Source organism: Chlorocebus sabaeus, chromosome 9 (assembly GCF_047675955.1).
Source record: "Chlorocebus sabaeus isolate Y175 chromosome 9, mChlSab1.0.hap1, whole genome shotgun sequence".
Classification (NCBI taxonomy): Eukaryota; Metazoa; Chordata; class Mammalia; order Primates; family Cercopithecidae; genus Chlorocebus; species Chlorocebus sabaeus.
The window spans coordinates 111,874,682-111,946,770 of NC_132912.1; positions in this window are offsets into that span (position 1 = coordinate 111,874,682).

A 72,089-nucleotide genomic window follows, 5' to 3' on the forward strand; every position below is an offset into this window, starting at 1 on the left:
TCCTGGGTTTTCTTTTTAGAATTTTATAGTTTTAGCTATTACATTTAATAATCTTATTTATTTTGGATTAAGTTTTGTGTGTGGTATGAAGAAGAGGTCCAGCTTCATTGTTTTGCACATACATAGCAGTTTTCTCAGCACCATTTGTTGAAGGTTATCTTCACAAATGGCTTCATGATCTCCTTTCACAGAGGGAGAATTCTAAGCAAATTTCTCTACCTCTCCTACGTTTTAAGGTGGTACTTTGAAAAAAGACAAGTGTGTGGTGAATGAAAAGTTATTTTTATTTTTATTGTTACTTTCTAGTTTTTGAGACAGAGTCTCACTCTGTCACTCAGGCTGGGGTGCAGTGGTGCTATCTTGGTTCACTGCAACCTCTGCCTCCCGGGTTCAAGCAATTCTTGGTTCACTGCAACCTCTGCCTCCCGGGTTCAAGCAATTCTTCTGCCTCAGCCTCCTGAGTAGCTGGAATTACAGTCACGCACCACCACGCCCAGCTAATTTTTTACTTTTAGTAGAGATGGGTTTTCACCATATTGGCCAGGTTGGTCTCGAACTCCTGACCCTGTGATCCACCCGCCTCGGCCTCCCAAAGTGCTGGGATTACAGGCGTGAGTCACTGCGCCTGGCTGAAAGGTTATTTTTAAAGTATTTTCTTTCTTCACTAACTTACTTTTTTATTTTTCCTTTGGCAGTACTGTCCCTTTAAACTGCTGACCTTGATCAACTTGAGGGAAGGAAGAAGTGAAAATTCTCCTGTATCATTGGCAAGAGCACAGTGATTTATTCAGGCAATGTCACCTTTATTTCTAAAGGCTGCAAGTGCTAACAAACTCATTCCTGGCCTCTGAGGTGTTAACCTGATGCTGAAGTCCAAACAGCTGCTCAGATCCCTTCATCTTGTATGCTAACTTAGTGCCATTTCCCTATCAGATAGATTACATAAAGCATATGCATCAACTCCGAATCCACACTATAGCAAGAATGCCACGTCCACCGGGAAAATGTGCATCTTGTTCAATTCTCAGTAAAGTAGAAGCAGCCTGGATGATGAAACCTGAATACATTCAAGTTTTTGCCATTTAGCCACTAGCCTCCTCCCTCTTCAAATTGCATAATTTCCCTTGTAATAAGTATGGTGACATTTCACTTACTTGTAATTCTGTGTCTTAGCCTGAATTCCTCCAGAAAGTAGACAGTAGACCTTGAGGCAAAGATCTAAGTGAGGGTGGTGTATTTTTGAAGGTGGGGGGAGGTCATCTCAGGCAGCATGCAGAGAGAAATAGAAGAGACAGGCAGTGAAGGATAGGAACAAAGAGAGGTGAGTTATCAAGCAAGTTAGCATTATGGATGACTGGAGTATAATCACACCAGAAAAGTCTAGGAATTCTTAAGGCATATATACCTCAGAGTCATCCCATTCGAGGTGGGGAGGGAACTTGAGTACTTATGTAACAGTCCCATCAGTCGCTGGATGAGAGCCCTCCCTTCCTTAAGAGAGAGAATTCTTTAACGCACCTGATGTGTCCAGTCCACAGGCAGGCCAGGTCCTGGTGGTTAAAGAAAGACTCAGACAGAGACAGGCCGTCTTTTAGTTAGGGTTCTCCAAAGAAACAAAATCAATAGAACATATAAACGTATATAAAAGGAAATGTATTGTAGGAATTGGCTCACAGATTATGGAGGCCGAGAAGTTCCACAAGCTGCCATCTGCAAGCTGGAGAATGAAAAAAGCCACTGGTGTAATTTCGTGCAAGCCTGAAGGCCTTAGAATTGGGTTTGGGAAGAGGTGATGCTGTAAGTCCTCTCCTGTTCTGAGTTTGAAAGCCCGAGAACCAGGAGTATCTTTGTCCAAGGACAAAAGAACATGAATGTCTCTACTCCATTCACTCCATTTAGTGAGTTCTTCCTTTCTCCACCTTTTAGTTCTATCTTATTCCTCAACACATTGGATGATGCCCGTCCACAATGAGGAGGACCATCTCTTTTACTCAATTCACTAATTCAAATGCTGATCTCTTCCAAAAACACCCCCACAGACACACCCAGGAATCATGTTTACCTGCAATCTAGGCATCTCTTAGCCCGACCAAGTTGACACAAAATTAACCATCGCTGGTAGGAATGGTAGTTGGAAGTTGGGCCAGTATACAGAGAAAATATAAGGGCTAAGGGCATGTCGTCAGTGCACCAACAGTGTCTTCTCAGACCACTTATGTGTCAACTTCCCAGAACAGATCTAGACCAAAAAGTTAGCTAAAAATGGTATCCTCAAGCACTCAAAGCTCCATTCCTTGTGGAGAATGCCATGAACTCTCACTTGAATGTATTTGCTGACTCCTAGGAAAGGCTTCAAACCTTCACACAATTTGAAAAGCGTGGGACAGCTGCTTGCCCAATTTACTATAGCTTTCCTATTGGAAGCAGCAGATACCTCCTGTTGGTAGACACATGCCCAGCACTAATAAATAATGATAGAGTGGTAATAGCTGACAGTAAAGGAGACTGAAAGACATAAAAACAAAACAGACACAAGAAGGCTGAGGATACAGAGCTTTAGAATATGAAACAGATAGCTTTCTTTATACTTTTATCCTTAAAGGCATACTACATTAACTTTCAGTATAATAAATAATTACTATAATGGATATTCATTAAGTCAACAGTTACTGAGCACGTATGTCATTTGCATTGCTGTAGATGAAGGGGGAAGCATAATTAATCTTACCATCAAAGTCATAGTCATTATGAGATTATACTCTTGTAGTGAAGGCAGATTTTTTAATGCATATTTAAATGGTTCTACTCAAAAAGCTAGGAAGTAAAATTCATTCAAAAATCAAATAAAGCTATTTTTTAATATGAAGGGAATAATTATGGGCATGCTGAAAATCTTTGTTATTCAGAAAAATTAATTCCCCAGGATTGACCAAGAGCTGGACTTCCACTGTGACTGCCTTGAACTGCCTCCCCTTTCTCCTGCTTGCCTTCTGAGTGAAAGGCCTAAGTAATGTTTCGAATACAGGACTAAGCAGAGGAAAGGGAAACTTATAGAATTTATCCTCAGAAGAACTCACCCATGGAAACTTTTATATAAAGTTTATATATATATGGTACTAAAAAGAAAATCAGAGAGTTCATGTCAGAGCTTTGGAATCCAGAACTGGGTTTGAGCCTTTGCTCTGCTGACTGGTAACTGTGTAATTTTGGATAAGTAAACTTCTCCGAGCCTCAATTACTTTGGGTGTATAATGAACTTTTTAATAATACTAGCTTTTCAGAATTGGGCATTGAGTTATCTAATGAAAAATCCCTAGCTCAGAAAAATCCCTAGCTCAGCAGTTTCTGGCACACTGATAGGAGGAACTCAATAAATACTTCCCTCCTAGTCACATGAATATTCTGCCATTCTGACAGTAAGTGGAGACAGATTTGTTCTGATCCATCCACAGAGTTGAACCCATGTGTACCCAGTGATGGTTAGCCTTGACAAAGTTTGCATGTACACTGTATTAATCAAACAGATTTATGTGGGAGACACTAACAACATGGAGACCGCCCCTCCACAAGTCTAGACTTGTTGCACATACTAACTAGACTCAGCTCACTGAACCAGACCTCCCAAAGCTGAGTGATACACTGGCTTCAAAATTAGAAGTAGCATTTTGCTGACAGAGTCTACCACAATTCATGATGTCACATTCCAAGTGCTCTCCGTAAGGGTGCCAAGATCTGTAATGGCCCGCAACTTGGAAACATGTATTTTCACTTCTGCAAAGACTAACAACCAGGGCAAACATGAGGAAGGAGACACGACTAAACAGGTCTGCACTCATGCTGGAGCAACTCCAGATATTTAAGAAAGCCAGTTGCTTACAGCACAGATCACACCTGCTTCACCAGTTGTAATCAGAGCCTGTTGAGTTTCAGAGAAATGAACTAGTAATAGACAAGTAACCTAAGAAGGCTTAACAATTCCATACCAAACAGAACAGGATGTCATGCAATAAGATGGCAAGTGAAATTGCAGGTTAATAACCTTGTACTTTACAATATAGTGAGGCATATAATATATAGTACCAGGCTGGAATAAAATGTACTATAAATAACATAAATGCGTATATAACAACAGTCTATAGATAATTTCAGCACTGACTGTAATCAAGTTGCCTTGCTTTAACATGTATCATAATGATGTCATATGAGTAGCTTCCTGCCTGGTTCTTGCCTGATCTGGCACCAAATAAAAATATTTTTCTCAGCTACAGTAGTTATGAATGAAAACCCCAACTTTTTGTATGAGTTTTTTTTTATATAAATATGCATGAACAAAAACAGATGATCACAATATGAGTAAGCCCTCTTAGGTTGCACACACTGCCAGTTCTGATGCAGAATTCTCCTCCCAAAGATGTTTCCAATTATTTCAAAGAAAGGAAACTTTTAAGCTGACCAAATTCACCTGTCATTTATTTCATACTACCTGGTAGATGTGGCTCTGGTCAAAAATGCCACAGCAGCTGGGAGCTCAGCTCTCCCCGTGTAAGGTGCTTCAACTTAGCGAGAGATACAATAACATACAAACCACTTCAGTAAGGTACAAGACATTTGCTTTCAATAACATTAAAAACACAGCTCCTGGAAGGTGAATGGCAGGAGCAACTGATTGATTGGCAAATAATAGGGAATGTCAGGGAAGTGGCCTTTCTTTGCCCTGGTCCTTAAAGGAAGAGACTCTTCCTGCCAGAAAGTTCTCATGTGTGTCTCTTGGGATGTAAATTAAGGGACATCATTTCAAAGTACCATTCAATGAAGAAAGAAAACCTACTATGACTGATGAACGAACTTATTTCTGCTAAAAACAAACATAAACATAAATAAACCCTGTACTGAGGACAGAGGGTGTGTAAGTACAGTTGTCAGAGGGAAAAAGAATTGCAAGAGAAGATAATTTAACACTCACAGTGGACAGTGTCCAGAAGAATATCACTATCAAATGAAATAGTTGAGTCTCCAGCAGAGTGAATGGGCTAGTTGTGAATGGATCAAAGAAAGCACACAGGTGTCAGTGCATTTCTTGGTACAAATGAGTGAATGGGATGCAGGCTGAATTATGGAAAGAACCAGCAAAAGGGATTAGGTTCTTGGGAGACCCAATACAAAACAGTTGTCTGCTCTATCTTGGGTTCTAAACTAAAGAGTAAGGCCGATAGACTTCAAAATATAACCTTTACTACAATAAAGTCAAAACTAGTGGACACAGTTTAGTATAGAAACAAATACAATGAAACAAAAACATCTATACAAAACAAAACAATCAGGTCTGCCATATGAATCCCAGAATGAGAAAGACTCATAAGTGCTCTCAGAGGCACTGGGACAGGCCAGGCCACATTGGAGCATAACTTAGAGGAAAGGGCCACCCTTGAAATAACAGCAGAAAACATCATCTCCCGCAGGTCATTACCTCCTGAAAGAAGAATACAAGCAGACCAACATATTTTTTAACAAGTAGCCCCTAGTCCCATCCCATCCCTCATTCCCCCCTCCACCTGCCACCCCACCCCAAGTGATTTTCTTGCCATTTGACTGTAGACATTCTTTGAGGAGCAATGTACTACCTATTTCCTCATGCCGCCTATTTCCAAGGTTCTCTTGTGATGGCCTAACGAGGTAATGATGTTAACTATGTCAGGTTTCATATGCTTCTTTATGATGCTTAGTCCTATGTAATTATGTACCAAATTGTTACTCTGCTTCATTTTTATTTTCCCAAGTAAATATATATTTTTGGAAGAAGTTCTTTTGACTCAATTGGTACAAAGAATGTCTAAAGATCATTTTCACTGAAGCAAGTACTTAATAACTTCTTAAATGCACTGAAGAACACTTTCTTAAATAGTTCCTCAAACTGCAGTTGTGAGAAACAGCCCTCAAACTCTGCCTAGGACCTTTTTCCAAGAGCTCTCCACCCCAGCAGAAGCAGCATTAGAGGTCTTGGGACCCTGACATTCACACAAATCTCATCCCAGTTTTCTTAGCCAAGTGTCCATTGAAACAATCATATCCTTATTCCCTAGGTTTCAAGTACTCTTTCAAATAAAAGATCTACATCAAGTAATTAAACTCTAGCCCTCCGTTTCCAAGCTGAAATACAGACATTAAATCTACACAGGGTTGGTGGACATGGGTTAAGCAGCTTTGGAAGCTGCCCATTTTTCACTTGCAAGTTTTCACAGAGAGTTGTTGTTTGTTTGGTTTGTTGGTTTGCTTGTGCTCAAGAAGATCAATATCTGGCTTATGTGATTAATTGGGGCACCCTTGGTCCATGATGATAGCCTTTAGAATCAATAGATGTTTCAAGCATGACTGTTTTCATTAATAAGATATTTTATTAAATTAGAGTGGTAGATGATGGTGATGTCCTGGACCTTATCAACTATAAATGAACTATTGCTTGGAAAAAAATAGAATTTCCAATTTCCTATTCCCTGCCAGAGATCATCCAGGCTGTACTCACAGAGCAGGGCTTTGTGATTTAAGGTGCGTCAGTGACCCAGGCTCTTATCTAATGCAAACAAAATTTCCTGGACTCAGCCTGACTCATTGAGGACAGCTTCCCACAGGGACTGAACATTCAGGAACCCCTGGGGAAATTCCTTCTGGTTTGGTGGCTCCACTTACACGGAGAGTCCTGGGAAAAAGTAGAGCAGGGCAAAGGTCATGTGGAGCTGCCTCAAAGATGAGAGCTAGCTGGATGTCCTGAAGAAACACAGATTTTCATCATTTCAGATCAACTTTGAAATGCTGATTCAAAGTTGAATCAACATGATAAAATCCTCATCACAAGATGGTTGTCAGTATTGAATGAGACATAGTAGCTCAATATCTGGTGCGGAGTATATCCTCACTGGTTTTAGCTATTATTTCATTACTGCTATTATTAAATGAATTAGTAAATCACTTAGTAGTAGTAATGACATAATCGCTACACTTAATTATAGCAGTAATGACATAATAGCTACAACTTGTGAGGACATACCCTGCACCAGACATTGAGCTACTATGTCTCATTCAATACTCACAACCAACTTGTGATAAGGATTTTATAATGAACACCATTTTTAGAGGGATGAGGAAAATGACGTTCCACAGATGTTAAAATTATTTGCCCAAAGCTAAGAAGTTAATGATTAGTGGTACCAGAATTAAAGTCTAGGTTTATAATACTAAAACCCACGGTCTTACCCATCGTGCTATCTCCAACCAGTACTTCTATCAACCAAATCAGGTTAATGAGGGATAGGGAACCCTGATGATCTAAGTTTTTGTTAGGCACAAGCAAAATGAGCCTTAATTAGTTGGAATGATTTGGGACATCAAACTTCAGTTGTTCAAAACTTACCCACATGGTCACCACAGCCCAAAGATTATTTTCAGTCATCATTGAAGGCATCTTCTAAATTCAATTATTTTGTGTATTGAGGAATGGGAGTAGGAAGTGGAATCTTATCTATAGAGAAAGAAAACTGTTCTGTGGACTATTTTCAGGTATTCTGTCCAGCCTGGGAAGATGGACATAGGATGAAGAACAGGATAGCAGGGGAGAAAGTCCAAATTTCATCTTCTTAAAGTAGATGTCAAAACAATGATGGGAAAATTATTCTGTTTGTTTTTTTTTCTTTTGTTGTCTTGGTACAGGAGGGTAGGAGGCAAGAATTTTCTTTCAGAAAAAAGTTAAGATTTGTCATGGTTGACCAAAAGAATAAAGAAAGCATTACTGCATTAAGTAATTTAGTAGCCAGAAGAGTAGATGGAAATTATAAAAAGATAATAATTTCTGGGATTTTATAAGATTATAGAGGTCTTTAATGTTTATTATCCTATTTGTTCCTCACTACAGCCATGTGGGAAAATAGAATGGAGATTATTAGCCCCTTATGAAAATAAAAAATATATTTTTAAAATGAGGCCAAAAAACTGATTAATTAGCCAGGTCATGTGATTGGTAATTAGAAGAGCCAGCATCAATCCCTGGCCTTCGGTCTAATTGTCCCTTCAGTAGAAACTCTATACATGGTTAAGATAAGAGGAAAGATATCAGAAGGCAAGGTGGTGGAGAAAGCTATGAACACAGATAGTTATGTCTGGGTCTTTTCCTGATCTTCCTCAAACCTTGTGCTTTAACGTAAGAGAAATCCATATATATCTGTGCATCTCTTGGTCCTAAAAACTATTTCTCAGATACATCCCATGACTGATGCTAGGGACACACTAGCTTATGGACAAAGCCATTTTTGCGTTTTCATGTATATTATCTTGGCAGGCATGGTACAGAGAGATCAGCACATGTTCTACCCTACCTTGCTGGGAAAGCAGCAGAATTGGGTAAAATTAAGGTATCATTTTTCCTTGATATTCAACCAGAAGATAATCATGAAAAGATGTTTTAGGGTCTTCCTTTACAGATGTTAATAGGGCAGTGTTTCCAAGAGGCAGGTGCTAGTTTTCCTCACTATTTAGTGCAGTAGGGACAAATGGGTGTTTGTTTAGGTTTGGTTAATTTTAGAATTTTACCTCTTATTCAATTTCAATAAATAAATCAATTACTAGAACAGGCAGATGATAGTGCACTATCATCGAGAATCTTTGGCCATGTAGATCTCAGAAGAATGATCCTAAATCTTATCTCTAGAAATTCAATATTAGGGTTGTGCAAGAGAAAAAATAGAGTGAAAGTTTGGTTTTTGATGGGACTGAAAGCTGAAAAAAAAAATGTAGAGGTAGACAGACCATAAGTATACGTGAGCTTTATTTGTCCTTCCAACTGGGATGTGTTGTAGAAGACACCAAAAACACGTTCTGTGTTTCCTTCCCACTGCACAAAGTCTAGTTGAAGAGACAAGGCTTTGATGTATACTAAACATGCAGGAACAGAAAGGTGGTTCCTCATAAGCAGGGCACTCAGTCAACTTTAGATATAAACAGGTCAGTCATTGGTCGCTTACAACCATAACATGGGGCTTAGGAGTATAATAAACTCCAGAGCCAGATACACCTAAGAAACAGTCTGGACACTGTGCTGCCTTGGATAAGATAGGAATTCTTACCAAAACTTTACATTACTATATATAAAATGAGGACAATACTATTAGGAACCACATAAGATTTCCATGAAGATTAAATGGGATAATGCAGGAAAAGAACAGAACGGTGCCTGACATTTTATGAATTCTCATAAATTTTAGCTATCTGTATGAGCAGCAACAGTAGTAGCACTGGTAGTAGTAGTGATAAGCAAAATCTGTTAGCAAAAAAGGTAAAAAATTGTTATCGATATGATTTGGCTCTGTGTTCTCACCCAAATCTCGTGGGGGATTTTAATCCCCACATGTCAGGGGAGGGACCTGGTGGGAGGAGATTGGATCACAGGGGTGAATTTCCTTCATGCTGTTCTCACGATATCACTATCTGATGGTTTAAAAGTGGGGCTTCTCCCCTCACTTTCTCCTGCCATCATGTAAGACATGCCTTGCTTCCCTTTGCCTTCTGCCATAATTGTAGGTTTCCTGAGGCCTCCCCAACCATGCAGAACTGAGTCAATTAAACCTCTTTTCTTTATAATTTACCCAGTCTCAGGTAGTTATTTATAGCAGTGTGAAAATGGACTAATGCACGTTTAGTTAGAGAAGGCTCAAGAATGTGTGTGGGAGAGAACATCTCAAGGGGTCCCAGGTTAGATCTAAGAGGCTTACTTGAAATTGTATTGGCAATCCAATAGGCACATCAGAAGGAAGAGTGATGCCCAAGGGGGCTAATACTAAGGGTAGCAGATAGAGGAAGTGGCTTGAAGCAGACAGAGGAAGAGGCACTGGAGTGTGGAATAAATTCAGAGCTGATGTGCAGGGAGTGAGACCCCCCTAGTATCTAGGTGTGTAGCCACTATATCCTACAGAGGGTGCAGTATATATCACATGACCACATTGTTACCACTCTCTCCCAACCCAGACCCAGCTTACTGGACCAGGGATAGCAACTGAGTAGGGGTTGCTCATCTATGGACTGGCCAGTTTATGTCTCAAGTCCAGGACCCTTCTATCAGGAGTGAAATTTTAATTCCAAATGGAAGACTTGAGAGATTCACGAAAGTAGAGATTATCAGCCCATATATACAGTACTGTTATAAAAAATTAAGTTTCAGTGGCCTCAGATTAGGACAAAATTAACAGAGCAAATGTACAGAGAAACCCAGAGAGATCATGAGAAAGAGAGTTGAGACTGAGAGAACAGTGACATCTGGGAGCTGTCATTCTGGAGGTTCAGGTCCTGATGCGCAGAGGTGTGTCACTCAGCTCTTCCTAGATTCTCATGATGCCTCTCTGTAGTTTTTCCATGGCTCTCCTCTCTGCTCCTTTTATTTGCACTTGCTTTCCTTAGTTGTCAAGTAGAACAGAAACCCTATGCCAATTCTCAAAGCAAAGATTTGAAGGAGCCAAAAGAGCAAGATTTCTTCTCTCGTCTTTTTTTAGAATAAAAAGAACAAGGTTTCTTTTTTTAAAGTTTCACTTCACACTAGCTGATGCTTTGGGATTATCCGAGAAAACCATAAGCAAAAGCATCCACAACAACCTGGGAACACTACGTGTATGCCACCTTGTATCTAATCTGACTAGCAGACGACAGAGTTTCTCTCCATAAAATGCATCTCTTTCAGTTTGGCTGGTGGGATGGCTAAAAAAGAAAAAAAAAAAAATGCATCTCTCTGATGCAGTGCAGACCCTGCTAAGGGAAAATAAACCACCATTCTGCAATTTCAGTGACCAGGATTTGAAATAAGTATTTCATTTACTGGTTGTCTGACCTTGGATAAGCTTTATCGTCTCTGTAAGGCTCATATTCTGCATCTGTAAATTAGAGGTAATAATATTTACCTGGAATGAGTTCTGCACAGATTAAATGTGATAGTGCATTAAACTTTCAGCATGTGAACACACAGTAGCAGACCTGCCAAAAGCCCATACTGCCTTTATGGGATAAGAAAAATGTACTCGTTCTTCTGGGAGAACAACTGGCAAGTAGGGTGTGGAATCTGAAGAGCGGTACATAGTAGGAGTTCTTAATCGTCATTAAGTGTTCATTATTAAATTGTTGTTGCAGATAATTTGTATCTAAATTCATTTATTTTCAGAAATGCAGCATAGCTCCATATAATAAATTGTAGTTTATATAATTTTTCCTTGGAGATGGTTTATAACTAGTTCGGTAGTTGGTGTCAAATATAGTGTCATCAGCTTTCAGCAGGCTGAAAATCAATGCAGCCGTGAGTGCTGTCAATAGTACCGATAACATCTCATTGGTCATGATGGAAAGTAGTTTGAATTTACTTAACATGGATTATTTTTTAACTTGATGCCTGCTTGTATGTCACTCTAAACACTGAATCAGAGCAGGTTGACATGAAAATAAAACTTATCTCTGTCTTCCAATGGCTCCAGTAGCTCCAGATCAACTATGAACAGTTGATCTATCTATATCACAGAGTGCGTAATTCAAAGCGACAATAAATGGCCGGGCACCCTGGCTCACACCTGTAATCCCAGCACTTTGGGAGGCCAAGGCAGGCGGATTAACTGAGGTCAGGAGTTCGAGACCACCCAGCCAATGTGGTAAAACCCTGTCTCTACTGAAAATACAAAAATTAGCTCCGCGTGGTGGCGCATGCCTATAATCACAGCTACTTGGGAGGTTGAGGCAGGAGAATTGCTTGAACCCCGGAGGCAGAGGTTGGAGTGAGCCAAGATTATGCCATTGCACTCCAGCCTGGGCAAGAAAAGTGAAACTCTGTCTCAAAACAACAACAACAAAGTGACAATAAAGAAAAAAGAAGCTACCATAATTTCACACACATGGAAGGTAAGGATTGCTGACAGATTTATGGGTTAAAACCTGCTGAAGACTGTGTGGAAATGTTTCACTCACTCCACTTTGCAGACAGGCAAATTCTTTCATCCTGAGGCCCTTTGGATAAATTTTCTCTGGGAGCTGATGGACTCTAAATCTGTCAAAAAGGGACCTATTAAATGTGACTCAATGCCATAAATGGTAGCAGGCTGAAGTCCTGAGTTTTAGCAGCTCTAAAGATGACACACACCTCTCCACATGGCATTTTATGATAGAGAAGAGCAAAGCTATTAGAATTGCCATCTTCCAAATTAGAAACCAAAGGAAGCATTTGCAATTCTTGTCCCTCTTGGACACCAACCCCAAGTATGGTGGCCACTGCCCAGTCAGACTGTGCTGTATCTTCACTTTTGAATGATCAGGGTCAAATGGATGAAAGAATTCAGAATCATGTGATTCTCTCATCTCCAGAGTAAAGGGATGGTGAGTGTCTGGAGGCAACACTAAGAACCACTTGAAGAATACCACCCAAAGACCGGGAAGAGGTCATATGTTTGTTACCACATGTGGCAGCTCCAAGGTATGAGTGTTGAAGCCTTCTAAATGCATCATATTTGGGAACTCTTTGACCTAGTATAATCCCTGTGTGATTAACTCATTCAAATTCTAAGAATGACAAAGCTTGAGCAAACTGAGTTCTCTACAGTTGATACTCCATCTGTCTGCTTCCAGAAAGCAATGTTCAGGCACCAGAACATAATCAAGAAAAAGAGGAACAGGGCTTCTAGGTGGGGAAGTGGGACTGTGCCTCACAATGGGCCTGCCACAGGCTTCAGTAAATGGACCTTCCTCTCTTGCTTATACAGGGCACTCCATGCTTCAGACTGAAGGGTTTTTCCTTGCCATGCGGGAAGGAAGAATATTAACTCTATCCAAAGGATAGGTGGACCTGAAGTTTCTCAGGGTCTGTTGGAGGCTGGTTTTCCAGAAGCAAATAAGATGCAGTTTGACATGCTGGATATCTATTAAGAACCAGCGTCTGTGGGAGAGTGTTGGAGGAAGCAGAATTGGTCAGGAGCAAAAGTCTAACTGTGAGACAGGTTTACAAAGTCTTGGCCAACTCCACTGGAAGTGCAAGAGCATATATGGCCTGTCTGAGTTGTCCCACACTGGGCCGAAAGGGCCAGGCTTTTATAGCCCTGCTTTAATCGGTCACTGAATATGGGCCACCCCAGGAAGGCATGAATACCCTTGGGGAATGTAGGTCTCTGTATGAAGCAATCCCTGAAGTGAAAGAGTGGAAAGCTGTTTGCTGACTGCTGGGGCAACAAAACCTCCCTTGAAAGGGTCCTGTTCTTTTCCCAGTAGGCTTTAGCAAGGTAGACCTTCCTTGATGGAGCTTTTAATCTTTAGAGTTTAGCCACTGTGACTCAGTATCTAGTCCTGAACTTTCTGTGCTCTTCTTTCTACTCCTAGAGGTGAGTGTCTCTTTGAAAGCTCCCAACTGTGCCTTCTCTTTTAGCATTTACTCTTTTCTTTCTGTTGCATATTAGTCTCCTGGCACATTTTTATTTTCTTCTTTTTTTAAATTTTTTATTTTTATTATTTTTTATTTTTTTGGGGGGGGTGGAGGAGGGAGACAGGGTCTCTCTCTGTCACCCAGGCTGGAATGCAGTGGCATAATCATTGTTCTCTGCAATCTTAAACTCCTTGGCTCAAGTGATCCTTCTGCCTTAGCCTCCTGAGTAGTTGAGACTACAGTCATGAGCCACCATGCCTGGCTAATTTTTTTTATTTTTGTGGAGATGGGGTCACACTATATTGACCAGATTGGTCTCAAACTGTTGGCCTCCAATGATCCTTCCACCTCGGGCTCCTAAATGCTGAAATTACAGGTGTGAGCCACCATACCTGGCCTCCTAGCACTTTTCTGTAGCATCTTCTCCTTCAAATTTTGGCATACATGCTACCGGGGGTTCAGTGCTATTATAATTTTTGTGTTCTCTGATCACATTGCTCTCAGTAAGCCTTGTTCTCTCCTACTACCAGTCATAGAGTCCAGAGTAGAGCTAGCCCTGACCACTATTAGTGATACTGTTAACAAAATGCCAGGGGCTCCCTCTTGGTCCTGCTGCTTGCTGCACAGAAAGCCAATCACTGAGACAACGAGTATTTCCACAGAAGAAGGCTCTATTTGAATGTTGCATTCAAGGAGATGGGAGATCTGTCTCAAATTCCTCTCCCTGAATGGGCAAAATTAGAGTGTTTAGACAGCAGGCAAGGTGAGAAAACAGGAATTAGGGAGGAGTAAGGAAGCAATCATGATGAATGAGGAGTCTGGCATCTCATTATCTGGATGCAGTGATCTAGTGAGTTTCAGTTCCTTGCCTGAGGGTGAGTTTCCTGAGTAAGGAACTCAGATCTAAGACAAATGCAAGTTTCACATTTTAAGACCAGGGAAAGTCAATTTCTGTATTTCTTTTTTAAAATTGTAAATATAAGTTCTATAAGACAATTGGGCCAGTTTCAGCATGGGTGCCTTCCCCAGCTTTAATGACTTTGGTAATCAGTGTATCCTCTAGGTATCCGCGTGAAGCATGACCATCTGTCGGATACTCTGGCCTTACATAGTGCGGTAGTCTAGCATGTCCATTTCCCTGAGCCCTTCAGTCCCTTCCTCCACTGTCTACCATGGCAACTGTAGCATTTCAACTTTACTTACTGGGTCATGGCTGCTTCCATGCTTCTAAGAGTCATCCTAACTGGGCTTTTGCACCATTTCCCAGGGTGCTCACCAGGTCGTTGCATCTATATCTTGGTAGAACACTCCCTAACCAATTATCTCTCCTATATCCAACTGGACTCCCTTGCACATCTATACCCACACACCCTTAGCTTGGTAATTTCCAGGTAAATCTACAATCAGAAACTGGTAAGAGAGCTCTGCTTCTTACAGAAAAAAAGAAAATCAGCCTATTTAAAGGGACTGAAAAGTCATGCATCAAAATTAAATTTGCAGTCAGAAAAGGAGAATTCCCCTAATGGAGAAGCTCTTCCAAGTAGAAGGGCTTCTCAATAAACCAAACAATACCAAGGCATCATTAGATTGCGCACTAACTAAAGGCAGATGATTCTAATATGGGAGAGTGGCAGGGAAGTGTTGGGTAGAAAAGGGCAGGGTCCCTGGCAAGCACTCTACCGTCAGACCTGTGCCCATGGACCTATGTGAGAATAGGCATTCCTGTTTTTGTGCCCAAATGTTGCATTTTTCCAAGACCACTCTGGCCTGCCACACCCCCTATCCTATACCCATGTAAACCCAAGACCTTAGTGGGCACACACACAAGTGGCTGAACATCAAGAGCAGCAGAGCACCAGACACCAACAGACACCGGCAGAACAGCAATGGTGCAGAGAATGAGAGGAAAGAAAGGACATCTGGATGCCAATGGAAATTTAGCTGGGGGTGGTTGGAGAAGAGTCCAGCTGCTGGGCAGCCTAACTCTCGGGTAAGATCACCTTCCCACTCCATCCCCCTCTTCTGTTCCCCATCTGTCTTACAGAGAGCCACCTCCACCACTCAATAAAACTTTGCATTCGTCCTTCCAGCCCACATGTGATACAATTTTTCTGGCACACTGGGCAAGAACTCAGTCTGTCATACTGCTCCTCTGTCCTTGCAATAAAGCAGAGGATCTATTGAGCTGATTAATACAAGCCATCTGTAGACATCAAAGCTGAAAGAGCACACTGTAACACATGCCCACTTGGGCTTTGGGAGTCATAGACACCCACCCCTCAATGCTGCCATGGGGCTGGAGCCCAAAAGCACTCCCACAACCTCGGCACCTGCCCATTTGCATGCTCCCCATAGGGTTTTGAGAAGTCGGAGTAACAGAAGGAGTGAGCCACAGTCCTGTCACATGTCCTTTGAGGGGGATAAGGGAATGCTCCTGTTTCAATTCTAGGGTTGATGGTTGCAAACAGCTCACTCAGGCTTTTAATGATGGAGGAGGCTTGGGTTTCAGAGCCTCAGCAAAAAAAGGCAAAAGTTTTATGAATAAATGAATCACCAAATCACACAGTAAGCCACAGGTTTTCATCAACATTAATTTTGCTGAATATTAAAAATATTTAAATGCTGCAAACACAAGCATGGTAAATAAAACAGCAAAAATACAACTATTGGGATTATAATGTATGTATAAGAATGAGTAATCAAATGTACACTCCAAATAGAACACTATATAAATACTAACTACTCCACCATTTACTACCAATAATAATGTTTCATCAGGACAAGGCTATTCCTTAGGTACTTCATATTCTCTGCCATTATTAAGTTATTAATCTCACTTACATGGTTAATGGGGAAATCCTAGGTCCAAGTTAGGGACCAGAGGAAATGCATCAGAATTAAAGGCAAAGAAGCATTTTATAATCTTGAATGTTGCTTTGCTAAATGAACTGTCCCCAACTCCTAGCCTTAACCTTGAATCCAGAAGAATCTACCCTAGAGACCTTTATCAGAGCTTTCCAGTTAGACTACACACACATTGCCAGGAGAGGAAATAACTCTGGTCCAACTCGGTCTCTGCTAAAGCATTCATATTTCAATCAGTCCAATTAAACTAAGTTTTATTCTGTATGTCAAGGAAAGAGGACAGAGAGGAAGGATGTCTAGTGATCTCCCATGTGAGTTGTCCATGTTAAAATTGTTACACTCTTTGGGAGACAAGGAGTAAAGTACAATGGTCAACAGCATGGACTCCAGAGTCACACAGACCAGGCTAAATTCTAGCTCAGCCTGTAGCTTAGTAAATTTTGGGTACACTATTTAACGTCTTTGAACCTGGGATCTCTTATCTACAAAGAGGGTATAATAGTAGTACCTATTGTTAGGCTTATGAAGAAGACCATTTCGGGGGGAGGGGAAGGGAGCAGAAGGAAGGAGAAGGGAGAGGAACAGAAGGGAGAGGATGGGACGGGAGGGGAGTGGAGAGAAGGGGAGGGGAGGGATAAACCAAATACAACTTTCTGAAGTCAACTCTTTACACAAATTATCTGCAACAGGACAGACTGAAGAAATCTTTCCCAGCACATTCCCCCCGCAGTCTGTTCTTGTTCTCCAAGTTTCACTGAATAATTCATAAGCAAAAGGATATGAGCATGAAAGAGCAGCAGCCCTCTAGGAGCACTGGCCCAGAGGCCATCCCAACATCAAGCATACTTACTGATGGTGTTCGTGTGGAATGAAGAAGATGCTGAGTCTTCTTGTGGCCATGTGGTCGAGCAAAGAACACCAGCAGATGAATGGCCTTGTTCTTATTGCTCTGCAATTGCAGACACCATTACAAAGTCAGGTTAAAGCAAAAGAACCTACAGCATCTTAAATGTCTGTTGTCAGTCACTCTGCCCACACACATCCTCAGACCCATTAGGGGAGTCACTTGGGTTCCAGCCCTGGTCTGCTGAGATACCTTCTCATTGTCAATTGGCATCTGCCTTGAGAGGCAGCTTCTCTCCCCATTTTGCATCCAGTCCATAGTGGAATGTGGTGACCACACATTGTCCCCAGTGAGATTCTCTGCCTCTAAAACCATTATTTCCATAAGCCTGAAAGAGTCTGGTAATATGGTTTGGCTGTGTCCCCACCCAAATCTCATCTTGAATTGCTTTTTCTATAATCCCCACGTGTCATGGGAGAGACCTGGTGGGAAGTAATTGAATCACGGGAGTGGGTTTTTCCCATGCTGTTCTTATGATAGTGAAGAAGTCTCATGAGATCTGATGGTTTTATAAAGGGTAGTTACGCCACACATGCTTTCTTGCCTGCTGCATGTAAGACACGACTTTGTTTCTCCTTTACTTTTTGCCATGATTGTGAGGCCTCCCCAGCCATGTGGAACTGTGAGTCCATTAAACTTCTTTTTCTTTATAAATTACTCAGTCTTGAGTATATCTTTATTAGCAGCATGAGAATGGACTAATATACCTGGCTTTGTGGATATATGCTACAACATATGGAGAGTGACCATATACTTTATCACAGAAACCTAGGCATGGTTAAGAGTACAGAGAGTATATTAATTCCATAAACAATGGATGCAAACTAGGACTAGCCAGAGGCAGTTTATTTAAACATAGATTAATGTAGTGGATACAGGGTATGAAATTAAGGTTTCATGCTGCAGAAATTCATTTAAAAAGCAAGTATGGAATTCTTGTTTCTTATTCTCCCTTTGAAACTATTTGTAGTAGGCTGAATAATGGCCCCCAAAAATATCAGCTTCTAATCCTTGGAACCTGTAAATATTACCTTACTTGACAAAGGTGATTTTGCAGATAGGATTAAATTAAGGATTTTGAGATAGATGGATTATTCTGGATTATTTAGGTGGGTCCTAAATTCAATAACATGTATCCTTATACAAGTAAAACTTGACTACATACAGAGAAGACAATGTGCAGATGGAGTAGAGATAATTTGAAGACACTGGCCATGAATATTGGAGTTATGTAGTCACAAACCAAGGAATTCTGGCAGCCATCAGTGCTAAAGGAGGCAAGGAACAGATTCTCCAGAAGGAGCGCAACCCTGCCAATTTTGTCCAGTGATAGTGACTTGACAATTCTAATCTCCAGAGCTATAAAAAATAAATTTTAATTGTTTTAAGCCACCAAACTTCTGGTACTTTGTTACAGCAGGTACCAGAAACTACTATACTAGTTTTTTTCTTTAGTAATGATTTCTGAAAATAAAATATTTTTTAAAACTTTTAACGAATAAGCAATGCAAAAGCATACCAAAAAAAATGATTTAAAAGAAATCACTGTAAAGTTCATATCCCAAGGAGGGCATAAAATGGCACTGCCATTTGCTGAACATCATTTCTTCTGTCTTTCTACTTATTAAGAATACATAAATAGAAAAATAGTTATACTAAACTTAATTCAATGAAATCATAATATGTACAATATTTTTTAAAGAATTTAAATTTGCTTTTGCATAACAAAATAAATGAATATTTTAAAAAAACAGTTGAAATTCAAATAAACCATTCTTCATAACAAGGAAGTTAAGTCTTCCTTCCTCCCTCCCTCCCTTTCTGCCTCCTTCTCTCTTTCTTTCCTTCTCTCTCTCTCTCTCTCTCTCTCTTTCTTTCTTTCTTTCTTTTTTTTTTTTCGAGATGGAATCTCACTCTGTCACCCAGGCTGGAGTACAGTGGCACCATCTCGGCTCACTGCAAGCTCCGCCTCCCAGGTTCATGCCATTCTCCTGCCTCAGCCTCCTGAGTAGCTGGGACTACAGGCACTCGCCACCTCTCTCTCTCTCTCTTTCTTTCTTTCTTAGATGGGATCTCACTATGTTGCCCAGGCTGGTTTCAAACTCCAGGGTTCAAGTGGTCCTCCCACCTCAGCTTGCCAAACTGCTAAGATTATAGGCATGAGCTACCGCATCCAGTCAGAAGTTGAGTTTCCATTCCCAAACTCTCCTGTCTCTAAAAGATTATATATCCTAATGCTCTTCAGACATAACCTAAGTTCAATGTCAGTTTAAAGAAAAGGTTGGCCTTCCAGTGAAATAGGACAGTCAATGTGGTCGTGAGGCTGAAGGAACACAAAAGATACTCCTTCTGACAAATACGTCCCCATGGTCCAAGTATAGGATCAGTAATTTCTACCTTCAGACACTCGTATGGGGAAAGGCCCCTGATTAAACACAGAAATAGTACTTGGAAGGTTGATGGTGCAGTGAGAAGTGATTAATGAAGACAGGAGACCAAGGCTTTTCATCTAGACTGGCTACTATCTGGTACTTATGATTTTTTAATCCAGGTTGCTCTACATTCACTTAGGGATTGTGTGAAGATCGAATGGGAGAGATTATTTAAAATCTTCAAAAACGATAACTCTAAGGTATGGTTATGTCACTAGCCCATGCAGCCATTCTGCATTTAGAACCTTGAGCCAGGAGCAAAGAACAAATAGAAAGTTACAGTGGAGTAAGTTATATGTCTATGACCTTGACTCAGTTTCTTAAAATTCCTGAGTCTCAATTTCCACTTCCTTAAAATTGGAAAAATAACAACACTCATCTCATAGGTTAGTGTGAGAACTAAATAATGCATTCTATATAATGATGAGAACAAAGATTCTAGGTCATCATGAGCATTTTATAAATGACAGCGAAAAAACCAAACAAAAGAGTTTGTCAGAAAAACGGCAGGAAAGCACTTGCTAGGATAGGCCTAAATAGCATATGGTGATGGAGACCCAAGGCCATGGCAGCCCTAGAATAGCAGAATGGCTGCCCGGAATGGAAGCAGGCAGAGAAAGCCCCACTCTTCATGTCAGATTTTTACCTTACCCAGCTCTGCTCATCATGGTTTATATTTAACACCAGCAAATGCAGACTCTGCAAAACACTGTATGAGACAGAGCAGAAACATGGTGGCAAAGAATACAAGGCTTGAATTCAACAGGATGTGTGATCATGGGCAAGTTACTTAACTTCTGTTTCTTCATCTGTCAAATGGGAATAATAATCCACTTCATAAAAAATGTGAGAGGATTGAGTTTGTGATATGTGCCCCACAGGACCTGTTATAAAAAATAGACACTTTAGAAATTGAAGCTACTTGCGTGACTAATTTTATCAGAAACCATCTTTTAGGAGGTTAAAGCACAGCTAGAGGAAAAGGAGTAATCAAAATGAAATAAATGAGCAACAACAAAACATGGGGAACTAGTAAGAGCTAAAGTCAGAGATTCCCTTCATTAATATGCATTAACTATGTCTTGTAGTAATCACCATGTATCACTATATGTCAGCTATTGTGCTCTCTGCTGCAGAAATAGTAGTGAATAGAATAGTGACAGTCCCAGCCCCAAAGCATTTACAGCACGGGGTGCTATTGACTCAACAGGAGTTCATCATATGGGCATTCCTTTTCTACTGCTCCCCAAAAAAAGTTTCCCCTACATGTTCACTGCCTGTTTACCTTTCTGCTTCTAGCTAATATAGTACACAGACACCTGCAGAAACTTTTGTTAATATCCAGATCTAAATTTGCAGTGTCAAAGGCCCTGGAGCCTGAATTGCATTCATGAATATGTAGTAGTAGGATATTGCTTTACAAATGTGACAGCATCTAAGAGTCAGTATATATTGTAGTAGTTATTTAGTGTTAGACGAGGCCTGAGAGATGAGCTTTGAAATAAAGGGAGACTGGGTGAGAAGAAAACCATTATTCACCAGAGACCTACCCTGAGTCAGAGGCCAGGTGCTGTGAAATGCTATAGGTAATTTAATAAACCAGAATGGGGCTCTTGGTTATTTTCCTCCTACCACAAATGAAGAGCCTGAGGCTGAGAAATGTTAAGTGATTTACCCAAAGCCACAAAGCCAGTGAGGGGCAAAGGAAAATTTCAAAGCCTAGTCTGCTTGCCTCTAGTTTATTCCACCTTATCAAGGAGCCTCAGCAGATGGACATTCTGGCACAGATTCTGTCACTAACTTGTTTTAGCCACTATGGATGAATCATTCATTCCCACTTGGTCCTTGGGAATAAATGAGTGGTCTGGACTAGATGATTTCTGAGTTATTTTCATGTTATCTTTCTTACCTTCTGGCTTGGACTTAAGCATGGATATCAAAGGCAGAGCTGAGAACAACTAAAGAAGGATGTGCTACTTCTGAAAGGACATCCTTCTCAGAGTGACCCTCATACCCAAGGTGCCTGCAGATGACACCCTCCTTTATCCATCACATTTTGGTTGTCCTCTAGCCTGGGAGTTAATGCCTGCCCTTGCAGTGGTCTCTATATACTAGTGGCCATTCTGATTGCAATGTAAGGCAGTGCCCTGTCACATAAAGAGACCCAAAATCAGCAGTTACAAACTGAGACTTAACTTAGTAACTTAAAAAGGCCAGCTAACCTTGTTTAGCCTCGGTCTCCTTGGCTGTAAAATGGGAATGACACCTGTTCTCCTCATTTGGATCTCTTGAATTTTAAATCATAAAATTGAGACATGAAAACACTTTGAAAAAGATAAGATGGTCACAGCAGGCAAGTTAGATGTTTGTAACTAGAAAAGAGCATGTATCCAATATCAGAAAAGGAATGAATATATTTAAATTTACATGTATTATATTAAATTTGATCATTTATGTTTGATCATGTTAACATTCTGTCTATATTTTTAACACAACCCTAATTTTAAGGACAAAGGTCACATTTTCTGGCAAATTTATTTATATATACACTAGTATTCCTCATTATGATACAGAAACATAAGTCAGAAACACTGGGGGCACTTTCTTACAGAAGCAGATACCTGTACCATGAACAAGGCCAATTGACTCCTAATTTCTAGGAGTGAGGCCTATAGATTTACTTTTTTTTTTTTTGAGATGGGTTTTCACTCTTGTTGCCCAGGTTGGAGTGCAATGGTGCCATCTCTGCTTACTGCAACTTCTGCCTCCCAGGTTCAAGTGATTCTACTGCCTCAGCCTCCCGAGTAGCTGGGATCACAGGTGCCTGCCACCACACCCAGATAATTTTTATATTTTTAGTAGAGATGGGGTTTCACCATGTTGTCCAGGCTGGTCTTGAACCCCTGACCTTAGGTGATCCACCCACCTCCGCCTCCCAAAGTGCTGAGATTACAGGTGTAAGCCATCGCGCTGGGCCCTAGATCTACATTTTAACTAATTATTTCATTCCCCAACTGATTCACATCTAGGTGGTCTTCAGGACTCTGGATGTAGAGAGTTGGCTAAATGCTTTTGATGGAGTAGATTAACAATGAAATATCTAACCTTGCCTGGGCTTAGCCCAGCAGATTATAATGGGTGGGTATCAAGGGCTGTGGTAGGGGTGGATGAACATTGGGTGTGTTTCAAGACATGGGAGTCACAGTTGATCAGGGTGCCACAGAATCTTGCCTGGGAAAAGCATTTACATTACTCCATGTCTACAGAACCAAAAGTCTCTCAAGAAGTAAGACTGAACATTTGGACTAGAATCAATAATCCTAATGCTCTGAAAACCTCAGACCATCCATCAAGCTATCTCAAAATCATAATGGCTAAAAATGTGACCTCTGGAATAAGAACAGCTGGGACTAAATCCCAATTCTAGTAACAATCAGCTGCATTACTGAGAAAGTTAGCCACACTCATCTTATCTATAAAATAGGATTGATATTAGCACCCAGGTTGCGTAGTTTATGTAAACACTACATGAGATGAAATATTCTTAATGCAGTGCCTGGCACAGATTGAGGACTCAATAAATGCCTGTCACCCAGGAAAATGGATCACCTGAGTCAATATTTGTTCCCCAGATACGTTTTGAAAACTTGCCAAGTAAGCAATTATAATATCTTGCATTAATGTGAAACACACACACACATGCCTATGCCTGAATTGTGACAATATCTGGAAATGGGAGAGGAAACCATGACCCCTAGGTTCCAGTTGGGATAATGCAAAAATTAAAGACACTCTCAATGAACTCATGATGGGGGCTGTTTCCCTGTCCCCTTTACTGCAACCGAATCAAACATCCTGATCAGGGTTGTCCAATTCTTGACCTATCAAAAGCCAAAAGATTATTCTATATCTCCTGATTTCCAATGAAGAGATAAGAGTCATCATGATCAACCACATACTTGAGACTTTTATCATGGTCCGGGATGAAGTATTTCATATTGTAAAAAACTTCAGCATTTAATTTACACTGGAATCCTTGTGAGATAGTTATTGCTATCCCCATTGCATAGGTGAAGCACTTAAGATGGCTCAGTCTTTTTCCAGATTGCAAAATCACCTAGAGTGGGAGCTGTGCCTTACCTTCTCCGACCACCCTCTGGGAGCTAGTGAAACCCTTGCAGATGGATAGTACCTAATTAGTACGGATGGTGCTGTGATAACTCTCAGCAGCTGCTCCAAGATTACAGCTGTGGCTTTCTATTCCTTACACCAGCAGCTGAAGCAGGCAGCTTCCTTCAGTGGTTAATTCCAGCAACTGTTCTGTGAAGTCCTGAATGTTTTTCTCCTAACATAATGCTTTTCAAAAGTTATTAGGCATCTCTGAAGCCAGACTGTCCCATATACTTGGTTCCAGAAAGTAAGTAAAGCATTGTCCTGTGCAAACCCACTAGTAATGAATGTTGTGTGCAAATGGGCTTTGAATTCACAGGTGCTCTCCTCCCATCCATCAGATGCCTTCTGTTCCCCAAAGCAGACAGATGTCCATGAGTCCATTTTGTAGGTGAGCACTCATGCCATGAAATGTCTTTTCCCACACTCATGAAGTAGGAGAAAAGAAATCCACAAATATTTTCAGTTTCGAAACTCAGATTACAGACTTAGCCACAAATCCAAATATTCCTCAAAATTCCCCAACATTATTCACAGAGGACTGTATGCAAATCAAATTCAGAAGATACTTTATTGCAACTATAATATCATTTGATATCCAAACTAAATTCTAACAGTGACTCTGAGGTTATGCTGGGACTAGGGGTGGTGGCAAGGGAGAACATTGAGGAAAATTGACCTATGTATTCCTATGTGGTCCAAGGACCATCATATTATAAATAAATGGGTGATTCGGGTAAAGTCTAAATTAAATACCACTCACTATTGGATATGATTGGTGATCATCTCACCTGCTAGGAAAAAGAGGATACAGGCTTGTGATGTATAAATCCCACCTTCACCAAACAAGCAGGTAGGATGATTCTCAAAGAAAATATGCAGTCTAAGCACATTCATTATGCAGTGTTCAAACTCCAGAAGACAACTCCCAGCTTACCAATGATATATCCCAGGGATACTTAAGATGAAATCTGTGGCTGTGCCAAATAATATCTATAAAAACACCTGTGTTCAGGTTGGAAAACAACAAGGGGTTTTGTTTTGTTTGTTTGTTGTTTGTTTTTCTGTTGTAAATGTCAGAAAATCTATCTAGGATCAGCTTAATCAGAAATATTTTATTTATTGATTGATTTTTGTAACTGATAAATTTGTTTTTGACAGGACTGGGTCCAGAGGCTGAAGTGATATCTAGGGTGTATTATTCTCCATGTCTCAGGCAAGCTGTTTCCAAGTAATGAAAATCTTAGACTCTTTGTGCTTTGAGTTCAGCAAAAGAGAAGCTCTTTCTTCCTAAAACCTCCAAATTTGGCCAATTGAAGTAAAGCCTTCATTCCTAAACCAATCACTGAGACTAGAACAGGTGAGTATTCCTTTCCTTCTCTTCCAAATTACAAGGACTGTGAGTAGGAGAAGGATGATTCCTCAAAAAAGGTTTGCTTGGTGTTACTGGAAGTGTGGATGAAACTTACACAGACAAAACAACAGATTTCATCATAGTTCATACGTGTGTTTTTTTCCCCCCTTAAGAATATCAATAACTTTTATCATATTCTCAATGTGGTCAAAGCCTCTGAAGTCGTTAACAGTTCAAAGAAGCCGGTAGTTCTTTGCATACCATGGAGGTAGTTGTGAGACGGAAGAGAAGAGTTCTAAACGAAGAGTAAAAAGGCAGAGGTTCTTGCTCCTGTATCTTCCTAACAAATTCTTAAGAATTTCACTTTGCTCATCTATGTTTACAAAGGCAAAATAATAACACCAACGATTCTACTAACCTTCTACTTTCATAACATTCTTTACACGTGTAATCACTTTATCAAAGTTGTCTTCCAATTAGACCAAAGATGTAAAACAAAAATTAAATGTTAGACACATAAGTTTAGAATTTCTAATAGTCAAATTAATACAATAAAAAACAGTAAAATTAATTGTAATTATGAATGCATTTGGCCAAATGCATTCAAAAAATCATTTCAAATCAATAAAACAATTAGTAAGTTATTTTAAAAGCTTTATCGATATATAATTTAAATAACAAAGTTCACCCATATAAAGTATAAAATTCAATTTTTTTACTAAGATTGCAAAGTTGTGAGAGTATCATCATAATCTAATTTTAGAATATTTTCTTCAACTTGAAAAGAAACCATGTATCCATTAAATTAACAATCAGTCCTCACCCCACCCATCCAGAACTAGGCAATCCTAATCCACTTCCCGACTGCAAGATTTTGCCTACTCTGAACATTTCATATAATGAATTTAGAGACTGCAGACACAGAAGATCAATAGATAGTGTATATATCTAAAAATAGAACCCTGGCCTAAAGCCTGCAGCAGCTGGCCCAGGATGTCAGCCTACTACCTTCAATAATCCGTCTAGAAAATTAGACGACCCAATGATCCCATTACTGGGTATATACCCAAAGGATTATAAATCATGCTACTATAAAGACACATGCACACGTATGTTAATTGCAGCACTATTCACAATTGTGGAATCAACCCAAATGTCTATCAATGATAGACTGGATTAAGAAAATGTGGCACATATACACCATGGAATACTATGTAGCCATAAAAAAGGATGAGTTCATGTCCTTTGCAGGGACATGGATGAAGCAGGAAACCATCATTCTCAGCAAACTATCACAAGACAGAAAACTAAACACTGCATGTTCTCACTCATGGGTGGGAATTGAATAATGAAAACACATGGACACAGGGTGGAGAACATCACACACCAGGGCCTGTCAGGGGGTGGGGGGCTGGGGGAGGGATAGCATTAGGAGAAATACCTAATGTAAATGACAAGTCGATGGGTGAAGCAAACCAACATGGCACATGTATACCTATGTAACAAACCTGCACGTTGTGCACATGTACCCTAGAACTTAAAGTATAATAAAATAAAAAAAAAAGAAAATAAAAGAAAATCAGACAACAAACCCTTAGTAATAGGCCTAAAGTTGCTAGGACTTGATTAGTAACTGACAGCTTTCCTAGTTCTTGTCCCTGTTTCCAAGTTAGGACCAATCAGAGAAAGCAAAACATGCACTGTAATCAATTACTTAGGAAGCACTACTTCTAGTTAGCCGACCTACAGCTTCCCACATCAACAGCCTCCAGTCAGTACATACCTGCCTTTTTTTTTTTCCATGATAAAGCTTTCCACTCTTCTGCCTTAGAGTCTCTGCTAAATGCAAGTGATGGTGGCTGCTTTCCTTGCTACAACAAGCTCTGAATAAATAGCCTTTGCTTGTTTTCATTTGTATGATCTTCATTAATTTCCCACAGAATCAAATAGTAAGTTCCCTTTTGTGTCTGTATTCTTTCGCATAGCAAGTTTTCAAGGATCATTCATGTTGTAGCATGTATCAGTAATTCATTCCTTGTCATGGCAGAACAAAATCCCATTGTAGTAATATACCACATTTCATTTATCTACTCATCAGTTCATGGATATGTGGGTTATTTCCATTTTGGGGGTTATTATGTATAACAAGTCTATGAATATTTGTGTGCAATTTTTTTGTGTGGGCATATGTTTTCATTCCTCTTCAAAATATACCAAAGAGTGGAATTTCCGGGTCATATAACAAATACTACATTTGACACCAGCAATGTATGACAGTTCCAATATCTCTACACCTTTGCCAAAAGTTGTCATTATCTGCCATTTTAAAATTTTAGCCATCATTGTAGGTGTGAAGTGATATATCACTGTGACTTTTATTTGTATTTCCCTAATAACAAATAATATTTAGCATCATTTCATGTGCTCCATGTTCATTTGTATATCTTCTATGGAAGTATGTATTTTCAAATCCAATGTCCATTTTTAAATTGAATATTAAATATCTTTTCATTATTGAGTGATAAATGTTATTTATCTATTCTAGATACAAGTCCTTTATAAGGTATATGATTTGCAAATATTTTCTCACATTCAGTGGATTGTCTTTTTATGTCATCAATAAAGTTGGAAGAAAAATAATTGGAAGTAAATTCTTTTTTTGTATTCTATTAGTTTCTACCAATGGGATCAAATTATTGGGGAAAAAAATCTATGTACTGAAGGCAACATAAGAAAATCTGTATTTGAGTTCCATTCCAAGATGGCCAAACAGGAACAGATCTGGTCTGCAGCTCCCAGTGTGATCGATGCAGAAGACGGGTGATTTCTGCATTTCCAACTGAGGTACCTGGTTCATCTCACTGGGACTAGCTGGACAGTGGGTGTAGCCCATGGAGGGTGAGCCAAAGCAGGGCGGGCTGTCGCCTCACCCAGGAAGTGCAAGAGGTCAGGGGAATTTCCCTTTCCTAGCCAAGGGAAGCCATGACAGACTGTACCTGGAAAAATGGTATACTGTCACCCAAATGATGCACTTTCCCCATGGTCTTAGCAACTGGTAGACAAAGAGATTCTCTCCCATGCCTGGATCAGCAGGTCCCACACCAATGGAGCCTTGCTCACCACTAGCACAGCAGTCTGAGATCAATCTGTGAGGCTGCAGCCAGGCTGGGAGATGGGCATCCACCATTACTGAGGCTTGAGTAGGTAAACAAAGCACCTGGAAGCTCGAACTGGGTGGAGCCCACTGCAGCTCTGCAAGGGCTACTGCCTCTACAGACTCCACCTCTGTGGGCAGGGCATAGCTGAATAAAAGGCAGCAGACAACTGCAGACTTAAACTTCCCTATCTGACAGCTCTGAAGAGAGCAGTGGTTTTCCCAGCATGGTGTTTGAGCTCTGAGAACGGACAGACAGTTTCCTCAAGTGGGTCCCTGAACCCCGTGTAGATACCTCCCAGTAGGGGCTGACAGACACCTAATAAAGGTGGAGGGACACTCTGGTATGAAGCTTCTAGAGAAAGGATCAGGCAGCAATATTTGCTGCTCTGCAATATTTGCTGTTCTGCTGCCTTTGCTGGTGATACCCAGGCAAACAGGGTCTGAAGCAGACCTCCAGCAAACTCCAACAGACCTGCAGCTGAGGGACCTGACTGTTAGAAGGAAAACTAACAAACAGAAATGAATTGCATCAACATCAACAGAAAGGACATCTACACCAAAACCACATCTTTAGGTCACAGACATGAAAGACCAAAGGTAGATAAAACCACAAAGATGGGGAGAAACCAGAGGAGAAAAGCTGAACATTCTAAACACCAGAGCACCTCTTCTCCTCCAAAGGATCACAGCTCCTTGCCAGCAACTGAACAAGCTGGACAGAGAATGACTGACAAGTTGACAGAAGTAGGCTTCAGAAGGTTGGTAATAACAAACTTCTCTGAGCTAAAGGAGCATGTTCTAACCCATCACAAGGAAGCTCAAAACCTTGAAAAAAGGTTAGATGAATGGCTAACTAGAATAAAAAGTGTACAGAAGACCCTAAATGACTTTATGGAGCTGAAAACCATGGCACAAGAACTTCATGATGCATGCACAAGCTTCAATAGCCAATTCGTTCAAATGGAAGAAAGGATATCAGTGATTGAAGAGAAAATGAATGAAATAAAGCGAGAAGACAAGTTTAGAGAAAAAAGAGTAAAAAGAAATAAACAAAGCCTCCAAAAAATATGGGACTATGAGAAAAGACCAAATCTATATTTGATTGGTGTACCTAAAAGTGATGGGGAGAATGGAACTAAGTTGGAAAACACTCTTCAGGATATTATCCAGGAGAACTTCCCCAACCTAGCAAGGCAGGCCAACATTCAAATTCAGGAAATACAGAGAACAACGCAAAGATATTCCTTAAGAAGAGCAACCCCAAGACACATAATTGTCAAGATTCACCAGGGCTGAAAAAAAGGAAAAAATGTTAAGGGCAGACAGAGAGAAAGGTCAGATTACCCACAAAGGGAAGCCCATCAGACTAACAGTGGATCTCTCAGCAGAAACCCTACAAGCCACAAGAGAGTGAGGGACCAATATTCAACATTCCTAAAGAAAAGAATATTCAACCTAGAATTTCATATCCAGCCAAACTAAGCTTCATAAGTGAAGGAGAAATAAAATCCTTTACAGACAAGCAAATGCTGAGAGATTTTGTCATCACCAGGCCTGCCTTACAAGAGCTCCTGAAGGAAGCACTAAATATGGAAAGGAGCAACCTGTACTAGCCACTGCAAAAACATACCAAACTATCCACCGATGCTATGAAGAAATTGCATCAATTAACAGGCAAAATAACCAGCTAACATCATAATGACAGGATCAAGTTCATACATAACAGTATTAACATTAAATGTAAATGGGCTAAATGCCCAAATTAAAAGACATAGACTGGCAAATTGAATAAAGAGTCAAGACCCATCAGTGTGCTGTACTCAGGAGACCCATCTCACATAAGCAGACAAACATAGCCTCAAAATAAAGGGACTGACGAAGATCTACCAAGAAAATGGAAAGCAAAAAAAAAGCAAGGGTTGCAATCCTAATCTCTGATAAAACAAACTTTAAACCAACAAAGATCAAAAGAGACAAAGAAGGCCATTACAGAATGGTAAAGGGATCAATTCAACAAGAAGAGCTAACTATCCTAAATATATATGCACCCAATACAGGAGAACCCAGATTCATAAAGCAAGTCCTACGAAGAGACTTAGACTCCCACACAATAATAATGGGACACTGTAACACCCCACTGTCAATATTAGACAGATCAATGAGACAGAAGTTTAACAAGGATATACAGGAATTGAACTCAGCCCTACAACAAGCAGACCTGATAGACATCTACAGAACTCTCCACCCCAAATCAACAGAATATACATTCTTCTCAGCACCACATCACACTTATTCTAAAATTGACCACATAATGCGAAGTAAAGCACTCCTCAGCAAATGTAAAAGCACAAAAATCACAAAAAACCATCTCTCAAATCACAGTGCAATCAAATTAGAACTCAGGATTAACAAACTCACTCAAAACAGCACAACTACATGGAAACTGAACAACTACTCCTAAATGATGACTGGTTGAATAACAAAATGAAGGCAGAAATAAAGATGTTCTTTGAAACCAATGAGAACAAAGACACAACATACCAGAATCTCTGGGACACATATAAAGCAGGGTGTAGAGGGAAATTTGTAGCACTAAATGCCCATAGAGAAAGCAGGAAAGATCTAAAATTGACACCCTAGCATCACAATTAAAAGAACTAGAGAAGCAAGAAGAAACAAATTCAAAAGCTAGCAGAAAGCAAGAAATAAGTAAGATCAGAGCAGAACTGAAGGAGATAGAGACATAAAAACCCTTCAAAAAATCAATGAAACCAGGAGCTGTTTTTTTTTTTAAAACATCAACAAAATTGATGGACCACTAGCAAGAATACTAAAGAAGAAAATAGAGAAGAATCAAATAGATGCAATAAAAAATGATAATGGGGATTTCACCACTGATCCCACAGAAATACAAACTACCATCAGAGAATACCATAAACACCTCTATGCAAATAAACTAGAAAATCTGGAAGAAATGGATACATTCCTGGACACATTGACTCTCCCAAGACTAAACCAGAAAGAAGTTGAATCTCTGAATAGACCAATAACAGGCTCTGAAATTGAGGCAATAATTAATAGCCTACCAACCAAAAAAAGTCCAGCACTAGAAGGATTCGCATATGAATTCTACCAGTAGTACAAAAAGGAGCTGGTACCATTCCTTCTGAAACTATTCCAATCAATAGAAAAAGAGGGAATCCTGCCTAACTCATTTTATGAGGCCAGCATCATCCTGATACCAAAGCCTGGCAGAGACACAACAACAAAGAGAATTTTCGACCAATATCCCTGATGAACATCAATGCGAAAATTATCAATTAAATACTGGCAAACCGAATCCAGCAGCACATCAAAAAGCTTATCCACCACAATCAAGTCAGCTTTATCCCTGGTATGCAAGGCTGGTTCAACATATGCAAATCAATAAATGTAATCCATCACATAAACAAAACCAGCGACAAAAAAGCACATGATTATCTCAATAGATGCAGAAAAGGCCTTCAATAAAATTCAACACCCCTTCATGCTAAAAACCCTCAATGAACTAGGTATCGATGGAACATATCTCAAAATAATAAGAGCTATTTATGGCAAACCCACAGCCAATATTATACTGAATGGACAAAAAATGGAAGCATTCCCTATGAAAACTGGCACAAGACAAGGATGTCCTCTCTCACCACTCCTATTCAACATAGTGTTGGAAGTTCTGACCAGGGCAATCAGGCAAGAGAAAGAAATAAAAGGTATTCAATTAAGAAATGAGGAAGCCAAATTGTCCCTGTTTGCAGATGACATGATTGTATATTTAGAAAACCCCATCATCTCAGCCCAAAATCTCCTTAAGCTGATAAGCAACCTCAGCAAAGTCTCAGGATGCAAAATCAATGTGCAAAAACCACAGGCATTCCTATACACCATTAGCAGACAAACAGAGAGCCAAATCATGACTGAACTCCCATTAACAATAGATAAAAAGAGAATAAAACACCTAGGAATCCAACTTACAAGGGATGTGAAGGACCTCTTCAAGGAGAACTACAAACCACTGCTCAACAAAATAAAAGAGGACACAAACAAATGGAAGAATATTCCATGCTCATGGATAGGAAGAATCATATCGAAAATGGCCATACTGCCCAAGGTAATTTATAGATTCAATGCCATCCCCATAAGCTACCAATGACTTTCTTCACAGAATTGGAAAAAAATTACTTTAAAGTTCATATGGAACCAAAAAAAGAGCCTACATTGCCAAGACAATCCTAAGTCAAAAGAAGAAAGCTGGAGGCATCACACTACCTGACTTCAAACTATACTACAAGGCTACAGTAACCAAAACAGCATGGTACTGGTACCAAAACAGAGATATAGACCAATGGAACAGAACAGAGGCCTCAGAAATAACACCACACATCTAAACAACCTGATCTTTGACAATCCTGACAAAAACAAGAAATGGGAAAAGGATTCCCTATTTCATAAATGGTGCAGGGAAAACTGGCTAGCCGTGTGCATAAAGCTGAAACCAGATCCCTTTCTTACACCTTATACAAAAAATAATTCAAGATAGATCAAAGACTTTAATGTTATACCTAAAACCATAAAAACCCTAGAAGAAAACCTAGGCAATACCATTCAGGACATAAGCACGGGCGAGGTCTAAAACACCAAAAGCAATGGCAACAAAAGCCAAAATTGACAAATGGGATCTAATTAAACTAAAGAGCTTCTGCACAGCAAAAGAAACTACCATCAGGGTGAACAGGCAACATACAGAATGAGAGAAAAATTTTGCAATCAACTAATCTGATAAAGGACTAATATCCAGAGTCTATAAAGAACTTAAATAAATTTACAAGAAAAAAATAATCCCATCAAAAAGTGGGTAAAGGATATGAACAGACGTTTCTCAAAAGAAGACATTTATGCAGCCAACAGACACATGAAAAAATGCTCATGATCACTGGTCATCAGAGAAATGCAAAGCAAAACCACAATGAGACACCATCTCACATCAGTTAGAATGGCACTCATTAAAAAGTCAGGAAACAACAGATGCTGGAGAGGATGTGGAGAAATAGGAATGCTTTTACACTGTTGCTGGGAGTGTAAATTAGTTCAACCATTGTGGAAGACAGTGTGGTGATTCCTCAAGGATCTAGAACTAGAAATACTATTTGACCCAGTGATCCCATCACTGGGTATATACCCAAATGATTATACATCATGCTAATATAAAGACACATACACATGTGTGTTTATTGTGGCACTATTCACAATAGCAAAGAGTTGGAACCCACCCAAATACCCATCAATGATGGACTGGATTAAGAAAATGTGACACATATACACCATGGAATACTATGAAACCATAAAAAATTTATGAGTTCATGTCCTTTGCAGGGACATGGTTGAAGCTGGAAACCATTTTCAGCAAACTATCATAAGGACAGAAAACCAAACACCGCATGTTCTCACTCATGGGTAGGAATTAACAGTGAGAATACATGGACACAGGGCGGGGAACATCACACACGAGGGCCTGTCAGGGGTTAGGGGGCTAAGGGAGGGATAGCATTAGGAGTAATACCTAATGTAAATGACAAGTTGATGGATGCAGCAAACCAACATGGCACATGTATACCTATGTAACAAACCTGCACGTTGTGTTCATGTACCCTAGAACTTAAAGTATAATAAAATAAATTAAAAAAAGAAAAACTGTATTCTAATTTCATTATCTTAGGGATGGCCCTATAACTTATCTTCTCTGAGCCTCTAGGCATTTTTTTAATCTGTAAAATACAGAGTCAGATGTGGGTAACCCTCCAAATTTCATCCAGATACAAATTATGTAGGTTTGATATACAGTAGAAGAATGTGTACTTCCTAAAATACAGCCATTTTATATATCAATTTTTAATGTAAAAAAATAATTAATCTAGAGCCATAGATTGTGAAGGCAAGCTCTGTTTCCCAGCATACCATGCTTCCCACCTCTTCACTTCCTGTTTATCTTCTTATTCATTCACAAGTTATGAAACATTTGCTCTGTGTGTTGGCTCTATAGGTGAAAAAATAAATCAGATTTCTCTATATCACTGCCTTCTTAATATCTCCAATACGGGACCCCACTCTGGTACCCTAGTATCTCCCTTTGTAGAAGTTCAAAACCTAATTATTATAAGGTTAATAAGATAAATTATTTCCTGATCTTGTATGCCCTATAACATACTATGTGAACAACAGAGACTCCCTGCAGTAAAAACCTTTGAAAATAGAATTTCAAGCATAATAATTTAACCAAATGCACATTGGAGAAAGGCTGTTCTATCTTGTGAATTTTTTTTCCTATATGGATTAATTTGGCTTTGTTTGCTTTTCTGAAAAATTCAGCAGCCCTCACTCATATATTAATGCCACTCATGCTAAATTGACTTCCATGATTTATTACACTTGGATATGGGGGGAAAGTCATTCTTCAGACAATATACTTTATACCACAGGTACTACCACTTTCACCAGCTTGTACATTGGTTCAAGTCCATTAATAAAACCATGATCAAATAAAAAGGCCTCAAGCATAAACAGAGCAGGAGCAAAGATCTAGGTGGTGGTTTACACTCATTTGTAATATATTTTTTCATCACATTGTAGGATTTTTACCTTACTCAAGAACTTGATGGTTCTATAATAGAGTTTTCTTTCTGAATCTTTTCCTTTCTGCATAAAAACTGCTAATTTTCATTACAGGCTCTCATCCAATTGCTTGACAATACTAATTTCTAAATTTTAAAGCTTACTTCAATAATGCTTGGTTAATTATACAGGCATTTGGTAGCAAGCAGAAGACACAAATTATGAATTGCACAAAATGAAACATTTAAATGCCTATCACTCTTTTTTAAAAAATCTCATTTTAAAATGTACATAATATTTATTTTATTCCTGTTGTCTAAGAAATTGGCTTCATACTATTGTCCTAGCTATTCAAAACGATAATTAAGTTTTCTGGTCTTATATATCTAGATTCAAACCCCATCATCACCATTTGCAATTTTGAACTTTGGTTCAAGTTAGTTGAATTATTTCAGCCTCAATGTCCTCATCTCTAAAATGGAACATTAGTAGTACATACTTCATAGAGCTGTGGTGAAGCATTTTTGAGATATAACTTGAGGTGCTGTATAAAACAGATCTAATACAAACGTCACAAAAGCTTGTAGAACACTTAAGAACAGATTGGTATGTGGCATGTTCTTATAAAATTCGACATGAATATTCATGTTCTTGCTCTCCCCGTTACACCTGTGAAAGCAGAGGAGATACCTTTGGTTCTAAAAGCGATCTAAATGAAAGATATGGGGAATCATTTAAGATATAATATAACCTTCTGTCTGCGACCTTCTGTCTAATCAGTCTCACACATAAGTAGCTTTCCTGCATTCCTGGAATCTCTTCTCACACCTCTAGCCAACAGTTGTGTTGCTTTCTAACCCACCCTCCTTCTTTCCTCTTACTTGACCAACTTATTCTGTCTCCTTTCCACTCTGTGGTCCAATCAAATACAGCTTCTAACCATCAACTTTATACATCTCCCTAAATCCTAGAAGATATAGTTTTAAAAATCTTTTATCTCACCGAAACTATAAATACTGGACTGAAGAATGAAACTTGGGAGCCACTGCAACATAAATATTACTCTATTTTCCACCTGAGATTAGAGACACATACCCTGCCTCTGAAGCAATGTATCATTTTTGGAATCGAAGTGGAGAACTGGCTTACACAGCCCAGAGAGTAAAAGCAGTGTTGATATACCAGAACTAGACCCTTTTTGGCACAATACTAGTTGTAGTAGAAGTGTTCTGGAGAAAAAAACAAAAAAAGCAAATCCTTTTCACAAGCAAAACGGATCAAAACACATAATGTTAACATAAACATGCAAATAGTTTAATTTTGCAATGGAGAAATGAAAAAATGATTAAAAATTAGAAACTCATTACAATCATAGTGTTTATTGTTTCCATAGAAATACATTTCCCCAACTCTAGTGTAGAACTCCACTCTAATTTAAAATCCTTTGTTTCTGAAGAGAATCTCTGATTTTCTTTGGGGTGGGTTACATTTGTTCTTCATAATATCGAGTATGAATAAAAATCAATAAATACCGCACATAATAATTTAATCTCAAAATCATGAGAAAAAACATTGAGAGGCCAATTAATCCTACCTTTTACTTCTGCAAATAACCCCAAAATTATTCCACTATTATCCTCCCGTTTGAATATACTACAGTATGTTGGAAAGCATGATCAGGAGCTTTGAAAGGCTATACTAATTCTGGACTTCAGTCATCTACTTCAACAGATTTATCAGTTACCAGTTTCTGTGCTTCTGTGAGCTGATTCTGACCTAAATCCTCCACTTTCTGCCTTTACGAATATAGCCAATGTATAGATAAAGTCAATTTCTTTTTCATAAAGATGGCATCCCTAGTGCTGATACCCTTTTTCTCCATACAGACCCTTCTCCCTACCTGAAGCCATTTGTCATCATTTTTTAATCCTTCCCACAGGAGAGTGCTGTAATTGCAATATTCCTAAAAGTTTCTGGAAATTTTATTCCCTACTTTTTTGAAATTCTCAATTCTAATGAATGATTTAAAGCCAGATCTATTTTGAATTAAGTGCTTCCTTTGTCATTTTCCTTATCAAGAAGGGTGTCTATTTTGTCTGTACAGATGCTTCTCTCTTTCTCACCAGCTGGATAGAAGTGGTAACCCCGCAGCCACACTATTCTACAGGAAGTAACAATACCACCTGTTATTTAATGGCTTCACTAACACATGCCCCATTCTTGCAGGAATGCTATTCCAGTGAAATAGTATAACAAGAAATGAAATGACTAGAGCGCTCAGGTGCTGTATTAAAATGTCAACTCTGACCTTTGAAGATTAGAACAAGCAAAAGACAGTCATGATTAATGTTTCCCCAGGCTTCATGGGTAAAGAGACACATTTATAAATCACAACTTCCAGGATGAAGAGAGGAAGGTGGGTAGTTACTAGACAGGATGTGGGAAAGGTTCAAGCCAAATGTTTCAATCTCTTGTCTATTACTAAACTATGCCAGTTTTAAAAGCTGATTAGAATGTGGTTTGGCCAATCATTCATAACTTTTTGCCACATTATTTGTTAATTTAATATTTTGGGGGACATTAGTAGTTATACATCATTCAAGAGGTTTCAGGAAGAGAAAAGTTAGGCAAGGGTCCAGGTAATTCAGCATACACTTTTTGTCTCCACTAAAAACCTGTTAACATATCTTCCCATCTATGTCCCAGAGTAGGTTCAAGGGACAATGATATGGTTTGGATCTGTGTCATCTGTGTCCCCACACAAATCTTACGTTGAAATGTAATGTCCAATGCTGGAAGTGGGGCCTGGTGGGAAGAGATTGAATCTTGGGGGTGGAGTTTTCATGAATGGTTTAGCACCATCCCCATTGGTACTGTATAGTGAGTGAGTTCTTGTAAGATCTGGATGCTTAAAACTGTGCAGTACCTCCCCCATCTCTCTCTTCATCCTGCTCCTTGCCATGTGAACTGTCAGCTCCCCTTTCACCTTTTGCCATGATTGAAAGTTTCCTGACGCCTCCCCAGAATATGAACAGATGCCAGCATCGTGTTTTCTGTACAGCCTTTGGAACCCTGTGCCAATTAAACCTATTTTCTTTATAAATTACCCAGTCTAGATTTTTTAATAGCAGTGCAAGAATGAACTAATACAGAGAATTGGTACTGAAAAGTGGGACATTGCTATAAAGATACATAAAAATGTAGAAGCAACTTTGGAACTGGGTAACGAGCAAAGGACACAAACATTTGGAGGGCTCAGAAGAAGACAGAAAGATTAAGGAAAATCTGGAACATCCTAGAGACCTGTTAAACTGTTGTGACCAAAATGCTGATAGTGATATGGATAGTGAAGGCCAGGCTGGGATGTCTCAGATGGAAATGTGGAACTTACTGGGAACCAGAGTAAAGGTCACCTTTGCTATGCTTTAGCAAAGAGCCTTCCTGCATTGTGTCCCTACTCTAGGGATTTGTGGAACTATGAACTCGAGAGTGATAATTTATGGACTCTGGCAGAAGAAATTTCTAAGCAACAAAGCTTTCAAGGTGTAACCTGACTGCTTCTAACACCTATACTCATATGCATGAGAAAAGAAATGACATAAAACTGAAATTTATAATTAACAGGGAAGCACAATGGAAAAGTTTGAAAAATTTGCAGCCTGGTCATGTGGTAGAAAAGAAAAGACCATTTTCAGGGGAGCAATTCAAGTCAGCAGCAGAAATTTGCATAAATAGAGAGGAGCCAAGTACTGATAGGCAAGACAATAGGGAAAAAGATTCTAAGGCATTTCAGAGAACTTGGCAGCAGCCCCTCCCATCACAAGCCTGAAGACCTAGGAAGGAAGAATGGCTTTGTAGGCCAGGCCCAGGGCCCAGCAGCCCTGCACAATGTCCAGACACTGTTCCCTGCATCTCAGCTGCTCCAGCCATGGCCCAAAGTGCCTCAGACACAGCTCTGGCCATTGCTTCAGAGGATGCAAACCATAACCTTTGGTGGCTTCCACATGGTTTTATCCCTGTGGGTGCACAGAGTGCAAGAGTTGAAACTTGGGAGCCTCCACCTAAATTTCAGAGGATGTATGGAAAAGCCTGGATATACAGGCAAAGCCTGCTGCAGGGGCAGAGCTCTCATGGAGAACATCTACTAGGGCAGCATGGAGGGAAAATGTGGGCTTGAGGCCCCCACAAAGTCCCCACTGGGGCACTGCCTAGTGGAGCTATGAGAAGAGGGTCACCATACTGCAGACCCACATACTCCAGAATTATAGATCTACATACATACTCCATAATTATAGATATACCAACAGCTTGCCCTGTGCCCCTGGAAAAGCCACAGGCACTCAACATCAACCTATGAGAGCATCCTTGGGGGATGAACCCTGCAGAGCCACAGGGCCAGAGCTTTCCAAGGCTTTGGGAGCCCAGCCCTTGCTCCAGTATGCCCTGGACGTGAGATGTAGGGTCAAGGGAGATTATTTTGGAGCTTTAGGATTTAATTAATGCCCTGCTGAGTTTTGGACTTGCATGTGGCCTGTAGCTCGTGTTTTTTGTTTGTTTTGTTTTTCTGTTTTTCTGTGTTTTTTTGGCCAATTTCTCCCTTTTGGAATGGGAATATTTCCCCTGCAAATGTTCCTATAGTCTAAGTTGAGGAGGTCTCAGATAGAAATGAGAAATTTATTGGGAGCTGGAGTAAAGGTCACTTTTGCTATGCTTTAGCAAAGAACCTGGCTGCATTGTGCCCCTGTACTCTTATTGTATCTTGGAAGTAACCAACTTCTTTTGGATTTAACATGCTCATAGGCAGAAGGGACTAGTCTTGTCTCAGACAATACTTTGGACTTCAAACTTCTGAGTTAATGCTGAAATGAGTTAAGACTGGGGAACTGTGAAAGAACATAAGATTTGGGAGGGGTCAGCAGCAGAATGATAAGATTTGGATCTGGGTCCCCACCCAAATCTCATATAGTAATGTAATCCCTAATGCTGGAGGTGGGGCCAGGTGTGAGGTGTTGTGTCATGGAGGTGGAGTTCTCATGAGTGGTTTAGCACCATCCTCCCTTGGTACTATATAGTGAGTGAGTTCATGCAAGATATAGTTATTTTAAATTATGTAGCACCTGCCTCTTCTTTTTCTTCCTCCTGCTCCTGACCATGTGAAGTGCCAGCTCTCCCTTCACCTTTTCCATGATAGACATCTCCTAAGGCCTCCCCAAAGGACAAGCAGATGTCAGCGACATGCCTCCTGTACAGCCTGCAGAACTGTGAGCCAATTACATATCCTTTATTTATAAATTACCCACTGTCGGGTATTTCTTTATAGCAGTGTGAAAACGGACTAGTACTGACAATGCAGATATTTGTGGCTATGTCAAACACCTCTCCTCCAACACAGTGCTATGGACAGGGTCAAGATCATGGTCCTTGGTATGATGTTTTTGAGGTACAAAAATGAGGTTAAAATAATCTAAGTGATCAATTAATACTTAGAAAATATTGCAACACTAACAGATTCCAGTGCCTGGTGAGAGGTATCCAGATTCAATTTCATTATCCATTTACTCCCCACACATAATAACACATACACACACACACACACACACACACACACACACAGGAGAGAGGGAAAAGAGGAAAGAGGGAGAGGGAGGGAGAAAGAGAGAGAGAGAGAGAGAGAGAGAGCGCAAGAGAGCTGGAAGCTCCTGGAGGGTAGAGATGATATCTTCTTTCTTAACTCTTAGTAAAAAAATAATAAAAACTTTTCATGCATTTGATGAACTTAAATTCCCAGAAACACCCTTAATTTGTATATTTTGTTAAGTTTTCAAAAACATAGCTTTGATTAATTTACCTTCCCATATCCCCAAATTCTGCTAATATGACTACACTCCCCACATACTCCTAATTCAAGGGTATTCACAATCTGGCCCAAATCGCCTTAATAGGTTCATCTCTCCTTCTTCTTCCTTACAAATTCCACACTCCTTTCTAACAAGTCTTGCCACTGCTTCTCACCAGTACTCTGACCTCTACGCATTCTCACACAGCATTCCTTTTCCTGAATCCCCATCCCACTTCAATCTCAACTTTTAAAGACATTCATTTCCCTATGAAGGTTTTCTTGATTAAATTCCATTTTCATCTTATGTGATTTTCACCATATGTCTTCTTTGAGGTCCCATAGTACTTTATATGTTCTTGAGACTGGTATCACATGTGAGCTTTTTAAAATAAGTATGAATCTATTGCTTTGGCCCTAAGTTAAACCACAAGAACCTTGAAGGAGGATAATGACTTGAATACCTCTTTATGCCCTGCCATGCCAGTCTCAGTGCCTTATACATGATCGATATGCAATATACACTTTTGAATAAGCCGTAGCAAAGAAATAAAAAATGAAATCCTAAGCCTACCATCCAATGGCCCAGACCCCCTCTTGGCCAAGGGGATGCCAGAGAAATCTTAGAAGCTGAGTTCCTGGCCATGACGGGATGGGAGGTTAGATACACCTTGTTATATACCCTCTCTCGGACAACAGTCATTAAACTTTCTTCCCTAAGGGTTAAACAAAAGCCTTTTGGAAAGGCTCCACTACTGATAGCAACCAAGTGCCTGACACTATCCCTCCTTTTTGTGGGTTTCCACAAAACAACTGACTAGCATTCCCTTCCTGATAAGAGACCACCAACCTACCAAAGTGGTTCTGGTCAGTATATGGAGGATGTGCAGAGGTTTTTGTGTCCTCTGATTTCAGAGGGCTGAAAATTCTACCCTCATGTCACGCTAACAGCATTGCTTTCTCAACATGGATTCCATGGAGAGGCATAAAGCTCAGTTGAGCGTATTCAGGTTTCCCCTCTCATAAATATTCATGATTTATCCTTTGGCTTATTAAATATGTATATTCAGTCACCCCACTCAGCTTAAATACCTGTTCCATTTTTATCTCCCTTGAGTGTGTGTTTCTGATTTCGAGCTAGAGGCTACGTTTCCCAGTCTGTCAGAATGGCCACCCTGCAAGCTGCAACCCTTTATGAAAAATAAAGCTATTCTTTCCAAATGTATGAACCTCTCACTCTTCAATTGACATGTCCAATTTAAAAATAGGAATAAGTGACTGCAATCCATTGTACATGCAAATTATAAAACTATAATGAAATACGTTTTTCATCTACTTTATTGGCAAAGACAAATCATGATCACTTACGTACATACTGACAAGTGTCTAAGGAAACATTATTATACTTTGATGGAAGAAATACAAATTAGTACAATTTTTAGTTTGAATAATTTGGCAATATCTGTCAAAATGGCAAATCCACATAGCCTTTGATCTAGCAATTGCTTTTAAAGTGTTTAGCTTACAATTATGCCACTACATGTTAAAAGTTAGAAACAATACAAATGTCCACAGAAGCAACTGGGGTAAATAAATTATGGTGCATCTACGAGGTCAGGAGACCAAGGCCATCCTGGCTAGCATGGTGAAACCCCGTCTCTACTAAAAATACAAACAAAAAAATTAGCTGAGCATGGTGGTGGGAGCCTGTATACAGTCCCAGCTACTCAGGAGGCTGAGGCAGAAGAATGGCGTGAACCCAGGAGGTGGAGCTTGCAATGAGCCGAGATCACGCCACTGCACTCCAGCCTGGGTGACTGAGCAAGACTCTATCTCAAAAACAATAAATAAGTAAAAATAAAAAAATAAATTATGGTGCATCTTTATCATGGAATGCTATCGTAGGGGCCAAGGTCCTTGGATCCCTGGAAGGCTGCTGAAAAATCACTGACATGAGGCAGATTGATTAATAGGAGAAAAGTCATACAAATTTATTTAACATATATACACAGAAGCCTTCAAAATGAAAACCCAACCCCTCAATTATGTACTAAAGCTAACATATCATTTTAAGGTTACAAAAAGAACAGGGGCTTTGGATCCTGGTAAAACAGGTTATGTTGTGGAGAGAAAAGAAATTATGTCAAGGGGCAATATATGATTACTAGGGAGAATGAATTAATGGGGAACAGAGATTAACTGGCAAATAGTTCTCTTTGGAATTTGAATGCATCTGAGAGATAACTATTATTTTGTAAAAAGGTTTGTTCAGATATGGTAACATTTTTGGTCTTATTTTCTGCAATAGATAATGAGACAATAGGAAGGGGAGGACTTTGAGCAGAAAGTCCTCTGCCTTTTTTGTGGGTCTGGACTTTGGGCAGAAAAAGGAACTTCAAGGAAGAACTTAATCTTATTATTTGGAGAGACTGCGGGGGTGAGGAGGAAGGTCTGGGGACCTTGGGGCTTCTTCAGTTCAGCTTATCAAAAAGCCATATTTTGGGGTATCTGTTTCTGAACCACAACACTATACCACTGTTTTTTTTAAAGAAGATGGAAAACAAAGAACAAAAATATTGATGAAAATCAATGATGTGTTTGATGAAAGAAGTGAAAAAGAATATGCACAGACTTCTATGTGCATATGTTCCTGGACCAAAGTGAGGGTTGGGCTGCTATTTCTTGTGGCCCAATAACAAGACGCAGATGAACTAGGGAGGAAGAGAGTTTTTATTTCTGTAACTGGTTACAGGGAAAAGGCCTGGAAATTATCCCCAGGCCAACTCAAAATTACCAAGTTTTCCAGAGCTTATATACCTTCTAAGCTATATGTCTACGTGTAAGTGTACATTCATCTAAAGACATAGTGATTAACTTATCTTAATCTATAACTAAGGTCTGAGTCCTAAAGACCTTCTTCTGGAGCCTCAGTAAGTTTACTTAATCTGAATGGGTCTAGGTGCTGGGGTAATTACCCTTAGCTTTTCTCCTGCTAAATCACAAAGGTTTGGGGAGTTCCTTTAAATCCCAATAAACTTGTTTGTGGAGGCCTGGGGAGTTTCTTCAGACCCCCCAATAAATCTTGTTTGATCCTAAAAAGGTCCTATTAAGAATTTCTTCATTATCTTGTCATTCTTCAAGGCCCAGGAAAAGCCTAGGCAAAACTCTTGATGGGCTCTTTGTTATATTCCAGCCTTTTATAAGAGCCCTGGCTCAATCAGTTTTTAATGTTTAACCTAGCTACTCAGTCAGTGCTGGGACAGTTGTAATGGAGGCTTGTGTTAGTGCGATCTGGCCTGCCACACATACATAAAATATATCTGAAAGGCTGCAAAAGAAATCAATAATAATGGTTACCTCTGGAGAGGAACACTGAATTGCTGGAGCACAGGAACAGAAGGGAGAGTGTACTAGTTCGTTCTCACATTGCTGTAAAAAACTATGAGACTGGGAAATGTATAAAGAAAAGAGGTCTAATTGGCTTACGGTTCCACAGGCTATACAGGAAGCATGGCTGAGCCAGACTCGGGAAACTTACAATCACGGCAGAAGGTGAAGGAGAAGCAGACGTGTCCTACATGGCTGGAGCAGGAGGAAGAGAGTGCAGTGGAAGGTGCCACACACTTTTTAATAGCCAGATCTTATGAGAACTCACTCAATATCACAAGAACAGCAAGGAGGAAATCTGCCCCCCACGATCCAATCACCCTCCCACCAGGCCACTCCTCCAACATTGGGGATTACAATTCGACATGAGATTTAGGTGGGGACACAAATCCAAACCATACCAGAGAATTTTTATTTTACATTATTTGATGTCAATCGAATCTTGACCATGAAAGTGTATTATGAATTGAAAGATTATAATTATCATTAAATAATATTTTAAATAAACTTCTCATTCTTTGGATCCCATTTTGGAACAATGCTTTCTTCAGTGGGACCCGAGGGATGCCTGGAGTGCAACACTCCAAATTGCAAGAAAAGCGGGTGTTGATGAGAATCTGTAACGGAGTACTTAGATTCTTGGAATGTTCATTGTAGGGATCATCCTCACTAAATTTTTGAAGTTATCAAAAGTTCCTCTTCAGCCACCTTCCATCAGAAGAATCAACAGAAAGCATTGTGCAAGGAGCTCATACTTGACTGTTGATGAAAAGAGTCAGACTGTAAAATATTTGAAGAGATTTATTCGGCTAAATGTGACTGACCATGGCCCATGACACAGCCCTCAGGAGATCCTAAAACATGTGGCTCAAGGTGTTCGGGGTACAGCTTGGTTTTACATATTTTAGGGAGGCATGAGACATCAATTAAATGCATTTAAGAAATACATTGGTTTGGTTCGGAAAGTCAAGATAACTCAAAGTGGGGGCTTCCAGGATATAGGTAAATTTAAACATTTGCTGGTTGACATTTGGTTGAGTTTGTCTAAAGACCTGCGATCCACAGAAAGGAAATGTTCAGGTTAAGATTAAAGATTGTGGAGACCAAGGCTCTTTTGAAGTCTTATAATGGCTGCCCTTAGAGACAATGCACGACAAATATTTCCTGTTCAGATATTTAAAAGGTGCTATGCTTTTAGTCAATCTCTTCTGGATTGGGAGGGCCTAGAAGAAAAAGATCTAGCTGCATTAATAGAGATTCTTTACGAGATGAATATTTTCCCCCACAAAGGACAGTTTTGCAGAGCCATTTCAAGATAAAGCAGAGAAACATGTCTTGGGGCAAAATATTTTTATTTTCTTTCTTGTCTTGTAATGTTATGCCAGAGTCAGATTGGAAAGTAAGTCACAATACATAGGGTTAAATAAAACCCATCTGATGAGAATTTATGGTTTATAGTGCATGACTCCCCAGACTCCTTAGATAGAAATTTGGGCAAGATAAAAAAAAAAATCACAGCTTTGTCCTCATGACAGTTGTTCTAGGTTCCTCAGCTCTTGCGCTTTGGCCTCAGAGATGGCCAGGATTTAACTTAATAATCAGGTGATTGATTCATTTGTCTCTTTTGTATCATGAATAAACAGAATAAGTGGATTTTGGAATTGGAAGTCATAAAGCTCTGTAGGAATGGAAAAGTTGAGGAGTTAGCTAGTCTTTGGCTGGCTGTGAACTTGGTGAAAGCTCTGTCCAAATTTTGCCTTCTTTCAGGGAAGCTTCCATCAATCCCAAAGCAGCCTGGACCCTGGTCATCTCAGAGAGTCCTGTAACTGCCCAACAGGTTCATTTTGCCTGCTGTCCAGACAGAGCTGCTTAATCAAGACAGGAATTGCAATAGAGAAAGGGTTTAATTCCTGTAGGGTCAACTGAACAGGAAACCACAGTTTTATTATTACTCAAATCAGTCTCCCCAAAATTAGGGAGCTGGGGTCTGTTAAGGCTAATTTAGTGGGGAAGCAGCCAAGGAGTAGAAAGCACTGATTGGTCAGGTTGGAGATGAAATCATAGGGAGTTGAAGCTGTCTTCTTGCACTAAGCTGTTTCCTGGGTGAAGGCCACAAGACCAAATGAGCCAGTTTATTGATCTGGGTGGTGCCAGCCAATCCATCAAGTGCAGGGTTTGAAAAATATCTCAAGCACTAATCTTGGGTTTTACAATAGTGATTTTATCCCTTGGGGGAACTGGGGTGGTTTAGAATCTTGTGGCCTCTAGCCGAATGACATCTGATCCATAATTTCTAATATTGTGGCTAATACGTTAGCCCTAGAAAGGCAATCTGGTCCCCAGGCAAGAAGGGTGTTTGTTTTGGGAAAAGCGCTGTTATCATCTTAGTTTCAAAGTTAAACTATAAACTAAGCTCCTCCCATGGTTAGTTCAGCCTATGCCCAGGAATTAACAAGGACAGTTTGGAGGTTAGAAGCAAAATGGATTTGATTAGGTCAGATCTCTTTCGCTATCATAATTTACTCACAATTTTTGCAAAGGTGGTTTCAGTCTGATTTGAACACATGCATATGATGAGAGTTTTGGTGCAAAACAAAGGTCAACTAATAAGTATAATGGTCAAAAACAAAATTAAAGCAAAACAAAAGGAAAGAAAACAATAATAAACCTTCATCAACCGTTGAACTAATCTCACTTTCTCCTCTTTAATCATGAAAGCTCATTTATAAGAAGGGATAATGAGGATAATGTCAGTTTCAAAATCATTTGAAATGATACTTTAAAAAATAAAGAATACAGTTCTTCATTTGAATTGGCCTCAATGAGCTTTAATTACAGCAATGTGAGCAACTAAAAAGAGCTAGTTAGGAGGTATATCCTTGTTTAGGTATATTCCCATCAATGTGCTTTCATAAATGGTTTTCATTTGAAAAGAGATAATTTTTTAAAAAAATCTAAATAAGTACTTTATCTTTGTGGATAATGAGTGAACAAAAATCGAGGCATTAAGCAGCTGAAAAGGTGACAGTAAATGTATTGAGGTTTTAAAAAATACAAATCAAACTCCTGTCTGTCTTAGTAGAGTCAGTTTGTTGACACCAATCGGAACTCTTATTAAACAGCTGAAAGATGGTCTCCTGCCTGACTCCAACAGGGAGATGTTTACAAGCTCTTCAATTTCTATGTGCAGGAAGGTCTGATTTAGTTATGAAGCCCTACAAGTTGCAAAGGGCTTGTACCAGATCATATTAATTTTGGGGTGATTACATGTACAAATTCAAATGATCACTTATTAAACTATGCCTGGATTTGAAGCCAGAAAAGCTTGGAGATTTTCTCTACATTATCCCAAATTTATCACCTTGGAGATATATCTGGTTTAATTTCATTTTTACCCCAAAAGACCTCAGGCATTTTGGAGGAATGAGAATGATCCATTTGATATTCAAATCAGCTAATGAATTACACATAGAATATAATACTTGCTTACATTTATTGAACAATATGTGTCTGGCTCTGTACTTTGGGTTTTGCATAGATTTATTGAATCATTTTAACTTTCCTATGAATATGCATTAATTTCTTCTGTAACAACATCTTGCCCTGTCTTCAAACTAACTCTACTAAAAACACTAAAAAATGGCTCATGGGAATCAACCCAAGCAAATCTGAAGAATGTCAGACTTTGTGCTTTCTTTCTTCATTCACACACAAAAAGTACCAATTTATTCACTATGCCTCTGAATCAACAATACAGGGTACATCAGTCCTAGGGAGGTGGAGCAAGGGACATAGAGATTACTTTTTCTGGGTGCCACAGGGTAATTGACTGGACCAGGTTATTATAACTTGCTCTGGGTCCCGGCCTCATACATGCAGCTAGACCTGCTTTGCACAGTACTGCACACACACATCCCAGATTATTAAACCTGTTTCTTAAAGTGGCCCCCATGCTGCACACCAACCCCTTTGGTTGCCCTTGCTGTACCCTTCTTGCTCTTTATCTTCAATTGAATTTTTTACTGAGATAATGGTAGATTCACATGCAGTTTCTAAGAAATAATACAGAGAGAGCCTACATGCTCTTTATTCAGTGTTATAGGTGAAATTGTGTCCCTCCAACCAACAGATACGCTGAAGTCCTAATTACCAGTACCTGCGAATAGGACCTTATTTGGAAACAACAGTCTTTGCAGATTTAATCAATTTAAGATCATTAAGGTGGGCTCTAATCGAATATGACTGGTGCCCCTAGAAGAAGAGAAGAGACACAGAGATAGAGATACACGGAGGGAAGACAGTCACATGAAGATGGAGGCAGAAATTGGATTTATGCAGTCACAACCCAAGGAATGACTGCGGCTACCAGAAGCAGGAAGAGATAAGGAGGTTTCCTCCTTAAGAATCCTTGGAAAGAACATGACCCTGCTAACACTAGATTTGAGATTTCTAACTTCCGGAATTGTGAAAAAACAAACGTATGTTGTTTGCAGCCACCCTGTTGGTGGTATTTTATTATCACAGCTCTGGGAAACTAATATGCCCACTTTTCCACAATGGTAACATTTTGCAAAACTATAGTATGATATCACAGCCAGGATACTGACATTGATACAATCCACCTTATATTTGCCAAAGTTTAACTTGGATCCATGTGTATGTTCCGTTCTATACAATTCTGTCAAATGCATAGGTTTGTGTATGGACCACCAAATCAAGATATTAAATAGTTACATCACCAAAAGGATCCTTCGCAAACCCCTTTTAGAATCACATCAACTGCTTTCCATTCCCAGGGTGGATGGGGATCACATCCTTAACCACTAGCAATCAATAATCTGTTCTCCGGTTCTCAATATTGTGTCATTTCAAAAATGTCATATAAATGATATAGTAATCTTTTGAAACTGACTTTTTTTCATTCAGCTTAAATCCCTGGAGATTCATTCAAGATGTTGTATATCTGTGTCTGCAAAACCTTGCTGAAAATTTGATAGGAATTACATTAAACCTACACATTAATTTCAGGAGAATTAACATAATTACTATGTTGAGTGTTCCCATCTATGGACACAGTATTGGCCTTTATTTATTTAGGTCTCCTTTGATTTCTTTTATCAACATTTTAACGTTTTCACCATATAGATCATACACATGTTCTGTTACATGTATATTGAAGTCTTTTTTCTTTGGAGTCATTGTTAAATTGCAAGCCCAGTTTTGTAGCAAAAAGGGATTCAAGCACAGCATTTTTTCGCAAGGAATTCTTATATAATAAGAGTAATGCTTTTGTAGCCTTCTCAATGTGTTATAATGCATCTGAACTTGTCATCAAATGTTATACAGCATATTTGTAGCTTATAGGAAAATAAGATAAAGTAAACATGGAAACCTAGTTAGACATTTTTGTTGGAATTCTGGACATTTTAGAAAACAATATAATCAAACTATGATGTTTCAGCCCCTTATTGCTGAGATAATGCTAAAGAAGAAAGGGAGGGAAAAAAACAGATGATCAGCAGGATTTTTGACCTCTAAAGCCTGGGAATAAGAATGCTAACCTATCGGTCGGACACGGTGGCTCAAGCCTGTAATCCCAGCACTTTGCGAGGCCGAGACGGGCGGATCACGAGGTCAGGAGATCGAGACCATCCTGGCTAACATGGTGAAACCCCGTCTCTACTAAAAAATACAAAAAACTAGCCGGGCGTGGTAGCGGGCACCTGTAGTCCCAGCTACTCGGGAGGCTGAGGCAGGAGGATGTCGTAAACCCAGGAGGCGGAGCTTGCAGTGAGCTGAGATCTGGCCACTGCAGTCCAACCTGGGTGACAGAGCGAGACTCCGTCTCAAAAAAAAAAAAAATGCCAACCTATCCACTCTGTCATCACCCAAAAAACTTTTGATGGATAGAAGACAATTCAACATCCTTTACCAGCTCAGTTGCCACATTTGTCCTCAGTTGCAGTTCATGCTGGAATGTAAGCCACACCGGTCCAAAGAGGAAGGACGTTTTAACTGGGCTAAAGAAACTGACCAAGCTGAAGAACTGACCCCTACAGGTCACTGGCATTCCACAACAGTATACAAAGGTATGATAATCTAAGAAGAGTTTCAGACATATTCTGATACTTGTTTAACATTTCATTCAGAAGTGGCATTACAGTACTCTAATTCAGGTGGGTAGAAGTGCTATGGCTCTGGGTAGTTAGCATATTGCATCAATATGCCAGCCTATGGCTGCTAATGAAGGGACAGGATCCACTTCCATAGGAGAGGATGATGGCAAGGACAATGTAGAATGTCAGGGATCTAGGGAATCACTTTGTTCTCAATAGGAAACCAGGTATAGGCCAAAGAAACTCCAGGTATAACGCAAGAAGCAAAGACTAAATCAACATAGAGGCAAGCGGGGTTTGCAAAAGTGCGTTGAGAAAGTATTCAGGAGTCCACATTGCAAAACAGGCACAATTAGTGCCAGATCTATGGCAGGCAGGTCACCTCATGATTTGGAGGGCTAAGACTGCTGATGAACTCCAGAACCTGGATAGAACTGACCAAGATGTTTAGTAAGAAATAGCCTGAAGTTACAACGCCCTGGCTTTTTCTTTTAACTGAATGTTTTTGAGGTGGTGGAATCATATTAACTAAGGTACCCCCACACAGCTCCCCATTACTGAGAGTTCAGTGAGTATCAGGATGTATATTTTGTGATTCAATCCTCCCAGCAATACTAAGCAGTGAGCACTATTATTAATGCTATTTTAATATGAAAAAACAGGAGCAAAGAAAAGTGAAGAAATGTGTCCAAGGTCACGTAGATGGGAGATCACAGAACCAAGTTTCCAGTTTGTACAGCCTGACTTTAGAGCCTGCACACTTAGCCATTAGGCTATATTTTGCTCCATTCTATTTTCTGGATCACTTGAGTACAAACCAAGCCACTGACTCCTACTGTGACACAATTAAACTATCCACTATATCAAATCAGAACCTATTTTGCTCCTGGTTGTTTTTGTTTGTTTTTATTGTTGTTTTTCTTGAGATGGAGTCTCACTGGGTCATCCAGTCTGGAGTGCAGTGGCGCAATCTCAGCTCACTGCAACCTCCGTCTCCTGGGTTCAGGTGATTCTCCTGCCCCAGCCTCCCAAGTAGCTGGAATTACAGGTGCACACTGTCACACCTGGCTAATTTGTGTATTTTTAGTAGAGACAGGGTTTCACCACGCTGGCCAGGCTGATCTCAAACTCCTGACCTCAAGTGAAATTACATTTCCTCCAGTGCATTAATTCTAGATATGAATACTTTCATTTAATTGTGAATTATTTTGGAGTTATATTCAAACAAATGAGGATATGATAAATTAGTAACAGCTAGCTAATAAATCTAGCACACTCTTCACAAAAAGCTAATTTATTCAAGTATATGTATGTTTGACAAATAACTCCTGCTTGAATGATTTACCAAGTTAATATAAAATGGTCTTTAAAAGCCAGCTACTAGTCCTGTTTTGCATTTGGAACTTCCACTGAAAGCTGGGAAAAGGATGGCTCAAAGTATAATTCATTTTCAAAAGATCAATGTTAAAAAACAGAAAAATTTGTGTTAGGTTCCTGTTAAATACATATTAAAGATGAGTAGCTCAAGCAGTTAGCAAAATGAAGATAGACAAACTGTTTGAATCAGATATACAAATTGTGCATGGTCACTGAAGAAAGTAAAAACACCATTAATATTACAGAAGCTTATTAAAATATAATCCCTCAAATTACTAGTTACTAGTCATCAATTCATTATTAGTTAACAGGGTTGTTACCAAAAAAGTACTACTTTCTTAGGCCACTCACAAACTGATTATTAAAACAATTGATAGGTCTGGATCTTAGACTGCCAATTTTATTTAAATAACCACAGATGACTTTAATGTGCAGCCAAATTTGAAAAACACTGGTAGTTGATTACATTTTTTATGGAGAATCTCAATTTATTCTTTCACTCTGAAGTATTAATAAGTAACTATGGCAATATCAATTTATGGCAATTGATTTATATATACTTATATAGTATTATAATTCATTCACCTATGTGTTCTATTCCCAGTGCTATGCTTAAACCAGTGATAAAACTTCCATGGCTTCAGTGCTTTATTTGTAAAATAAATGATTAGTTCAAATGATTTTAAAACACTTTCTACCTCTAAAACTCTAACCTAGTATTAATGATGTATCTCCAGGGTAAAGGGCAGAAACCTGTGACATTTACCTGGGGTGTTTTGGTCAGTGCCATTTGTTCGTACCCCAGGAGATGTTCACATACTATACTATGCCCACCACCACTACCACCACCAACACATACAAACTACAGGCCTGAAAAATAAGACACTAAAAGTCAGAAACCACTTTTTTTCATTCTTCCTTAGTATCTCACAAAAACTGCCATAAGTGGGTAGGAAGAAAGCATCTACAATTTCCCAAGCAAAGTTTTAGATAAGACAGGTCATCAGCTATCAGCTGCTGCATAAGAAACCATCCTCAAACTCAATGGCTTAAGGCTATAACCGTTTTATAAGACCTCATGAATTTGGGAAGCATTCAGTCAGATGACGCTTCTGCTCTACACAGCATTGACTAACCTCATTCAGTGAGATTTTGTAAAGCTGTTGGGCTAGTCTAGAGGATCCACATAGTTTCACTCAGATATCTGATGCCTTGGCTCCTTGGAAGGTGGGCTCAGCTGGAAACTCTCCCTCTCCCTGTAATTTCAGAACCTCTGCAGGTAGTCTCTCTCCAGAAAGGCATTGAGCTTCTTACATGTTGGTTCAGAGTGTTTCTTTTTATTTTCTTTTTTCTTTTTCTTTTTTTTTTTTTTTTTTTTGAGTGGAGTCTCGCTTTGCCACCCAGGCTGGAGCGCAGTGGCAAGATCTTGGATCACTGCAGCCTCCACCTCCTGGGTTCCAGCGATTCTACTGCCTCAGTTTCCTGGGTAGCTGGGATTACAGGTATGTGCCACCACACCTGGCTAATTTTTGTATTTTTAGTAGAGATGAAGTTTCACCATGTTAGCCAGGCTGGTCTCGAGCTCCTGACCTCAGGTGATCCACCCGCCTCAGTCTCCCAAAGCGCTGAGATTACAGGCGTGAGCCGCCATGCCCAGCTGACAGAATGTTTCAAGAGACAAGAAAGTTTCAGTTTCTTAAGACTTGGACCCAGAAAATGGTGTGGTGTTAATTTCACTGTATTCTACCAGGCAAGGCACTCACAGAGTCCACTAGATTTAAGGAAAGGAAACATAAAACCCAGCTTCTCAATAGGTGAAATTCAAAGAATTTGCAACAAGCTTGAATCAACAACAGAATCTATCAATGCATCCTTCCAACGTATACAGGAGGATTAAAATGCACTGCCTTCACAGAGTTTTAATGCTAGCTCTGCTACTCTCTGGTTGGGTAGTTTAGGGCAAGTCCTTCTCTGAGCAAGAAGCCTCTCAGAGACTTAAATTTCTGCACTGTAAAATGAGATTTGTGATACTGCTGCCTAGCTCCTAATTGTGAGAATTACAGAAGAGAATTTGTAATGTGAAAATTGCACAGTATGTGGCACTTAGGTGATAGCTATAATGTGATTATTAAGTACAAGAAAGTCCATTAGCTGTTTTGAGATGCTATAAAAATGTTTTATATCAGGAAATTATGAGTAAAAGATTTACATTCAATAAATGCGAGTGTTCCAAAGTTGGGAGGAGAGAACATTTACATCCTGACTTGGGTTATCCTATGAAGCATTAAGAAGCTTCAGCCCTGAAGTCTGTTTCAGGTGTGACAGAGAAAGGTGGAGGACCACAGACACAGCTGTGCTAACCCTTTGACAGAGAAATGTACTGATTTTCTCAATAATATGGGAAAATGCATAATTATAGTCACAAAATTATTCCCTCGTTTTGTCAGTGGAGAAACAAAACGCTTCTATGTATCATCTTCAGCCACATGGTGACCCCTAATTCCACTCACATGTCCCTTCATGCATGTATGTGGAAAACTCACTTTCCTTCTTAAAAAAGTATACTCAAACATCCTTTGAAACGACTTCCCTGATTCCCTCAGACAGAATTGGTTCCCCACTCCCTCCATATTTTCATATCACTATGAATGAATGTTTATTGTACACATGATATAATATTGTGATTTGTTTTAGGTAGCTGTATCTCTGTCTCCACTTCCCACTGCCCCATGAGTGTGTTGAGTGTGGGAACTGCATCATGAGTGCACAAGTGAGGCACTAAGTCCACATGCCTGGCTGGAAATACATCACAGGTGAGCCATATAGTTGCACATGCCCTAGTCCCTTGCTATGCAAGTGTTGTACTTGGACCGGAAGCCTCAGAATCACCTGGGAGCCTGTTAAAAATAAAGAATCTAAAACCACCCAAAACCAACTGAGTCAGAATCCGCATTTTAATAAGATCCACAGGGTATTCATGTGTGCACTTATATTTGAAAAGCATAGCTCTAGCATAAACTGCAGTCTGGCTTCCCTCATTGAAATGTACTCAATCTTTCCTGACAGGAAATACCTAAAGACATTTTTTCAAACTCCTTTCTCAATTTTTGAAGCCAAATAATTAATTGAGGATAGTTTGGTTAAAAAACAGATATTTCTTTTTGACCACATATACATATGCTTTTTTAAAAATCTGGATTACTTTATAATTTTTATTTTTTCATTTTTGTGGGTACATGGTAGGTGTATATATGAGGTACATGAGATATTTTGACACAGGTGTGCAGTGTGAAATAAGCACATCATGGAGAATTAGATATCCATCCCCTCAAGCCTTTATCCTCTTATCCTCTCAGTTACAGATAATCCAATTACACTCTAAGTTATGTTATAATGTACAATTAAGTTGTTATTGATGATAGTCATCCTATTATACTATCAAATAATAGGTCTTACTCATTCTTTGTAACTACTTTTTGTACCCATATACCCCCTCATCCCCCACTGCCATTTCCAGTCTGTGGTAACCATTATTCTGCTCTCTATGTCCATGAGTTCAATTGTTTTGATTTTTAGATCCCACAAATTTTGTGCCTGGGTTATTTCACTTAACATAATGACCTCCAGTTCCATCTATGTTGTTGCAAATGACTGGATCTCATTCTTTTTTTATGATTGAATCGTACTCCATTGGGAATATGTACCACATTTTCTTTATCTATTCATAAAGCATAAAGAATATCTATTCAAGGACTTTGGGACTCTTGGACCTTTGACCTCAGACTGAAGGCTGCACTGTCAGCTTCCCTAATTTTGAGGTTTTGGAACCCAGACTGGCTTCCTTGCTCCTCAGCATGCAGACAGCCTATTGTGGGACCTCACCTTGTGGTTGTGCGAGTTCATACTCCTTACTAAACTTCCCTTTCTATATACACCTATCATATTAGTTCTATCCCTCTAGAGAATGCTTACTAATACGGGCAGACACTGTCCTGAGTGTTTTACCTGCATTGGTTCATTTCATTTTACAACAATTTTGAGAAGCTGGTATTATCATCCCCATTTTATAAAGGAAGCAACTGAGATTCAGAAAGGTAAAGTGTTTTTCTCAAGGTGGTGTGAAAAAATCATTTTTAATTTTTAAGGCTTATTCTGTATTATGTTTACACTTGAAATTAATTTATGGAAATAATTTTCTGGAGGATGTAATGACAAGCATCTGAAATGCCTTCATTGCCTGTTAGAATTCTGTTGTGAAGGAGAGAAGTGAAACAAAAAAATAAGTTGAAACATCAATGATTTAATTTTTGTTCTGAGAAGAAGCAGTGAAAGCTACCATACTCCACAAAGACAATCAGAAGGGACTGAAAGGCAAAAGAGAGGGGTAGTGCAGCAGTAGAGACAGTGCAGCTCTCCCACCAGACAGGGCAGTGAAACTTGATTTCACCATTTGCTGGCTGTGTAGCCTGAGGCAAAGTCAGTCTGCGTCTCAATTTCTCATTTGTCAGTGAAACATAAAATACCCTAGCTTGATAGAATTTTGCAAAGAGTAAGGAAAAAGGGAAGAAAAGGTATATAGACTATATTAGTCTGTTCTCATGCTACTAATGAAGATACACCCAACACTGGGTAATTTATAAAGGAAAGAAGTTTAATTGACTCACAGTTCCACATGGCCAGCAAGGCCTCACAGTCATCGTGGAAGGCAAAGGAGGAGATAGTGTGGTCTTACATGTTGGCAGGCAAGAGAGCATGTGCAGGAGAACTCTCTTTCTTAAAACCATCAGATTTCATGAGACTTATTCATTATCATAAGAACAAGATGGGGAAAACCCGCTCCCATGATTCAATTACCTCCCATGGGGTCCCACCCGTGACACGTGGGGATTATTACAATTCAAGATGAGATTTGGGTGGGAACACAGAGCCAAACCATGTCATAGACCATGGGCACTCAACATTACAAACTAAATTTGCAAAAAGCATTAAATCTTCTTAGTTAAGATTCTCTGAAAACATGCTCTGGAATAGAGCTTTTCCTAAAGGAAATTTTTGGTAAGTACACTCAGAATCATCCTATGCAAGGTAATGAAGGAAGTGGCATTGGAAGAGGAAGAAGTTGAACTGTGAGGAAGATTCAATGCAAGGCTCAGCTGATACCATGGGAATCTTTGGAGTCCTGATAATCTATGAGAATTGTTTACACTGAGGCAAGGGAACTCAATTTGTTCCTTGATACCAACCCATCTTTGGATGAATGCTGTCCTTGGGAAGAATCATAACCCTGGGCAGGACAGCTCCCTTCAGCAGAGGGTGACGCTAGAGACAGACACAGATGTGAGTCCCAGCAGTTAACATTTCTGGCAGATTGGGGAATGAATGGCTCTGTCCTGAAACAGAAATCTGGTCAGGGTACTATATTATCCACTACAGATGCAAATGCTCCATAGGCAGAATTCTGATTCCAGGCCATTGGGAAAACCCCTATTGATGCTAAATCCAATGAGACATAGTAATGTGTGCCTTTGTATTTCCAAACACAACCTCAGGGCTGGACCCTCCCCTAAATCTATCTTAAGCTCAACACAATGCAGACTATCAACTGTACAACCCTTTGTGTACCCAAAAGTGAAAGGTCTAGGTGTGCAAAAATTGGATCAGTTTTGTCACTAATAGATGTCCAATGCCTATCACAGAGACTGCACATAATAGTGATTCAATAGTTGTTGAATAAATGAGTATACGTGATGAACTGGATTGACTCTGAAGACAGACGCAGAAGAAACATCTAAAAAGGAAATATGGAGGCCTTTCTTCACCAAATATAGATTCTGATAAGTCACTCAAGTTAATTCAGAGTCTATTATGCATGTTTCAAAAAAAGCCAAAGACTTAATGATAAAGAAAGATGAATAATCCCAAGAAAATAATGTAAATCTGAAACTTAGTCTTTTTATATGCCATAATGAGTGTAGCAACAAAGATGTTTTCTATAATAGCCATTAAAGCTCTCCAGGTTTGAAGCAAAAGAAAGTCAGAAATCCATTTCCCATGATGACAGCCACCAATTTTCTCACAATCATAAAGGAGATGCAGAATTAGTTCCATAATATCTGCTATTTAAAAATGTCAGCCTGGTGTTACTAAGAAAACACATCCCAGGCACAAGAGCCAGCTTCTCATACAACACATTTCATGGATATGGTGACCTGGCTAATGCTTCTGCAATGGTACCAAAGGTTGAGGTGACACCTGCCTACAGCTTGAGAGAAAATAAATTTATGTGGCCAAAAATGACACGTAGCCTTCCCTGTGAAATGTAGTTTTTCAAATTTCTACTCTTAGCATGATTTACCTCACACAAAACACTACGAGCCAGTCAGCACTTTCATGCCTTTGACTTTGGTGTAATTATTTTTAGGCTGAAAGATTTTTACTGTCTTTCTATTACTTTTGCCCATAAGCATATCAAGTTGTTTTTTCTGTTCTCTCTGTTTAAAAGATGGAAATAGAAATTTCTCAAAAAATTCTTTTCAGAAGCAAATGATTGCCAAAAATCTCATCAGAAGAGGAAGTGTTACACTATTGCAGCCTAGGGAGCATTCTTAAATCTGACAGAGCCTGGCGTGGTGACTGGGGCAGGCAGAGTCACATGAATGCCTAAGTTCTAATTCACCTTCCAAGGTGCTGGCTGGGAACTCTCACCAAGACTGCTGCTATAGCTCCCAACTCATCTCCCTGCTTCCTTCCCTCTTGGTCTCTTTAATTCACCCTCCACAGTCAGTGTGAGTTCATTCAGCAAAATCAGACTTTGTCACCCCTCTGCTTGAACTGTTTCAATGCCTTTCCTGACTCTTAAAATAAAAATAAAAGCTCAATGCCATGTCCTTTGTAGTACTTATGGTCTGACTCCAACTCTTTGACCAGGATAACCTTATGAAAGGTTTGAGAGAGAACAATTGTAAGTGAGTGAAATTGGTATTCGTCTACATGGTAAGGGTCTAAGAAATGCACCCCGGAAAGTGACCAGCAGACCTCTAGGCACTACCTCTCTCATCTCCTGTGAACCACTCCTCTCTGAGCCCACAGGCTCTAGCTCCATATCTTAAATAGGCCTAGTGTGTGGTTGTTTGCTTTTTCACTAAACTTTTCTTTGGCACTGGACCTGGAACAGAGACAATAGAGCTGAAGTGGAATTCAGACCTGATACTTGACAAAAGTATGATGTTCACTCTGACGCTTCTTGCATTTGATACTTTTGTAGCTTTTAATTTAATATCAAAATCTGACCCCTACACCAACATTCTAAACCATCCATCTCAGAGGCATATATGACAATGCAGGAGAAAGTTCTTTGAAGAGTCTCTTGTGTTTAAGCAATGGACTTAGTATGGAGAGAACTGATTATTTACTTTCAGTTCCTCAGCTCGGTTGCCCTTAGTTTTTTCAAGTATAAGTGTCTGTTTCCACCGCTGAGGCTCCAATATGTTCTGGTGTGTTTGGTGAGTGGGTGAGACCAGCCACCATTTTACTGCCCATCTAATTCCTGTGGTAATTGACAGAGCAAAAATCTTAGAAAACCTTCATGGTTATTGTGCTTACATTAAGAACAGGTAGAGAAGGAATCTGTGATAACTTCTAGAGTTTCATGGGAGATTCAGGAAAGAGAAGATGCTGGTTGAAAACAGCAAGCAGTGTCAATGAAAGTGGAAGAGGTGGAGCTGCTACTCAGAATTTTCACCATGAAGGAAAAGATAATCTGCAAAGATGAAGCCCAGAGACCAAGAACACTGATCTCTGAGAGCCTCACTGATCCCTATGGAAGGCTTCTTTCTTCCTTATTTACTCAATAAATATTTAATGACATGGTCAAGTTTATTGATGTATTCAACCATAGTACACAAGGTACCCTACCTGTGTTGTGTAGAAATGATTACTTAATGATACATAATCTGTTATTGATTATTAATTAACACATAATAACTTGAACTTCTCTTCTGACAGCTGTGAGAACAAGCTATTTATCAATCAACCAAAATTTTTAACGCTGACATAGTGAGAGGAACCCAATCATTTTCATCAGATTTATTGGATGACAGCATCATTGCCAGGTCTCACAATGAAATGCAATCTGGAATAATGTGAAGGTATTAAATTTATAGTTGGGTTATTAACTGTAGCTATGAAATAAGAAATGATAAAAATAGTGACTTCAAAAGTTTTAGAAATGCATGTTGGAGGAACCTATCATCTGAGAGAAACTCCTTCTCACAAGTCTTTCATGTGTTTTCAGAATAATAAAGATTTAGAAGTTATTTTCTGAAACACTAAGAAATATTTTTTAAAATTAAACAAAAAAAATTATCAGAGATACATAAGCAGTGTTATCAAATAAGCAAGGAGTGTGGAAAGAAGTTCTTAGACAGTTTTCCAGCAAAAGTGAGAAATTGATAGCACTTCATGAAGAAAAGAAATTCCAAACTTATACTATAAATGAAAACTTATACTATAGTCTGTGTTTGGAATGTTTTATTTGGAGAAAAAAAAGGGAGTCACTCAGCAAAATCTCAGAAGCAAAAGAGTTTTAGAATCATAGCCTTCAGCAGTGGGATTCATGACAAGTCTCTCTGTCTGCAGGATGTAATCCCTTCTTGAATTTAGAATGGTGTGCCTCCCAAAAAGGATCCCTGGGGGAGTTCTGAAGTACGTTAGGGGAAAGTACCAATGAAATTATCATTGATTCTATTTACACAGCTACAGCACTGTTAGAACTAGGCTTTTGACTGCAGTACTATTTTTACTTTCTCAATACTCACTAAGAGTTTGAAGACTTCGGCAACCTATTTAACCTCTTTGTTTATTTTCATGTCTATGAAATTGGTTAATAACACTACTTTTTGGTAGAGTGGTTTTGAAGATTAAATAAGTAAATAAAATTAAACCCTTAAAGCAGAGACAGTTGAAAAGAGAGTTTTTAGTGATGGCTGTCACATTAACATCATCATTACTATCATTTATCAACACCTATGGGTTCTGAGCTACTTAGGGTCGACTTTATGGTAAAGGAACCCTTGATACTTCAAGAAAGTAGCGTCAACTCTGTCTCACAAATATTTCATGATATATGCTTTCAGGATGTATGCTTTAATGGTGCATGCTAAATGTTCTGAGTAAACAAAACTATCTCCACTACTTTGATGACATATGGGTTGGACAAAGGCCTGGCTGTGAGCTGAAAGCAATTATACATTGGCCAAGTATGAAGATGGCAAACCATTTCTGAGGTGGCATATATACAATTCTTCCCAACAAGAGTAATCCCAGCCAGATGGGCACAGGAACCCCACTTGAAATATCTCTTTTTAGAATGTAAGCATGGAGAAATTGGCAGTGAGCACAATGATCACTGTCTTAGTCCATTTTCTGCTGCTATAATTGAAACTGGGTAATTTACAAAAAAAAAAAAAAAAACAGAAATTTATTTCTCAAAATTCTGGAGGATGGGAAGTCCAAGATCAAAGCACCAGCAGGTTTTGGTGTCTAGTAAGAGCTCAGTCTCTGCTTCCAAAATATTAAACAGTACCTTGAACACAATGTCCTCTGGAGAAGAACTGTTCCTCACATGACAGAAGAGTAGAGGGAGCAAACCCACTCCCACAAGCCCTTTTTATAGTAGCATTGATTCATTCATCAAGGAAGCACCCTCATGAGCTAAACACCTCCCATTAAGCTTCATCTTCCAATATCACTGCATTGGGGATTTAGTTTCAACCTAAGTTTTAGAATGGATAAAACATTCAAACTATAGCAGTCACTAAACTTAACTATAAACCAAATGAACCTATGCAAGTTTTATGGTGCTACTTGAGAACCTAGAAATCTCAGTCTTGGTGCTGATAGCCAATGCTCTTGAAGAAATGACATCTTTTGCTGTCCTGTAGTGTGTTGTATTTTTATATACATACTATAGGGCATACACATATTATAGGGTATACACACACTATAGGTACTACATATACTCTCCTTAACTTGCAGATGGCCATTTCCTCACTGTGTCCTAACATGATTTTCCTCTGTGCACTCATGTTCCTCATGTCTCTAGGTGTCTAAATTTCTTCTTATAAGGACACCAGTCCAACTGGATTAGAGCCCTGTGATGGTTAGATTTATGCAGGAAGTTGTCTGGGCCCCAGTACCCAGATGTTTGGACAAAAATTTTTCTGGATGTTTCTTTGAGGGTGCTTTTAAGAGATTTACACTTAAATCAATAGGTTCTGGGTAAAGCAGGTTGCCCTCCATAATGTGTGTGGGCTTCATCCCATCCACTGAAAGCCTGAAGAGAAGAAAAGGCTGACCTTGCTCAAGAAACAGGGAATTCAGTCATCAGATCAACTCAGACTTCATCAGCAACATCACCACCAGCAGTCTGCCTTTGAACTTGAACGGCACCTCTTCCCTGAGTCTCTAGCCTATGAGCTTCCTCCATGAGATTTTGTACTCGCTAGGCCTCCCTTCACCATTCCATGAGCCAATTATTTAATAACTGCCCCCACCCCCACCACACACACACACACACACACACACAGAATACATGCACATTTCAGACTGGAAATAAACTGGGAAAAACGTAGCCCAGGAATGACTGGCAGCCAACTGTGGCCCAGAGGCAAAGCCCGACCAATAATGAAGTTAATTAATAAATGATGTGAATATTATTAAACTGAGCAACAGTATAGAAGAGAAGGCATTTTTAAGGCCTGATGACCAGCTATTCTTGGGCCTGATGGCAAAGAGTGCAATTCAGTAGGTCTGGGGAGAAGCCTTGTTACTTAAATTTTAAAAAGCACTCAGATACTCACTATAAAGTCATTATATAGAGTACACTTTGAAACACCATGACTTGTCTCTCTGACTTCAGTCTGGACTTAAATTCTCTCCTAATCTGGTTCTTCTGCCAACTAAAGGCCAAATAACCCCATCTGGTTACCCTAGCTCAGTGAATCTCGGTGTGTGGCCTTTTAAGCTGGAAGTTCTCCCACACCAACTTACATTAACTTACACAGACATGCATACAAATTTAAGCCTCCACTTCTTTAATAGTTACCTTTTTAAAATGCTGGATTCTATTTATTATTTATTTATTTACCTGCAGGAAGGGCTGATTCTCACCCCTAACACAGGGTTTGCACACAGAAGTGCGTTATTGAATGAGTGTGTGACCTTTTGTGATAATATCGGCAATGTTCTTTCTTTGGTGATCCCTCTGCAGGTATCATTTTCCCTGTTTCTATGATTGTTATGAGACCCAAGTAAATAATTTTAATTTCATGACTGTCAGCTTGGAAAGCTGTTGAAGAAGGATTTTTTTTTAATCTAATGCAGCTAAGTTACTGATAGGGTCTTAGAATTGGGGTTCCTTCAGATACTATATTTTCTGGAATTATCTTTGTTTATGGTGATCAGAGAAACACATATACATGTTTATACTCACAATTAAGGAATGTAAAGTAACAAATATATAATTTTTTAACAATGTAAATAAATTTGTTTCTTTTGAAGAAAAATTACTGGAGGAGATATCCTAGATCTCTTCACGGATGACGAATTGGGGAAGTACGTAACAGCTAGGGAAATAGTCACTGTAGCAGAAATAGCATAGCAGCAAAATTAATTTGGTGTTGTAACTATCTTTTTCAAATAGCCCCTGTTCTGTTGTTGTACCTGTTCGTGAGTTACAGGAACCCCACCTATTTCCATTTTCTTTTTTTTTTGTTTTTGTTTTTCTTTTATTTTTCTTGCGAGGCAGGGTATCACTCTGTTACCCAGGCTGGAGTGCATAGCTCACTGCAGCTTTGATCTCCTAAACTCAAGGGATCCTCTTGCCTCAGGCTCTCTAATAGCTTGAATTACAGACAATTTTTGCAGCTTTTTTTTTTCTTAATTTTTGTTAGAGACAGAGGTCCTGTAATGTTGCTCAGGTTTGTCTTGAAATCCTGACCTCAAGTGATCCTCCCTCCTCAGACTCCCAAATTGCTGGGATTACAGGAATGAGCCACCATGCTCAGCCTCCATTTTCTCATATTAGCAAAGGTTCTGGAAGATACTACAAATCATTCAGGGAAGAAAAAAGAAATGAAGAATGGCATTTTCTAAGACTAACTGTAGATGCCTGCAATTCTCCTATTTTCCTGAGGTTAAGCCTTTCTGTCTTTTTCTGTTGCAATTTAAACTTGAAAAAATATTCACAGGTAAATTAAATTATTGGTCTCACATTTCTCAACAAAGAGATTTTTGTCTTGACTCTATCAAAGTATTTTGCAATAATGATTTTTTCATTTTCACCTTTTAATGCCACACAATCTGTATTCTTAATCTACTTCAAGAAGACATTGTCAATATGTGCATTGAAGGAATATAAAGAAAAATCTCACCTTGCCCAGCCAATCTGTAGAGTCTATGGGGATGTGCATTGCTGTTAATTCCTCTGAGCTCTATCTGTGGGAATGATGAATCCTAGCCATTTTGGAGGACTGTGAGTTTAAACTAATTCGGTTCTTCTACTACACTGCAGTATTCTGGAAATGGTGGCCATTTTCCCTTTAAATGTCATCATTTCTGGATCTAGTTAGCAATGGATAAAATTAAAGAGGAGATCATGTAAATTTAACAATACAAATAACACTTCCTTTCATGTATATTGAAAAATGCATGAAGAGAAGGATCAGCCAAGTTGTACCTGCCCACAATGAACAAAGGATATAATTCATATTTTAAAAGAATAAAGTAGAACCAGCCAGTGTGCACTTGGATTCTTCAGTAAGTGCTTGAATTAATACTGTTCTTGGTAACATTAATATATCTAGTTACAATATATCTTTCTTATCTGTTGCCAGTAAGAAAGAAAATATCCTCTGCTGTGTACCCTTCTAAACACTTTTTAAAGAATTATGCCCTTTTTTCACTTGGAATTATAATTTTGATTGTCTGCTATATCTTATAATCTCCAATGGATCATAAGTATACACATTTACTTCCCTAGACTAATCACCTGAGTTGAAAAACAAGGTCACATTAGTAGACCCAATAACATCTCTTATCTTGTGAAAAAAGGGCACATATAGGCATAAAAATAACATTTATTATCGTATTTATTCTGCCGCTGCAGAAACAGATCAAAGAGACTAGTAGGCTAATGAATCTGTGCAGTATTAAAAACAGATATGTTTCTATTGCATTCGAGAGTAACAATGTACTATTAATAGGTGACAAACTGCACATTCTAATAAAAATAGTACAATTTTTTAAAAATTTTTAAACCTTTCAAGGAGTATTTTATTACTCTTATAGTTAATAAAATTTTTTCACTGGAAAAAAAGACCAACAATAATATCTCGAACCCCTGGGCTCAAGCTATCTGCCTACCTGAGCCTCCCAATGTTCTGGGATTACAAGTGTGAGCCATCACACCCAGGCTGCCTTATATATTTTGTAAAAGCCTTTGGCCAAGGGTAACACAACCTGATATACCAATATTCATTTCAAAAAATGAGTAGAGAGTAATACGTCTCGAAGAAAAAAAAAAAAGGCATTAAATTAAATAAAGATAAAGCAGCCAAAAGAATGGCAGGTACAGTCTTGAGCTTAGAAAGTAGATGAGAGAGACAGATGAGACGTTCTCTAAACCCAGTGAGTTCTCAGACATGGATAAAATGGGGGAAGTAGGAGACAGAGAGTAAATGAGAGGCAGAGCTACTTGGGAGCAATGTCTATTGCCCACATGATCTGAAGAACTTTTAATATAGAGGAATTTAGGTTCCAAATTCTGAGTTTATCTACCCACATTTATTGAGTAGTTATTATATAGAAGGCACTGTTTTACATTGTTGTGCACACGTTTTCTAATTTGGTCTGTAAACATATGGGGGCAGTTACTACCACATTCATTCTGCAAATGGGGGAAGTAGGAGACAGAGAGTAAATGAGAGGCAGAGCTACTTGGGAGCAATGTCTATTGCCCACATGATCTGAAGAACTTTTAATATAGAGGAATTTAGGTTCCAAATTCTGAGTTTATCTACCCTGCCACCAGAATTTTATCCCCACTCCCACCTCTCACACAATAAATTTGGAGCAGTGAGTAATTTTCAGCCTGGGAAATACTTTTATTTAATAACTAATTATATTAATGACAACATTTTAACTAATGAATCAATTTGATCCTATGACTCTCCTCAATTTGTCCAAGACCATTCTCCCAAGATTTCAAGAGCCGTTGGATGGTTTTACCATTACTGCAGGGAAGATGTACTCAACCTATTGTGAGTGAAGGTTTCTAGTGGGAAGCCAACCCCTCCTCAGGTTTCCCTGCCCCTTACACCACTCAGCTACAAAAATACTCCCACACATGAATTTAGATCTCGAAAAAAATATATTATGGAAATAGAAATGATGCACATAATCCTAAAAGATTGAATTTTATTGAGACTTCCTCCTCTATCCATTCCGGGCATCCTGAGAGTATGTGCTAAAAGGTTTTCTCCCCTCCTTCTGCATGAAGGGATGTATGCGCATTATTGTTGATCTTAGCTACTTAGTACAAAAATACATTTTTTTTCTGAGTGAATGATGGAATGAAATGAGAGTAACTGGGAGACCAAATCAACATGCAGAAACAATCATTAATGTTTCCTTATCAGCTGTGTTCAATTATCATTTCATAATGACTTTCATTAAAATTGGCTCATTTATGGCCAAGTTTAGAATTAGAGCAAAGCATAGTTATCTTAGTTCAGATTCCCCGGGAAGCAGGCAGAAAGACAGTATTTCTGTGGAATTTATTAAGGGACCGCTCTCAAAAGAAACCAGGAAGAGAGCAAAAGCAGCAGGAAGGATCAGAGGAAGAAGCCAAGTGGGATGCAGTTTTAGGCATCACACTAGACTTCAGCTGAGGCTGCAGGGGGCCGTGAAGCACATTTAAACATTACAGGGCCTGTAAGGCAAGGGAGCTAGCTGGGCTTTCATATTCCTTTGCAAGTACCTGGCAACTCTCCAACTGGAATTAAACTCCCGGGCATTTCTGGCTCCTGGTGTGTCTGATCAAAGGGTTCCCGAGGCCCCAGGGTGGTCCTCTAAACAGGTTGCAGGTGTGAACCCTTAGGAGGCACTAACAGGCAGGCTTTACCCATGGAACTGGTAACAGAGATCTGAGGAATGACAACAGCATTTGGTACAATATTTAAAACCACTGGGGAAACCTGAAAGCACTTACTATATCATCAACCAGAACCGAACTTAAGGCGCACCTGAGCACTTACACCTGTGCCACATTAGCCAAATTACTGCAGCTTCTTGATCCTCGGTTTCCCCATATGCAGAATGAATGTGGTAGTAACTGCCCCCATATGTTTACAGACCAAATTAGAAAACGTGTGCACAACAATGTAAAACAGTGCCTTCTATATAATAACTACTCAATAAATGTTCATTATCATTATCATCATCACCATGCTCTTCCTCCTCCTCATTGTTCCTTGTCATCCTCAACATTGCTGAAATGAGAAAATATTTTGGTAAAATTCAATATTTTGACATTTCTTTAATGCCTAAATTCCAAGCTTTCTTGTGTTTTCTGGTCCAAAATATTCAACTTTCTAGCTTCAAGAAAGATGCTTGCTCTTCTCTTTCCACTTCATTCTTCTCTTTCCACTTCATTCTTTTCTTTCCACTTCATTCTTCTCTTTCCACCTCTATCTGATTCTCATGTCTGTGTTTCCCCTGACCTTACATTTAGAGCCAGACAATTCATTATTCAGCCAGTACCACGCAGACTCAGAGAGGAGTGTAGCTCCAGAACGAATAGATATTGTCAGTTATTTGCACACTGAAATTAAGGAGATCATTGCCAGCTCCTTGGAAGGTCTGCCAGAAAGCACAAGTGACAAAGACCTCTGGCAGCAACAATCCTGGGATGATCAGGCTTTATTAAAAGGCAATGATGGAGAGATTGCGAAACAGAACTGCTGGGGCTCAGAACTGCTGACAGCCTCGGGTATCCCAGAATCTTTGAGTATGATTTCATTTGCCTTAGGTGGTAAATTCTGATTCACACATAAGGGGAATAAGAAGAGCAGTGTGTTTTCAGAGGGAACCTTGACCTGAAAACTTCAAATACCGAGCAAACAGAAAACAGAAAGAGCTTAAACTTTTAAGGCTCCCAAAAAACTTATCAGGCTTGTCATTAGTCCAACCTGCTGCTGTGGTCATCTTTCTGTCGTCAAGAATGTCCCCTTATACCGACTTAAGATCTCTCTTTGGGTTTTCTGTCTTGCTTCCAATTATAGAAGGGTTTAATCTTTCATTATAAATACCATGCTTTTAATTAGGGATATCTATGACAGATACAATAGATTCTCAGAACCTAGCCTCAGCACTCAAGACAAAAGACTCCAGTGAGACACTCTGATGACCCAGTGGGGAAAATATTGCCCTGTGGTTATGTGTTATTATCGTTTTCAAGCTGCCTAAGGATATACTAATTTGAAGATAAGGGGAATGGCAACCAAATTATTCACATCCTCAGATCATATTTCATATTAGAAAGTAAAAATTAGTCTATTTTCTCTCATTCAATGAGTTAATTTAACACAAATCATCTTTTAATTTAAGATGCAAATTTAACATAGATTAAAAATTCTTTAGTGAGGGATGCTTCTTGGAGGCATACCAATTAAACATGTATTGGATTTTACATGACATTTTATTGCTATTTTTTTGCTCATTTAAGATTCCAACTTGGCAAAGGAGATCCCAGGAAACTATCACACTTCCACCAAATTATTTTGGGCCTTGAAAGAGAAATAGTGCTAGAATTTGAAGCCAATTTTCAATACACACGGAAGCTCACATAGCCCCAACCTATAAATGTGGCAGGGCATTAAATGAATAATGTATTGGAACACAAAATATTTAGTACATTGTGGAGTACTAGTGGCTGTATGAAAAAGGCAGAGTGAAAAGCATCTTTTTTACTTCATGAAATTCAGCTACATTCCTGGTCTCATAAGATGGGTTTCAGGAACCCATGTAGCTTTGTTACAGTGAGCCTTGCAACCTAGCCCCTTGTTCCCTCAGTGACTAGCAGCAAAAATGAAAAGGATATGATAATTTAAATTCACGATTGTTTTTTGTTGTCTCATGTGAAAGTCTGGACAATCAAATAAATAAATAAATAAATATACAATGCCAGGTATTTTCAAGACCCTATGAAGCAACGGGCCATAATGTCCTAAATTTTTACAGCTCTTATGCCTCCCACACTATGCTCAGCAACGATGGAAAAAAATCTGTTTATTTAATACATGCAGAAGTATAGTCTAGTAGAGAAGGCAAGACTGTGTGTATGCAAAATAAATAGGAAAGGATTCACAATACAGTAAAAGATCACTGGGCGTGCTGAAATTATTAGAAAATGTCTTGGTTGAGAGGAGGTTGATACTGCTTGGATGTTTGTCTCCTCCAAATCTCATGTTGAAATGTGAGCCCCCATGTTAGAGGCAGGGCCTAATGGGGGTGATGGAGGTGGGGACTTCATGAATGTCTTGACGTCCTCACCATGGTAATGAGTTCATGTGAGATCTGGTTGTTAAAGGGTCTAGGACCTCCCTACTCTCTCTCTCTTTCTCCCTCTCTCCCTGTGTGAAATGTCTGCCCCTCCTTTGTCTTCCTCCGTGAGTAAAAGCTTCCTGAGGTCCTGACCAGAAGCAGATGCTGGTGCCATGATTCTTGTACAGCCTTCAGAACTGTGAGCCAAATAAACATCTTTTCTTTATAAATTACTCAGTCTTGGGTATTTCTTTATAGCAATGCAAAATGAATAATGTAGAGGCACATGACAAAATATCTTAAAGCAGATCAACAAACACTCTTTATAGAGTGATATTATTTGAAAGATGATTACATTCCTGATGGGAAAGCAGTTGGTTAAGCCGGCACCCAGTTACAGTAGAGGTAACCCCAACTTTCATCCCTGATTTTCTTAAATTATGATTCCAGAGAGTTCTCTGAGGAATGAAGGATTCATGTGTTGATGGTTATAAAGTAGTGATACTCACGTGCTTCTCTTTGTGTTGGGACCTTTCTGTGATGTACCAGGGGTCTCAGGACCCATGCCTCTCCTTGTTCCTTCACCTGCTCAAATCACCCTCATTCTTCCAGACACAATTCGAGTTCTGTTTCTGCATGAAGCCTTCTCAAATGGTTCAGTCTTTATTATTTATGTTTCAAACGTTCATCTTGCTTCCTCAAAATGAATTGTACTATAATTTTTAAAATAAAGTATACGCAAAGCAAAATAACATTGTATGTTTATCAAACCATGTCATTTTCCTGACTGATGAGAAAAAAAAATGGAAGACTAAATTTTCTTGTTTCTAGGTGAAGTCATTTGACCACTTTTATCTAATATTATGTGAGAGAAAATGTTGTTTACCATTCCGAAGTTGAGCCCCTAAAACCTCACCCTTCATGAGTTTCTTGCATCATTTCATTTCCACAAAGAATCATATGTTGGTAATAGCCATGTCCAAAGATGGAAGGAACCTGGACCCTTGGGTCAGTACCTGGAGAATAGCCTTCAGGAGTACTCCTGACTAGCAATAATCTCAAAAACATGAGCAAATAATAACATTTTATTATATTAGGCCATTGAGATTCTATGGTCATTTATATAGTAACTGATATTTATTATACTATTTAATATAGTTGTTTTTCTATTTAACTTTTAACTGAAGTATAACATATACATACAGAAAAATGCCTCAATTATTAGTATATAGCTTGATGAATTTTCACAAAATGAACACACTGTGCATCCAGCACCAAGATCAAGAAACAAAATTATCAATTGCATATTAGTCCATTTTCATGCAGCTAATAAAGACATACGTGAGATTGGGCAATTTACAAAAGGAAGAGGTGTAATGGACTTACAGCTCACATGGCTGGGGAGGCCTCACAATCACTGCAGAAGGCAAGGAGGAGCAAGTCACATCTTACATGGATGGCAGCAAGCAAAGAGAGAGAGAGCTTGTGCAGGGAAACTCCCCCTTGTAAAACCATCAGATCTTGTGAGACTTATTCACTATCACAGGAACAGGATGGGAAAGACCTGCCCCCATGATTCAGGGAATACCCCACCTCCCCCTGGGTCCCTCCCACAACACATGGGAATATAAAATGAGAGGGGTTAGGGATACAGCCAAACCCTATCAAGCTCCTAAAAGCCACCCTCATGCCCTCCCCAAGCCATAGCTTTCAAGAGTTTCTAGCAGCCCGGCTTCCAACATCAAGGACAAGTTTGGCCTCCTTCTGCACTGTAGAAATTGAATCATGAGACTGAACTTTGATATCTTCTCCTGTTGTAAGAACACAGGCTTCCTCACTCTGAATCTAACCTGTAGTATCTTGAACACTTACCTTCATCTTCTATAATGAAGGCAATGGTTTCTCATGTCACAGAGTGGGAAGGAGGGAGAGGTGGTTCAACACCAGGATTTCTACATGTCTGGGTCTTCAGTCCCAAGGTGCTCAGGGAGATTTGGGGGACAAAGCTGAGTACAAAAGCAACATCTGGGACTTTGTCCTCAAATGTCACTGCAATGTGTCAATGAGCTGGTGTTGCTCAAATGAGCAATGGAGACTGCTTCTTTCCAGACAAAAGTCCCACTATCTCAAGGGCCCTTTATTCCAGGCCCAAACCTTAAATTCACCTTCTTAGAGCTTATCACCCTAATCAAGGTAAGATGAAGGCAAGGAAGAACACACAAAAGGAAATAAATAAGGAAAAAAATGAAGTAACATACAGAGGCTTAGTATACAGACACTGGAGTCAGGCAGAATGCTATGGATTGTGCTTACCACCTCCTCCAATTCATATGTTAATTCCTAATCCCTGATGTGATAATAATAAGAGGTAGAGCCTTTTGAGAGGTGATTAAGCCATACGATCAGAACCCTCTTTTATGAGATTAGTTCCATTATAAAAGAGGTCTGAGGGAGCTTGTTTTCCCCTTCCACCACATGAGGACACAGCTAGAAGGTGCCACCAAAGAGAAGAAAGCTTTCACCAGGACCTGAATCTGCCAGCACCTTTATGTCAGACTTCCCAGGCTCCCTCTAGAACTAGGAGAAATCAATTTCTGTTCTTTAGAAGCCACTTGACTTATGATATTTTTGTGATAGCAGCCCAAACTAAGATACACAGCTAGGTTTGAATCACTACCCCATCATTTATTTTATTTGTAAATTGGTCCTCTAATTTGTTATTTTTGGTGTCTGCATAATATTTCAAAGTGCAGCTGTTGCATAATTAAGCCATAGTCCAGTGGGTGACTACCAAGGGAAATGGCAAGGGGGGTCTGGGGTTTTTT